A 72089-nucleotide genomic window follows, 5' to 3' on the forward strand; every position below is an offset into this window, starting at 1 on the left:
ATACTTAGTATTTCTGGGGTTTTTTTGTTTGTTTGTTTTTGTTTTCCACTTTATCAAGGGAGAAAAGAAGCCATTAAATTCATTTTTATGCTGGGTGTTTTAATAGACTGTAAAGTAGAATAATGAAACAGCAAGTCTATCTGGATTATTTTCTTTCCTAAAAATTGATGGTACTCAAGTCTAAACTTGGGGACTGATACTTGCTAAGCAGGCACTCTATTCTTTGTGCTTTAGTTATTTTGTGGATCAGGTTTCATATATTTGCCCAGAGCCAGCCTCAGAAAGGGATCCCGCTACCTATGCTGCCTCATAGCTAGAACTGCAGAGGTGTACTGCCACATAGCTCATTTGTTGAAGTGTAGTCTCATTAACTTATTGCCTAAGCTGGCCTCGAAACAAGATCCTCCCATACTCTACCTCTCAAGAAACAGAATTTACAGTTATGTACTAACCATGCATGGCACCATATGTATTTGGGTTCTTGATATCTTTGAGTTGTTCAATGGATCAATATTGTGATCTATTGTGATCAATATTGTGGTAGTCCAACTTTGAATATCTTAGATCCACCAACAAATAGTATAGAGAAAATTACTCAACCCCATACCACTCATTCATTCACACAGAGTGTAACCCTTTCTGATGGGCTGCTCTCACTGTGTTATGTATTGCCTTCTTGCATCATTTATTTTTAACTATGGATAGTATTCCATGGAGTGAATGCAACATAATGTATTTATCCATTCATCATTGAAGAACATCTTAATTGCTTTCACATTTTGGTAATTAAGAATAAAGTTGCCACAAATATCTGTGTGTATGTGTATGTTTTGTTAAGATTATTCTCTTTTGTTGCACCTCTTTTTTTCCATATAGTTATACACTTTTTAACTCTGACATTATTTCTTAAAATAAACTATTTACATTCAAACCTTTAAAACTTTGTGATTTCTGGGAGGTTATTGGCCAGAACAATTGATATCAAAAGTTGATTTGAAAATAGTCCCTGATGATATAATTCTGGGCCAGTATCACCCACTAGTCAGGTAACTGCACAGTCTATTGCTCAATGGAACCAATGACTTCTTGAATATCTATATTAGGGAGCAATAATTGAAAGGATTATGAGCTGATTAACTTTTGTAACTACTCTAGAGACATAACAACAAATGACAAGTCCAGCCTAGCTAGCTATCAATTGCAAGAATACAGTGAGGATAAAAATATTCCAATGACACCATGTAGAATAAAAATGTTCCAATGACATCTACTGATACATAGCAAACTCTTTTGAAAATCAGGCTCAAGATTTAATTATGAGGTCAAATACCTACAAAGCTCTCAAGTACATAATGTAAACATGTCTTATATTTCCAAATTAGAGCTGTGATAGAATAATAGTGGGTTCCTTTTATAAGAGAAGGGATGTTTGGTGGCTGCATATGAGAACTTTGAACTTCCAAATACTCCTGAAACCTCCAGGCCTGAAACATTTTTCACATCTTCTTGGTAATCTTGTATTGCAAACATTAATCTGATAATCATGTTTTGGCAAATTGGGTAATAGATTGTCTTTCCTTAGATAGACAAGTTATTGGTCCTGAATCTTCCTTGATGTCTTAAGGTTGGACATCTATGGGAAATACTTATTGACTTAAGTGTGGACAAATTCAGAAATTCAATGCCTCGTTAGTCCACTCTTAAGCAGTGAGAAAAGGAATCCACAGATAAATGGTCCCTTCAAAAATGTTTCAGCCTCTGCTCTTTAGGTGAACCATTCTGAATTTCATTCCACATGACTTCTAAATGATTCTAAAGAGATTGAAGCCTTGTTGTGCATTGGCGAAACAGTTTGATGACAGATCCTTCCATTCTTTTTTACAAAACCACTTTCCATCATAAACAGTTTGCATGCAAGTCTTTAGCTCATCCTCCAAGTTCCTGGGAGAATCCAGAAAGGGACCCATATCAAACAGCAGAGACATTTAAATTTTATTGAATTTATTAATAATGTGAATTTATTTGCCGTTCAAAGAAAGTAATAACTCAAGTGTATAAATGTAGAAATTTCTGAGTCTCCTTTTTACATGATTGATCCATTTGGACGTTGACGTGTCAAGTTAAAACAATTCCTCCAGTCTACAGGGACCAACTTAATCAGGGCAGTGTCTAGTAGGCACTATTGCTCTTTGCTCAGTAAGCAAAGTTTGGGGAACTATTTCTAATAAAGAAGCTCTTTGCCTTAACAATTTGTGTTGCAAACTATTGCTGTGGATTATATGTATCAAAAATGTTATTTCTTTCATTAATGTTATATTTTAATTAAATTTTATGTTACTAGAAGAGACTGAAAAATTGCTTGCTTTGCTCTTAACTCCTGGTGTGAACTTAATTTATCTTAACTGCTCGTCTGGTGCCTTTGATGATCGACTGTGCCAGGATAGGAACACAGGGAACAACAATCCAGTTCTGAATCGTGAGCAAATAGTTTGAAAGATCTCACTTCAATCAATAGTCGAGTGTGGTGACTTGAGCCTGTCATCCCATCCCAAGCGAAGTATAAGGCTGAGATTTGGAGGATCGTGGTTCCAGGATTGCCTGGACAAAATCTGGGCATTTTGGTATGTGTCTGTCATTCCAGGGCTGGTGGAAACATAAAATGGGAAGATCAAGGTCTATTCTGCCCTGGGAAAAAAAGAGATACCCTGTTTCTAAAAATAACAAGAGAAAAAGGTCTAGAGGAGTGGTTCATCCTCTAAAGTGCCTGCTTTGCAAGGGTGAAACCCAGAGTTCAAACCCCAAAATTGCAAAAAAACAAAAAGTTTTATGACACGACAAATCTAATAAAGGAATATTAATTTAATCGCATGTTTGAATCACCAACTTAACTAAACAACATACCACTTTTCTCATTTTACAGCTGTTGGAGTAGTTCAAGTGGTAAATCGCCTGCCTAGCAATTGTGAGGCCCTGAGTTCAAACTCCAGTGCTGCCCTCAAAAAAAAAAAAAATTACAACTTGAATGACTTTCAAAATAAAAAAAAAATCTTTACATTTCAGAAACACTGGGTAAACAATTTTAATAATCATTAGATTATGGAAGTTATTCAAAATGTAAAGAATTGTCAAGATAGAAATAACTTCTATATAATCTAGTAAAATACAGTTTACCAATTAAAGGAATTCTACCATATATTTAAAGATATTTAATATCATATATGACAAATTATAATGTATCCCAACAAAACTAAAGCGAATTGAAATATATACTGAACTAACAAAGATGAGCCCTACTGTTCTCCACTCTCAAGGGTGCAACATGATTTACATAATATGCAGCTGAGTTGATGGCAAGGGTATTTTACTCTTTCAGAGAATGTGAAGAAAAATAAGGTAAAGAAAAGGTAAAGAGGAAAACAGAAAAGAATAACAAATATAAAATAGGTAATACATTGGTCGTGGGAATTTCAATTACTGGGCAAATATCTTGCACAGTAGCTTTGGAGTCAATAAACTTAGATGCCTAGTCCTGGGAGAAATACTGAATGATTTTCACACACTGTTTGTTATAAGCATCATCAACAAAGAAAAACAAGATCTCCTGTTCAGAACCCTGCTGAGCAAAATATGTCACTGTTAAATACTTAAAATCTGGTGACTGGACTTTAAAATGTTTTCAGTTTCCATTAAAACATGGTGGTTCTCATTTTTTAACAAACTATGTAACTTTCATAAACTTAACTCTGTCTTTTCTTACCCCAAAGTCTTCAGAAAGAAGAGTGCATGGGTTGGAGATTAAGAATAAAAAGAATTCATTATTTTTGACATCTCAGGTAATGATGAAAATGTAAAATATCAAGAACTCACTATACTTGCCTGGTAGCAAATATTCATGATTGTGACTGGCACTGAATGAGGTTCAAGTTGTGAATTCTGTCCTGTAATGTTCAAAGAAAAACACTATTTTTCACATACAGTCTTGTCATCAGAATAGTGTTATCATTTCTATTGTCAAGATATTATCCTGTAATAAAATATTGGCTGAGTTCATATTTATGTACCATTGTTGACTTATAATCAATATGAATGCCCCACATTCTTTGGATTCACGTCATGGATGACTATCCTACTTGAATCTGTGATTTCTTCTCTCTACCAGTCCTATATTATACAGGAAATGCAGTTTCTTTGTGCTATGATCTTAAAGAAATCTGAATACATGTATTTTTCAACATATCACAATTCATTATAATTTATTTTCATACATACTATGCTTGATTATAGTCATTTTGGTCAAGTCTATGAACCCAGATCATTGTTCAAGTTTATTGAACATTTGAATGTACATTTAAATATTTGGCAGAAGAACCCAAGAATTTAATCAAATGCAAATATGTGGAGTAAAATATGTTGAATTTTGAGAAAAATTGAAGTATAAGAAATATCAGTTACATTAAACAAAACCTCATAAAGAGAATTTTTAATATTTTATAGAAACATTATGACTCATGAGTATTGTTAGTATATTAACACCAATATGATTTCTTTAATAAAACTAAAAATATTTTATATTTTTATGGTGAATTTGATTAAGCAGTCGCATTTTTTAAATGAATCTATTAAAACGCACATAATTTTGATAATGAAAGAATTATGTTTTGAGGTATGTTTTAGTAAATTTTTGTCAAAAATTAAGGGTTCCAGGTACATCAATATAGATGATTATTTTTAAACATTGTATAAAATATAATCAATTTTACAAACACACTGAAAACTGTGGAACAATATAAGATTGGGTAAAGAATAATAATAAAGGAGGTTAAACTGATTAAAGTACAATTTATTTATAGGTAAAACACTGAGGCAAATGCCACTGAACAATGAACAGACACATTTGGGGAATACTCCAAATAAAATATAAAAATTTTTAAACACAATTGGAACAAAGAATTTTTTCATCTTTCTCCAGGCATTGAAAAAAGTGTCAAAACTTCATGACTGATTACATGCCTTAACTTAGAACTAGGTTTTCCCATTATTGGCCAATAGCATGAAGTGATTGACAGATGTAGTGATAATATGAGCTTCCCTGTGGCAGCCATTCCTAGGAATAATAGTTGTATGAGTGAAACATCTGCTCTGTCTATCCAGCATTTACAACTTCTAGACTGTTTTCCTGACACAACTAATGCTTAGAGGGAAAGAAGTTCTGATAATACTTTTGAAAGTGCACAATTTGCAAATTTGAAAAGGTTAAATTTTGCCCTGTTGGATATTTCAAAAAGGTTATATTTTGCCTTGATGGAAATACCTCCTTTGCTGATCAATACTCACTCAATAAACAAAGAATTGTATCCAAAAAGGAAGAAACTTGTCCAAAAAGTTATTCTTTCATAGCATTATTAAAAATCAATTGTATACATACAGAGTTCAGCTGAACATGTATGTCTGGCTTACTTGAATAGACATACAGTCTTATAATTAAACCAATGATATTGAATATACCCCACCCTAATCCAGTGTGACATCCTCTTAACTAATTGTACTTCTAATAATCATAGTTCCATAAAGTTTGTAAATAACAATAAGCATGGCTTAAATAATGCTTATGCATTACACATACATTCCCCTTTTGCTTACTAGAAAGTTTTTAAAGGCACATAGCACCTTTCTCCCTGACTTACAATAAAGAAGGGAAAGAACAATTAAAAAGTAGGCTAAAGAAGTAAAAATAATCAAGTTACTGGGCTAACATACTCACAGGCTTTTAAAACTTATTTAGAAGGAAAAATAAAAATTGAAAGGTCTTTACTGAGATTTGTATTAATTAGAAATAAACATCTTGTTTGTTATTTCACTCAAACCCTTAAGAAACTTTTTAAATGAATATTCATTGCTGTGTTTTACAAGAATTCAAATGAATGAGGACATATTCAGATAAATATAAATAAATTTTGCCACCAATAGATATTAACTAGATTAAATGCCGAGCAATGCAAATCTAATTTGCCTACAATGTGATTTTTATACAAAAAGTCTTATTTTTAGTCAATAAATGATCCAGATGGGCAAATATTTCTGGATAAATATTTTTTAAATTCACATAAAGCTTGTCTTAGTTTTCTTCATCTTCCATAACAAAGCACCACATTTCTGAAAACCAAAGGTCCAAACTCAAGTTGTTGGCAGGGAAGTGCTCCCTCTTCAGGCTCTAAAGAGCTGTGGAGTCTTGCCTAGAAGATGCTCAGGGCTGATGAGAATTCTGCTATCACCACTTTCCATGTGTGTGACTGTCTCTGTGCCTTCGTGTAATGATTTTAATCATATCACACAGAGACTTCACCCTTATCCAACATGACATCATCTTGACTAATTACACCTCTAAGAGTCAAAGGTATTTACTATTTTTATTTTTTAAGTAATTTCTTTTACTAGATAACATTTTCTGAGAAAAGGCCTCAATACTTCTGAAACATGGTACGTCTTGTCTTGGGTAGACTTAAAATCTCTGAAGTCTAATTTTTCTATAAGCAGAACTGCTGCTGTATATTAACTCATCTTACCATAGTTGATATAAAAATGAGATAAATGACCATTTTGAAAGGTTGTTTCCTAACCATAAGATGAGAAGAGAGCTACATAGACAGCAAAACTCTCCCTGTGTTTCTGTTTCTCAGTATTTTCAATACATTAGGCAATGTCTATTGAGATTCCTTTCCTGTCATCAGAGAGGACATGTTATTGTCTACAAAGGGTCTGCATATTGACTACTACATTTAATATCTAGGATAGAAAATGGTGCTTTTGACATTTTTGCCTGTTGTCACTGATTTACTAAGTCATGTCTAAAAACTTCCATTCTTATAGTTTCAAACAGTGTTTAAGACACTCTGAATTTGCATTTTCACACAGTATTTTGAAATTCAATAATGAATTTCAGGCTGATTGTAGTAGTGAACATATGTAATATCAGCAATAAGCACAGCTCAGGCAAAGGTAGCAGAGAGACCCTGTCACAAAAACAAAATAATAAAAATGCAGGAGAAGTGTTAGCCTGCTTATGTAGTATATGAAGGCTTTGGATTCAACTGTGACTATCATTAAAAAGTTGATTTCCATATATAAGTTAAGAGATGTTTTCAGTTAATTGTGTTAGTTTACAGCATCTTGCCTGGGGACATAGTGTACCTGATTAAAAACTTATTTTTGGGTGTATCTCTTAGTGCATTTCTGACTGAATTTAAGGTACCAGTTTTGTGTTTGTATTAGTATATTCAGTGAAGCAAATTGTCTTTCCCAATATAGGTAAGGATCTTCAAATCAATTGAGGGCCTAGATAGGAAAAAATAAAAGTGGAGGAAGAGAGAATTTATTTCTTCTGCTGAGTATTTGAGTTTAGCACTGGTCTTCAGATGCCCTCAGAATAAGATTACACTATTGGCTTCCCTGGTTCTCAGGTTTTCACACAGATTGAACAGTACCAAGGCACAGAAGATCATGTACTTTCTCAGACTCTATTATTTTGTGAAAATATTGCTCATAATGAATCTCTTTATATAGATGACTATGGGTAAAGATATAGATATAAGTATAGATGTAGATATAGCTGTACCTCTTACACACTGTACCAATAGGAGGTACAGTTACTTAGTTACTGTAATGTAAATAACACAACTACCTATATATCTTTGTCAGAGAGTTGTTTTAACAGACAACCATATAGACAAACCCATGATAAACTAGTAATTTTATTATTATTTTGGTGTTATGACACACCAAAAGCATAAATGGAATTTCTATTTTTCCTACTGTATCCATGTGAAATGGAGCACAAAAAGATTTACATTAAATCTTCTACTCTCATGCTCTTTTAAACATTTCTTCAAGAATTTACTGGAGACATTAGAGCTTCCTACTACCTCCTACTGGCTGCATGACCTCATGTTTGTCATCTTTGATCAACTAAATATGTGTACACTTATGTTTCACATTCATGCAAACACACACATGAATATATTTTTATTAATAACATCAATATTAAGAAAAGCATCATATTTTTTGGCAAACCCAAGAATCCAAACAATACTTCTTTCATTTAGGGTAAGTTTTATTTTGGTATATTGAATTTCTCATTGACTATCAATTTTGTTTGATAATACAGTCAGGTAATTCATAGTTATCTTGTGAATTTTGTCTATTTGAGACATGAACTTTTAATAGGATTCACTTTTATACTTTAAGTTCACCAAGCCATAGAGTAGACCATTAGGGATAAATTCGTTTAATGTGTACACACTCCTGTTGGAAGGATTATGAATAAAGCTGTGCTGGATTACTCATAATTAAGAGATTTTCTGAGGAATACATGTTTATCCCACAGAATATTTAGGTCCAAAGTTTTGTTGAGAAACTTACAAAGGCAGGTTATAATAATAGTAATAATTTTATTATTTGAATCTTTAAATTTTATGACTCCCACTGCTAATTACAAGACTACATATAACTAATAATAGCTCTTGGTATATAAAGCAGATTATTAAAAGTATTGTTTAAATAAGAGAACAGAATACCAGATAATTACATCCAATTAATACAGTCCTTGTTCTTGTATTGGTAGCAAAGCATACTGGAGATCAGAATATCAATATTCTATTTGTCAGCCTCTGTCTGAATACAACCCATGAGAGAATCTAAACCAAAACCATCTAGACAGGTCTTTCTCAACTTCCTGACCTACAGAAATCATGATAAGAAATGAAATTTTTATGCTTCTTTTTAGGCACTAAGATAAAGAGTGATTTTTTAAGAGGCAAAAAACTGGAATGAATTAAATACAAATCCAGGAAGTGCTCACTTAGATCTTATAGAAATCATGACATCATCTTGATAGCATCATGGTTTTTGACTAGAATATGAGGTTGAATTAAAATATGTCTCTCCCTCTCTCTTCCTTTCCTTCCCCCTTTTACTCTCCCTCTCTACCCACTCCCTCTGAAAGAACATTTGAATTCAGTATGAGGAAGTGTCATAAAATGCCCTTTTGCTGACTATCTTTCAATCCTGAGTACTCATATTAATCATGTCCTCTCATTAGTAATGAAGGTTTGTTATCATTAATAATTGAGGTTTGCTCTCATTGAATAATTCAGAGAAACAAAATAACTCTGGGATTACAGTGGTTATACCAAAGTCATGACTGTTAACTCAAAATCTTCAGTATTATAATGACTCTTTACTATACACAATTACAAAATTTGACAAATATACAAAGCAACTGTTTTATTAAAATACAGCAAATAATGCAAGAAAGTAATCCTTGAAAAGGGGAAATACATGAGAGATCCCGACATTTTCCTGAATCCTGTCTGAAGCAAGAATAAAGTAGAACACTCAGCTCTTCCATAGAAGAGGAAGCAAGTTTCACAGTGCACTGTTACTAAGAAGCTACATTTCTGGTCAAGTTTCTAAAGAAAGAACTGACCAGAACAGGTGGCCAGTGATTCCTGTGGCAGTTGTCTATGGTTCTTCACATGAAGGCTAAGATTCACAAGCACAAGGGAGATTGTGGCCAGCATCCTAACTCCTATATGACTGAGACATGAGTGAAGACAGCAACAATTGTCCATAGTTACAGAGGTTGATAATACATTTCAACCTGAAGAGGAAATAGTAACACAACCTAGACTAAAGACACACACTAAAACTAAGGCCTAGAAAAGAAACAAATCATTCCTTAAAAAAATATTCATGCAAATAAGTGAAACAGTATGAAACCCAAGATTTTTTTCTTATCAAATAACTATAAAAAAATTAACCACCCTTCAAATAAATAAAACATAGTTCAGGTGCCTTATAATCTTACACCTTATCTAACACATATAATTAAAAATTGATAGGCATGAAATTTGTGATGTATAAAATAACAAAATTATAACAGAAAAAAGATGACCCAAAGTTACACTTGTGGTCTGGGTAATGTTGGCATGTAAAACCAAGCATTCTGGAAGACAAGGCAAAAGGATCCCAGTTCAAGGGCAGCTTGGTTTGCATAATGAGTTCCAGGCCAATCTAGACTTCATCATGACACTCTGTCTAAAAGAAATAAAAGAAAAAATATTGCATTTGCAAACAAGTACATATATGAAAAAATAGCAATCAATAAAAATCAATGAAACCCCATTAAACATACAAATTTATATACTACTTAAATGAATTAATTTAAATTCTAAAAAATCAATGAATCTAAAAACCCATCAATTACATTTAACTTCAACAATATTATATAATCACTAGGTCAGAGGAAAAAGCACAAATAAATTAAGATATGCTTTGAATGGGATTACAACATCAAAATTCCAGAGTTGCAGGTAGGCAGTTCTTTGATGAAAATAAATAGCAACAAATGACTATTAAAATCAAAGAAGACAAAACAATAGGAAGCTAGAAAAAGTGAAGGTGGAAGAAGATAAAAGAGGAAGGAGAAAGGAGAAAGAAAGATAAAGGAAAAAAATGGGTAAAAGAATAAGAGAAGGAGTAAGAAAAATGCAGTAAAATTTAATTGTCTTATTTCCACCTAAGCAATCCATAAGAAATTATACTCAAACTGGAGAGAATAAAGGAAGTAACAGAAATAAAAAACCAAAAACCCACAGAAAAAAAGTTCTCATAATAGTAGAAATCAACAAAGTATAAAACAAGTTTGTTGAGAAGCTTAAAGCATAAATTTCTTTTTAAGATCAATAAGAAAACAGAGGAAAAATAAGTTGCCAATGCCAGGAATGAAAAAAGAGATCAATGGTTTAGATCATACAGACTTTGAACACATACAAAGTGTAAGTGTGAACAACTTTACATCAATATATTTAATAAAGTAAAATATACAAGTTGCTTGTGTTCACCTTATATATTAAACTTACTGAATTTTAAAATAATAAAATCACTTTTAAATATAAGTTTACAAGCCCACATGGTTTCACTGGTGAAAGAATAGCAAACTTGCTAAGCTTTTTGTATACACGTTTTCAAGGATATTGGTCCATCATTTTTGTTATGTTCTTTTTCATTTTTTTGTTGATGTTGATACAGACCTAATTATTGAGTTTCCAAAAGCAAATTATTAAAAATTCATTTGTATTTGAGCAAATACTTTAAGTGAGGGAAAAGTTCTATTTATTGAACTGAAATATATCTTAAATGAAGTAATCAGTTTTTGCAATTCTAAGTTTGCTAAATGCAAACTTAGAATTTGAATTTCCCTTATAAGGAAATTTAAATTGAGTGTGCACACATGTATATAGCTTCTCAAAAGAATATTGGTCTGATCTTCAAGATGGTGACTGAGACAGAACTGCAGACCTCCTGAGATCATGATCCAGGGACCCTGCTGAGACACTTTAGACACATTTGGCTGAGGTAAAGCACCAGAGAGAGCCAAAAATATGGACCTCTAAACCCTTAGATCATGGAAGGCTTCTCCACACCATGATCTAGTAAAAGAAGAGCCAGCCTGCCAAGTCCCCGCCCCATAGACCTGCAGAGCCTCAGCTCTGCGCCACCAGGCTTTCCACACCTCAGGCTGTACCAGGCCACGGATCCACACCGGATCCACACAACACCAGGATACCTGCCCCTCAGGCCATGCTGGGCCCTAGTACCATGTTGGATCCATGCCCTGTCGGGACCCCCACTTTTTGGGCCATGCCAGATCCACACACCACTGGGATTCCTACCCCTTGGTCATGCCAGAACCCAGCACCGAACAGGATCCACACTCTGCTGGGATCCCTGCCCCATGAAACCCACTGCCCTCAGGCCCTGCTGGACCCCAGCTCTGTGTAGGACTACCGAATTCACACCCCACCTGGATGAACACCTCCTGTGCTGTGCCAGATCCAAGTACCACCAGGATCCCCACCCCTCAGCTGCTCTGGACCCCAGCCTCGAGCTGGAAACTACACTCCACCAGGATCCCCGCCCCTCGGGCTCACCACCCCTCAAGCCTTGACAGGCACCAGCTCCATGTAGAACAACCAGAGCCAGCCCTGCCTCTCAGGGCTGGGAACCAGTTTGGTGTTTGACAGCTGCATCTCCCAGCCCACCAGGATACATGCTCTTTGGGCAGAGCCAGGCCCCACCTCTACAGGTTTTCCACATAACTGCTCCACCAGGCTCCCTTCCGGCCACCACTAGAGGGTTCAAAAAGTGACTAAGAGACACACACACAGACAGGACAGGATGCTAAAGGAGTAGCAGAACAACTAAGACTGCCTGCAATTCTACTGTTCCAGAACTGGTGATTTTTTTAAATTCTTTTTTCCTCCCTTCTTTAAGGGTTTGGCTGTCTTGTATGCTACTTGATCAGCCACCATTGTTCCCATTTTTTTTTGTTTGTTTTGTTTTCTCCCTTCTTTAAGGATTTGACTGCATGGTTTTGTTTGATCACCCATCATCTCTCCCATTTTTTTTTCTTTTTTCCTCTCTCCTCTCATCCTTTTATCTTTTCTTCTCTTTCTCTTTTTTATCTTTCTCTCTTGCTTTTGTTAGTATTAATATTGTAATGCAGCTAATACTAAATTACACATAGTCCAGGGACAGAATAGGTTCCTAGTGGAAATATGGGAAGAAGAAAAAAAGATGGAAACCATTCTCCACCCAAAAATAAAGTACTACAAGATTTAGAGTGAAATGAAGAAAACGGATACCCAGACCCAAACTTCAATAAAACAAGGATAAACTATACCAAGGAACCCAAGGAAGCCCACAAGAACACTCTGAAAGAAGAAATCCTACAAATAATTAATGATAATGTCATAGAGATGTTATTAGACATGGTCAACAAAAATGTACAGGAGGCAGGCACTGAAGAAATTCCAAGAGAACAAAAACAAAGAATATGAGAAAACACAGAAACAAATAAATGAAATCATAGAAGTCCTAAATAAACACTAAACTGAAACTGACATCACCATAAACAGAGAGATAAATGAATTAAGGGCAAAAGTTGACAATATTAAAGGTGAAGTAACCCACAATATGGAAAACCTCACAAAAAAGAATGAAAAGAAATACAAAAAAAATGGAAAGCCATTCCAGCAGAATAGAACAAACAGAAGACAGACTCTCAGAACTTGAAGATGAAATGGTAATTAAAGGAAAAACTGAAGAATATTAGTAAAACAACTCAACACCTGTGAAAAGAAAATATAAGAACTCACTGATGCCATCAAAAGATCAAACCTGAGAATCATGGGCATTGAATAAGAAGAGGTGCAAGCAAAAGGAGTGCATAATATATTCAACAAAATAATAACAGAAAATTTCCCAAATGTAGAGAAAACTATGCCCATTCAGATACAGGAAGCCTCCAGAACACCGAACAGACCTGACTAAAATAGTACTACCCCACGACATATTACCATTAAAACAACAAGTACAGAGACTAGAGAAAGAATATTGAAGGCTGTAAGAAAGAAAAATCAAATAACATACCAATGTAAACCCATCAAAATCATGGCAGACTTCTCAACAGAAACATTAAAAGCAGGAAGAGCATGGAGTGAGGTCTTCCAAGCACTGAATAAAAATAACTTCAATACTAGGATACTTTACCCAGCAAAACTATCATTCAAAATAGATGGAACAACAAAAGTCTTCCATGATAAACAAAAACTAAAACAAAATATGACCACCAAGCCACCACTACAAAAGACTCTCCAAGGAATTCTGCACACAGAAAATGAAAATAAACAAAACCACGAAAGAGCAGGCAATACCAAACCACAGGAGAAGAAAAGTCAAAAAAGTAAAGAATAACATTGATTCAGATACACATAATCAAAATCTTAATCAGCAAAGACAACTACATGACAAGGATCACCACGTACTTATCCATACTAACACTGAATGTTAATGGACTAAATTCCCCCATCAAAAGACAACAGTTAGCAAACTGGATTAAAAAGGAAGATCCAAAAATCTGTTGTCTACAGGAGACACACCTCGCCTACAGAAATAAGCACTGGCTGAGAGTGAAAGGCTGGAAGAAAATACACCACACCAAAAACAGGCAGAGGTAGCAATACTTATCTCAGACAAAGTAGACTTCAAACCTGCATTGATCAAACGAGATCAAAAAGAAACTGTACTAATAAAAGGGGAAATATACCAAAAGGAAATAACAATTATCAACCTATATGCACCTAACATCAATGCATCCACATTCATCAAACATACCCTGAAGGACCTAAAAACATATATTAATAATCCCCTATCACCGATAGATAGGTCATCCAAACAAAAAATCAATACAGAAACCCAAGAATTAAATCACACCATAGATCAAATGGACCTAGCTAATGTCTACAGAATATTTCATCCAACTTCTGCATAATATAAATCTTCTCAGCAGCCCATGGAAACTTCTCCAAAATTGATCATATCTTAGAGCACAAAGCAAGCCTCAGCCAAATATAAGAAAATAGAAATAATCCCATGCATTCTATCTGATCACAATGAATTAAAACTAGAAATCAACAACAAAAACAACAGTAAAAAACATGCAAACAATTGGAAGCAGAAAAACACATTGCTCAATGATGAATGAGTCATTGATGAAATAAAAGAGGAAATCAAAAGTTTCCTGGAAGTTAATGAAAATGAAAAACATCACCTATCTGAACCTATGGGACACAGCAAAGGCAGTCCTAAGAGGAAAGTTTATAACCATGAGTGCATATATTAAAAGGTCAGAAAGATCTCAAATCAATGACCTAATACTATATCTCAAACTCCTAGAAAAACAAGATCAAATCTCAAAACAAACAGAAGGATAGAAAAAATTAAAATAAGGGCTGAAAACAATGAAATAGAACCAAAAAATCATAGAAAATATCAATGAAGCAAAAAGCTGGTTCTTTGAAAAAAATAAATAAGATTGACAGACCCCTGGCAATCCTGACTAAAATGAGAAGAGAAAAAAGCCAAATTAGTAAAATCAGAAATGCAAGAGGGGAGATAACAACAAACACCACGGAATTCCAGGAAATCATCAGAGACTACTTTGAGAGTCTATACTCTAAGAAATTTGAAAATCTTGAAGAAATGGACAAATTTCCAGAAACTTAAAACCACCCAAAAGTGAACCAAGAAGATATTAATCACCTGAATAGATCTATAACACAAAAAGAAATTGAAGCAGCAATCAACAATCTCCCAAAAAAGAAAAGTCCAGGACCTGATGGATTCACTGCTGAATTCTATCAGATATTTAAAGAAGAACTAATATCAACTCTCCTTAAACTCTTCCATGAAATAGAAAGGGAAGGAGCACTGCTTAACTCATTTTATGAATCCAATATAAATCTCATCCCAAAACCACACAAAGACACCTCTGAAAAGGAGAACTATAGGCCAATTTCCTTAATGAATATTGATTAAAAAATCCTTAATATATTAATGCCAAACTGAATCCAACAACACATCAGAAAGATCATATACCATGACCAAATTGGCTTCATTCCAGGGGTACAGGGTTGGTTCAACATATGCAAATCTATAAATGCAATACAGCACATCAATAGAAGCAAAGGCAAAAACCACTTGATCATCTCAATAGATGCAGAAAAAGCATTCAACAAGATAAAACACCACTTCATAATAAAAGCTCTAAGAAAATTAGGAATAGAAGGAATGTACATCAACATTGTAAAGGCTATATATGTCAAACCTACAGCGAACATCACACTTAACAGTGAAAAACTGAAACCATTCCTCAGAAAATCAGGAATGAGACAAGGATGTCCACTCTCCCCACTCCTATTCAACATAGTACTGGAATTTCTAGCCAGGGCAATTAGGCAAGAAGAAAAAATAAAAGGAAAACAAATAGGTAAAGAAACAGTCAAAATATCCATATTTGCAGATGATATAATCCTATACCTTGAAGACCCCAAAAAACTCTACCTAAAAACTCTTAGATACCATGAGCAGCTACAGTAAAGTTGCAGGATACAAAATCAACTTACAAAAATCATTAGCTTTTCTATACACCAACAACAAAAAAACTGAGAAGGAATATATGGAAACAATTCCAGTCACAATAGCTTCAAACAAATCAAATACCTAGGAGTAAATTTAACAAAGGATGTGGATGACCTCTACAAGGAGAATTATAATCCCCAGAGGAAAGAGATAGAGGAAGACTACAGAAGATGGAAAGATCTCCCATACTTATGGATTGGTAGAATCAACATTGTAAAAATGGCTATACTGCTGAAAGCAATCTACATGTTTAATGCAATTCCCATCAAAATCTTAATGACATTTACCACAGAGATTGAAAAATCTACCCTAAAGTTCATTTGGAAACACAAGAGACCACAAATAGCAAAAGCAATACTCAGCAAAAAGAGCAATGCTGGAGGCATCAAAGTACTTGTCTTCAAACTATATTAGAAAGCAATAGCAATAAAAACAGCATGGTACTGGCATAAAAACAGACATGAATATCAGTGGAACAGAATAGAGGACCCGGATATGAATCCACACAACTATACCCACCTCATTTTTGACAAAAGTGTCAAAAACATACGATGGAGAAAAGACAGCCTCTTCAACAAATGTTGCTGGGAAAAGTGGTTACCTGTCTGCAAGAAACTGTAACTAGATCCATGTCTATCACCCTGTATTACTGTCAACTCAAAATGGATCAAGAACCTAAATATCAGACCTTAAACTCTGAATTTACCACAGGAAGGAGCAGGAAACCTTCTGGAACTAATAGGTATAGGCGAGGATTTCCTCAATAGAACCCCTGCAGCCCAGCAACTAAGAGAAAGGATGGACAAATAGGACAATATAAAATTAAAAGTCTTCTGCACAACAAAAGAAATGGTCTCCAAACTGAAGAGACCACCCACAGAGTGTGAGAAAATATTTGCCAGCTATACTTCAGACAAGGGACTGATAACCAGAATATACAGGGAATTTAAGAAACTAAACTCTCCTGAAATCAATGAACCAATAAAGAAATGGGAAACTGAACTAAACAGAACTTTCTCAAAAGAAGAAATTCAAATGGCAAAAAAGCACATGAAAAAATGCTCATCATCTCTAGCCATAAAGAAATGCAAATCAAAAGCACACTAAGATTCCACCTCACCCCTGTTAGAATAGCCATCATCAAAAACATCACCAACAACATGTGTTGGTGAGGATGTGGGGAAAAAGGAACCCTGGTACACTGCTGGGGGGAATGCAAGCTGGTGCACCACTCTGGAAAATAACTTGGAGGCTTCTTAAAAACCTAAACATAGAACTGCCATATAATCCAGCAATCCCACTCCTGGGGATATAAAAGGAATGTGACACAGGCTACTCCAGAGGCACCTGAACACCCATGTTTATTACAGCACTATTCACAATAGCTAAGTTATGGAAACAACGAAGATGCCCCACTATTGATGAATGGATCAAGAAAACATGGTACTTGTACACAATGGAATTTTACTCAGACATGAAGAAGAATGAAATCTTGTCATTTGCAGGGAAATGGATGGAACTGGAGAACATCATTGTCAGTGAGGACAGCCAGGCTCAGAAGACCAAAAATTGTATGTTCTCCCTCATTTGCAGACTTTAGATCTAGGGCAAATACAACAATGTTGTTGAACTTTTATCACATGACGAGTGGAGAGCACATATGGGAGATATAGGAATAAGTAGAAAACCCAAAACATGAAAGCGTTTTATGTCCCCACTCCAGAGGAGCTAACATGGAAACCTTAAAGTGACAGAGGTTATTATGAGAAGGGAACCAGTAACCATGTAAAGATCAGTTAGAGATGAATCAACATGGGTCATAACACATGTGTACACAAAAGCATTGCTAGGAATATTTCTGTATAGCTATCCTCAACTCAGCAAGCAAAGATGCTTTGTTTCCCTTGTTAGGCTTGTGTCTTTCCTTCAACAAAATTAGTGATAAAGGCAGAACAGGAACTGCCTGGAACTGATGGGGAGATGGTGTGGAAGGGGAGCAGGGTGGAAAAATGACACCAACAATGTATGCACATGTGAATAAATGAATATTTAAAAATTAAGAATATTGGTGTCAGTATTGAATACTAAGGTGGTAATACCATAGAGTTAAACTCAGTTTCACATGTGTATATTTAACTAGTTTTTATGCTAGTTGTGCGATTGACAGTGAAAATTACAAAATATATGTAGAAAACAGGTAAATTTTTTATACAAAGACAGTGCTGGATTCTCAGTTACATTTACATTAAGCTTAGTCAAATGTAAAATCATACAATTATCTACCAGATTTAATAGTTGAAGATGATTTTCTAATTTTTATTTTCTTTGTATGATAGCAGATGTTTATAAAATAATTCAAGTGAGGCATTATAAGAATGTTTCTTTTATAGTTTAAAATACATGCTTAAGGTCTTCATTCATCACAGTTGGTATGTCAATTGCAACAAAATCAGAATTTGTAGCAATCGCTAAAAATCAAGGGTCATGGTGCCTTTATAGGTTTATAAAGTTATATATATTCAGAATATTTTTGCTACATTTAGACCCAACATATATTTTGCTGCAAATGAGAATTTAATTTACTGCATGATTAAGGATTTTAAATAATGATTTTAATTATATTAAGATAAAATCTCAGTAAACACTGGAACTTAATGGAAATGTAGTACCTGAAGATCATTTAAATGTAGGGTATTCATATTTTTCCAATAATCAGCTAGCTATGATATCTTATTTTTCTATACAAATATAGTAGTTAGAAGGTGACATGTGGAAGAATATGATGCAAATATATATAACAGTAGACAACACATGCATATGTACACTATCTATACAGAAAAACACAAATATTATATATGTATATAAATATATATTCATACATGTAATTGTAGACAAAAAAGTAGAGCCATGAGTATAGTATACAAATGTGTATACATATACAAAGGTATAGATCAAATAAGTATACAAATAAATGCATAGATATTCATAAATATTTATAGAGACACACAGGTAGATAATAAAAATAGATATGTATCCTATCACATTTTCATCGTATTACATGGCAACACTTGCTGAATTTTATCTTTTGTACACACATACACAAACACACAGAAAGATGTAATAATCCAGATATGTGAATTTGTACATGTTTGTATGGATATAAATAGTTGCATGAGAACTACAGTGAAATGGTAGCAGCAGTGATGCACAATAAACACCCATGCCTTGGTTTCTACTTTTCACCAACAATCAGCATTTTAGAGAACAGATTGATTCCAGTTCTAGTAAAAACAAATGAAAAGCAAAATTAAGAGCATAGTGTGAGATTAAACTCCAAAGAAACAGATGGATAACCATGAGTGCATACTCTTATTAACAAGTAAAAGGTAAACTGATAGGGATATGAGATAACTCATGCAGAAAAATTCAAATTAATAAATATAAAATACGGGGGGAGAAATGTCCCAAGCCTTGTATGCACATATGAATAATAAATAAATAAATATGCATGATGAAAATAGAAAATAATCATTAAAAATGTCACATCAAAATTAATTGGTATAGGCTATCATGGAAAACAGTATGGAAGCTCCTGGAACTAAAAATGGAAGTGTTATATGTTGGAAATACCTGCACTTTCATATTTATTGTAGCAGTATTCATAATTGCTAAGATATGGACTAAATTGATGTGTCCATTAATGATGAATTAATAAAGAAAATGCGGTATTGACACAAAATTAAGTAATATTTAGCCATATAAAGAATGAAGTAGTGTCATTCGCACAACATGGATGAAACTGGAGGACATCATGTTAAGTGATATTAACCAGGCATAAAAAGACAAATTCCATGTGTTTTCATTCATATGTGGACACTGAAAAAAAAAAACTTATCCATTGAAGTAGAATGTAGAATAGTGGTCACCAGAAATGAGGAGACAGAAGGAAGTTGGAAAACACTTTTATTTATGTTTTAGGTGTGAATTGTCCCCAAGAATGCTCATGGTGGTGCTCTTTTGAAAGGTTCTGGAAACTTTAGGATGTGGGGACAAAGTAGAAGAAGTGTGTCACTTGGGGACTATATCTTGTTCTGGACCCATCTCTATTCTCTGTCTCAGATTCCTAACACCATGAAGTAAGAAGTTCCTCCACCACATTCTCCAGGCCCCACATTGTTCTGCCAAGTGATTATGAACTGAAATACACTTCTTTTGTCTCATTTGTGCTTAAGCTACTCTAACATTGAATTGGATTTCTGTCACTTGCTGCTCTGTCTCATTTCATGCTACATATTAGGTTTACTTCAGCATGCTTTCCCAAGAATACATTGCTCTTATCATGTTCAAAAATATTCTGGATGGATGAATGAATCAAGTAATTATGACCTTCATAGCTCATACAAAATATGAAATTATGAAGAATTTTGGAAACTTAATATGGCAAGGACATTTATAAAAGTTACCGTACAGCATATGTTAAAACTGGTGATTCTGGTACAGTATCAAACTTTGGACAGTGATGCCAGTCCAGGTACTTAAAGTTCCAAATCTCTCCACTATGGTAACTTTCCAAGATCGTTTTGGATATGCCAAGTTATTATGCCATGATTTAATTTCTAAATATACAGGGGGAGGCATATTTCCTAGCTCTGATATGGTTTCCAGTAACCTATGACTGGCCAGATTTTCAGGCTGTCATTCTATTTCCAAATACTCTTAGGCATGCCAATATTTTATACTCTGATTTAATTCTAAATAGCTAAGAAAATGCCAGATTGTGGGGCTATAAAGATATTGCCAGAACAGTTAATTTCTTGGGAGGGAAAAAGCTCACATGAACAGATCATTTTAAAGTTTATAGTCTTGCATGATAATTTATACACTTGTCTCTTTTCCTAAAGGAATTCATTCTTATGTCTTTGCATTTATAATTATTCTGACTACCTTCTTAGCAATTTCAAAACTTATAGTTTCAGAAATATGAGGACATAGTTACCTAGGCTAATTATTTAAAAAAATACCAATTTTAAAAATTCCAAAATTAATCCACTATTTTTTATCTGATTTTTTGTTGATTAAATACATTGTATTTCAATTGTTTGTTAGCATTAGAATAAATACTTTGTTAGTTTAGGCTGTTTTGACAAACCTCTGTTCATACTTCCATATTTTCTATCTAATCATATCCAATGGTATAGCAGTAATCTAAGATCAATCTGTTCAATTCTCTCATGGCTGTCAGTTCATGTCACCATGAGATTCTGATGTTCAAGTCCTAATCCAAAAGGTGATGGCATTCGGAAGTGAGACATTTAGGTGAAGGGGCTTTACGCTTGTACTTGGGATTAGTGCCCTTATTAAAACAAAACGACAACAAAAACCCAACATAATTTCTTTCCTTCTTTCACTGTGGGAGGACACAGTAAGGAGATACAAGAATAAAGGCCTTTTGCACACAGCAATTTGGCATTGATCTCTAGTCTCCAAAGCTGTGAATAACAGATGTCTGTTTCCTATAGGCTACCTAATTTATGACATTTTATTGTGGTAGTCTAAGTAGACTAAGACAAGTAAATTTATAGTAAACTTTATTCTAACTTTTGATTTTCTTTTAGACAGGTTTTAGCTATGCTGCCCAGGTTGGCCTGTAACTTCTGGACTCAATAGGATTCTTCTGCCTCAGTCCCCCAAGTGGATGGGACCACAGATGTGTGCCACTGATCCTGGCTTTTGTTTTAGTTTAAAAATTAAATATTTAATGCAAAACATCTCCTTCCTTTAATTTTATGTACTTACACTTTTTTAAATTTTATGTACTTACACTTTTTTTTACAGACAGGAATTTGTTTGGTTTATTTTTATTGTACCTTTAGTGTATATTGGCTATTGTATGTATGATATTTGTTTTTAAGGTGATACTCTGGCAACTTTTTTTTAATCTAAATTTCACTGGAGTCTGGATTGTCATTTCAGTAATTATGACAAAGAAATGAGGCATACCTGCTGTGTACAGATGCAATGATTTTATTTTCAAATATTTTCCATTAGCAGTTGATTGAATTTATGGATGTGGCTCCCATCAGTATGATATGGAGGGCTGACTGTAAACATAGTGGGGAGAGCCTAGTTTGCACTGGATGCAGTGTCATTGAAAAAGAAGGAATGGAGAAATATTGGAATATATTTTGGAACAAAGAAATGGAATTTTTTGGGAAAATTTTGAAGTTTGTTTACACAAATGGAATTAGTAAATATTAATTTTTAGCTTGAAAATATGTGTGCTTAGTGGTGCCATTTATTATCACATAGTAAGTAAAGACAGAATAGTTTGATCTTATGATTGGTTTCTTTTAAGACATGTTTAGTTTTATGTGTGTGTAAGACATTTGATATATCAGAAAGGCAACCAGACATATGGGTACAAAGTGGTTAATAGCAAAATATTAATGTGGGAGAAATCAGTATTTGCATAGAATGTGGAGCATTAAAAATGAATAAGAGTCCTAGGACTAAGATATGTGTGGAAAAAGAGCAGTAATGGAGAAAAATATATGTGGAAAAAAAGCAGACTGAATCCTGCAGTTGAGTTAATGATGGATATTGATATAGAGTGATAATTTAGAAAAAAGAAAACAATCAGAAAACTGTAGTGTCATGGTCACTTAAACTAGAATATTTTAAGGGAGAAAGCCTAGTTATCTGCATCAAATACCCAGTGATAGGATGACTTGCATATAATGTCTGAGAAGCATTTTACGTGGCTAAGAGATTTTTATGGAGCTGTACCTTGGCATTTAAGTAAAATTGATAGTATTCTTTGTCAAATTTGGATAAGTTGTGAAGAAAAAAATGTTCTAAAGGATAGCAGAGAAATGAGACAACTAACTTAAAGAGTCATTGATGTCTTCTGTACTATGTGCTACATAATGTTTACAAAATGATCATTTGTTACCATGGTTGGGGAATGTACATCAAAGATTCATCTTCCTCGCAGCTCTTTCCTCAATGGAATAGTATTGAGGTTGTGGGGTTCATAAAGGATAATTAGTTCATGGAGGTCCCACCCTCAGAAGAGATCAGTGATATTCACAAGGTCTGTACTGATAGATTGTTGTTAAGAGTGAGCCTGACCCATGCCTGGTCTATCTTGTTTCTTTTACCATATAGTCCTTTGTATGTCCTCCTGCTATGTGATGCCATCAGCTATGTGGTACATCAGACTGTTTCCCCTGAACTGATTCCAAAATAAACTTTGATTTATTTCGGCTCTTTCCCTAATTCATTGCATTCAACCATTCAACCAATATTTAATGAGCATCACATCACCCATTTAGTGGTTTTTGGGTTTAGCTGCTGATGAAACTGTTGTGCAGGACAGAGAAATCTTCACACTTTGTTTTTTTAAATATCATATTATCATTGCATCACTCAATAAATTTCATGTAAGAGATGTCATATTGAAAATAGCAATGGATATGTTGTCATAAATAGGGTACTCAAGAAAAGCTCTCTGAGAAAGTTATATTTGTGCCATTATTTGAATCAAGGGAGAGATTCAACCAAGACAATATGTGGAAGAAAGCTTTCTTAGCAGAAGAAATAATAGATAAAATAAAGTTCTCTTGAAAAAAAATTACCTTGCTTGAAAAACAGCAAAAGCAGAAAGATTGCTATTATAAAACGGAAGATTGTAAAGATTGAATTCCATAACATATGGGAATCGCTTAGCAAATATCTGAAACAGTGTAAACATTCAGTAGATGACAAGTATACATTACTAATTTACCAAGTACCACAGATGTTCCACTATGACAAGAAAACTAAAGCAAATACAATAAAATGTGGGCTTTCTTTAAAATGCACCTATTTAGATTCTTTATGTTTCTTACAAGAATGGTGTTATTCCTCAAAAAGGAACTTTCTTTAAATTATATCTAAAATTATCTAAGGCATGACAAATATGTGTATATTATATAACTTGTCCTGTTTGTTCAAAACTTAACTCCGAAGTTAATTCCTAAAACATACATTGCTTTTCTTCCTTCCGAAAATGGGTAGCCCCATCATCTCTTCTTCTGTTGTTTAGAAATACTTTCATTGTAGAAGTTACCACATTTCTTCATTTACTGTTTTTTTTTTTTGTAAGTCTGTGAGGCACAGAGTGGCATTTATTCCTTCATTACTTGTTTTTCAGCATTTAGTATGTGAGACTCACTGCTCTAGATATGAGAGTAGACTATGAGTAGGATAAAGTCCAGATCTCATCAAGCGCTTCTCTTAGCTTGCAAGATAATTAATAAGTACCAAAAAACTAATTAAAATTAATAAATGTAATGATCAGTGCTACAGTAATAGCAGCAAAACTGTACAGTATAAAAACTGTGTAAACTCCTGTGTAAAATCCTGAAAAATATAAATAAATATAATTTACATAGGAAATGGCATAATAAAGAATGACTAAATGAACAAATAAGGTACAGTAACAAAATTACCTGCTTGTACATAAACTGTTAGCAAAAGATCCTTTGCATTCACATAAAACCATTAAAAAAATTTGAAAAAGTTAGGAAGAGAAAGAAGGATGCAAAGAATGTCAGCAGGAAAGAAAATACAGTGCATTGTAATGTTTGTTTGTATACTTTACCTACCTTGCATTGAAAATAAAGGGCGATCCAAATTCATAGGAAAGTTGGTTTGGATCATGTGTTGTAGTAGACAAGTGACTACCTGGTCCTATTAAGGCAGAATAGCCAGAGCTTTGTAAAATCACTTTCTCTTATTTCTAGGAAATTGAGTTAGGTTTGTATTGTGGATTGGAGAATTTTGAAATTATTTAATTTTTGACAAAGTATGATCATACATAATTATGAGGTACATAGCCATGTTGTGATATATATATGCAGTGTGGAAGTATTGAGTGAAGCTAATTAATATGTAACCATCTTAAATATTTATTTATTTTTACAGTCTGATTATAACTTTGCACCTTTGAAATGTCCCTATACTAATGCCTAGTCTCTAGTAATCATTGTTCTACTCTCTGCTTCTCTGAGTTCTATTATCTTTTTATAAGTTAGAAAATCATGCTTGAATGTCAGTAATCATTACTTAGCATGTCTGCTAGAGTGTTATAAAGGAATGATTAGATATGCTTAAAAGTATCTTATCCTGTCTCATGTGGTCTATTATATACATCACAGCTTCTATGCTATAAATACCTCAAAATGAGTCTAAAACAATAAAGTTCCCTCAAAATTACTATTTGCTAGTGAATGATTTGATGACTATACTTGGAAAAATTTATAGGACCTTAGCTTTTGGTTTATGAAATCATTTTAAAGGTTTCTTTGAGCCAATTTTGGACTTCGATTTTGATTGAATTAAATTGCTTGAGATTATGATATTTGCTGAAGTAAAATCTGTAGATTCTGCTATCTATGTACTATGGATCATCCTTTCAGGTTCTCTGGTACTTTAAAAGTGCAGTAACATCTACAGAATGACTTGTGTTAATTTATAACAAATCTCTCAACTCTTTTAGATTCTAAAATTTAGTAGGACAGTAAGCTTTTCAAAACTCCTTTGCCATCTTTCTTTTATTTTTCCACAAAATATGTATCAAACATTTTATCACTCTCACTTAGCTCACTATCTTGCCACCTGTTTTTCAGAAGACCCAGACTCTCATTTATGTGGATAATCGAATTTATCATGCAGGATCTATTTGAACTGTCTGCTTCCATCTACTGTCAATCATCCACATTAAAAATCTTCGTTTTCTTTCTTTCCTCTCATTGCTGATTCTCATTCTATGTCATGGTCCATACCTACATGTTGAGGGAGCTCTCTAATTTTCTCTATTAGGTATGTACTCTTGTGTAATTATCAAACCCAAAACTGAAGGTTAATAAAACATTCATTTATTTCACTCATGATTTTGTAGATCAGTGATTTGGGTTGATTTCAGATGGGCAGTTGCTCCCTTCTGGGCCTCATCACTTATGCATCTGCTGTTAGCTAGAGAGTAATAGCTGGGGCTAACTGCTTTATGTATCTTGGTCTGGGATGGCAAGGATAGATGAAATGTCTCTCATGTGTCACTCTGTAGCTGGCTTGTATGGCCTTTCTCACATGGTGTCAAAATCCACAAGCAACCAGAAGGCAAGCTTCATGCACAAGCAATTTTCAAGTCTCCAATGTTTTGGTACTGTGACATTGTCTAAACAAGTTGAAGAGCAATCTTGATTAAAGGGTAAAAAAAAATCCATCTTTAATAGCAATAGTTACAAGGATACATTTCCTTTAAAGATTATCTAGCAGGTACTTAGAGACTGCTTTTGCTAAAAAGCACTTGGATCCAAAAATTAACTAAAAGCAGGATAAAAGCCTGGCATCTCTTCCTACGTTTTGTATCTGTCTCCTTTGCTGAGCCATTCTCTTTTATAGTTCCTTGGATTCTAAGAATAACAGGACAGATTGATAGATAATGACCTTTATGACAAGGGACTGAAGTTATGCTGGAGAAATAGCAAGGCTTCTCAGACAGTTCAAACCATGATGAGAACACCTTCTAAGCAGAAGCAATCATCTCCTGGGAACCAGAATGTCTCCTCAAGCGGTAAGAGCTTCTCGCAACCACCTTGCAGGACCAGAACTGAGATAATGATTAACCAGAAGACAACTTTGATCTAAGATTGTTTAAGTATGCATTCCTCTCACCCCTTTCCCAATTCTTCCTCTATTTCAACCTAAAGCTCAGGTCCGTATCCTAAAGATGGGATGAAATGATCACATTCCTTCTTCAACACCATGCCATATGTTAATAATTTATCACTATAGTTCACAACTTTGAGGGACAAAGTAAGACACAATTAGACAGCAAGATAAATAACACATGAAGGTTTATCTCTGTCCAGAGGAAAGCTTTGTCTGGCTATAACTTCAATTTTGTTATGTTTTGCCACATAGTCTCTTCACCCTATACAAAACATACATCATAAAAATTTTAATCAAATTATTTACTTACTCTTTGCGAATTAAGAAAAAGCCATCACCATTTTTTGTCTCTTGTAAAGTACTGCATGTGATCTACAAACTAAAGGTATATTTACTTAAACTATTTACTGATTATTAAGAAATAATTATAGTCTCCTATTTCATAGTTATTTTATTTTGGGGCAGTATTTTAGTTTCAATTTTTCACCCTGCTTAGCATATTTTTCTCTTTGTAATCTTTTACTATTTCTAAGGTGAAGTTTCTTTCTCATAGGACAAGAATGTAGTCAGAAGACCTTGAATTTTAAGAACAAACATCGAAATAAATCATAAATCTAATAAATCTTAGATGTATGTGGTTTTGAAAACCTACTTTGCTCCTTAATATTTGTTTATTTATTGGTGGGTTTGGTGTTTGAATTCAGGCTATGTGCTTGTAAAGCTGGCACTCCACCATTTGAGCCATACCTCCAGTCAATTTTGCTTTGGTTACTTTTGGAAATGGGTGTTCTGAACTATTTGGCCCAGTTCGCCCCAAACTGTAATCCTCTCCATCTCAGCCTTCCATATAACTAAGAAGCTACCCATCATGAGCTAATGCTACCCATCATGGATTTTTTTCCTCATGAACTGAGTATGAGTAATTACAGCGATATTTTATGGATGCTCTAAAGATTACAGGAATTGGGGGAGTAATAATCGTAGGCATGTAGAGTGATGATACAGAAAGTTTATGATACTGACTGATTTATATTAGAAAGTCAAAATATAAATATCATTAATTTTATTGAAATTTTATGGTTATTGAACATTTCAGTGTTAAATAATTTCAATTACATTTGAAATTTTATGATTGTACTGAAGAACTGCAGTGAATTTTTCATATCAAATGTTTGACTAAGTTTGATGGTATCTCACGAGAAATACAGGACACTGTGAGGTTCTTTCACCACAAAAGTGTATTAGTCAAGAAAAAAATGAAAATTTTAATAGAATTAAAATATGTATCCCCATCTCTAGTATATAACAAAATCTGCATTGGGATTGTGTTTCTTTTCCACAGAGGCTGACTGACTGAGACTACTTAAAATAATATTTCAGTGTTCTGAGAAATGTTTTTTTGGGAGGAGGAAGGGGTGTTCTTTTTTGGGGTACTGAAGTTTGAACTCAGGGCTTCACTCGTGCTAGGCAGGCAGTCTACCACCAACACCTTGGAGGGTGGTGTTCTTAAGACAGGGTCTCACTATGCAGCCCAGGCTGACCTAGAACTCACAATCCTCCTTTCTCTGCTTCCCAAGTGCTGGGATTGTTGATATGCAGCACCACAGAAGGCAGAAAAATATTCTTTCAAAGAATCCAGGACCAGAAAACTGTTCTTCACCTCAAATATTATTTCCTTAATTTCATATGTACTGTGTTTTCTAAATATGTGTTTGAAAATATTATATGAGGGTAGAGGTCTAGTTCCAGAAATTGAAAATATTTAAATTTTATTTATACAAAACCAAATGTTCTTTCTTTTGGGAACAGGCATACTTAGGGACAGTTGAAAAATTTGGGATTTCTTATTGTGAGTCAGCTTCAGTAGGATTTCTAGCTATTTATCCCACTTTTTCTCAGGCAAAAGAAAATAGACCACACACATATACAGTTTTCTTAAGGTGTCTCTCCTTCCCCTTGCTACTCACGAGTATCATTTGCGGCAATGATCTTTTAAGTTTTTGCCTTGAGTCACCTGATGATTCTGAAGGTCTGGACCTGAAAGACATTGCTCCACTGTAAAAAGTGCTTTCAAGTCACTGAAAGCAAATCTCTGTGAATGACAGTTTGGATTTGTTTTATTTATTGTTTGTTAGAGTCTCTCTTGACTGCTGAACTTGATGCTCACTTTCTGTAGCTGGACCATCTTCCCTTCCATGGTACAGGGTACTAGCCAGCCTGGAGACCTCTAGTGGGCATAACGTGCTCCCAGCAAGTTTTCTGCCCATGAAATGCCCTGCTTACTGCTCATGAGCCTCCTGGTTTATGTTATCACTATCCTGCCCATCCTGATGCCGTGCAGGCTACTTGCCAAATCTGTGGAGAAAGCAGTAACCTAAAATCAATTTTTCATAAAGAAGCATCTACCACAGTACTAAAGTTCAGAAAATTTCCTTTCTTCATCATTTCTGAAGAGAGCAAGAAATATAGACTGTGCAAATGGTGGTGATTTCTTGAACTCTTTTCTGTTTCTTCAGTCCTTTCTGCCTGATCTACAGAGGTCCAGAAATGTCAATTAGGAACAAATCAAAGAGAGGGCATCATGGACATTTAGCGCAGAATAATCATTAATAAGTTGGATATGAAGTACTGATTACAATTTCTATGCTTTTTGAGTGGTAATAACAATGTGATAGTGTGGGTTTCATTAAATTTGAAGTATGAAAATTCTATATTCTATTCCTTGTACGGAAGTCATTCAAATTCTAAATTCTTGCATTATGTCATTGAGATGCAAGTCATATTACTTTGAACTACCTTACAGAGGGTCTGAATGACTCTAAATTCACCAGGAATCCTTCACTATAAGATTTCAGCCTCACTTTCCTTAAGAATTGGGCTATAAAGAAAAACCAAGTTCTTCAGTATATTGTGAGATATAAGACATTTGCACCACTATATCTAAGACATTAAATTTTTGTCTTACACATGGGAAACCCTAAAATTAAATAAAGTGGTAATAAAATGTGCAAAATGCATAGTGTACTTAAAGATGAGGCATCAATATAATAATGATTTTTTTAATGCAGTAAGTTTCTCATCAATCAATTTGTTTTTGAAATTATATCAATAGAAATTATGGTATTATTTGCATTTTTATACATTATCACAACTAATAAAAATGAATTTATTAAAGTCAACTTCTGAAATTACCACAGGGACATATTCTTAACTGAGGTACATGTAATTTAAATAATGATAATTTATTTACTTTTAATATTCCCAAGAAAAAGCAGTTCATAAAAACCACAACAATAAAAATTCATTATTACAATGAACTGCTTAGTATACTTGTTTCAAGTATAACTTAATTCTCACAAATTCATTTTTAGTAGTCATTTATAATTCTGTTTTTTAAAACATTTGCTGGATCTACTCTATCTCATAACAACTCTGGTATCATATTGTTATGTTATTGGAAACATATAGTCAAGATGATGTCACCATATTTCCATGATTTTTCCTCCTTTGATTTTAAAAGCGTATGAAAAGTCAGGAGAAAGAATTCTCTTAAAATATTCCTAAGTATTGTTTCTGCATACTCTGCAGCATAAAATACTAATAAAAGAGTTACTTACTTTTGAGATAATTTAGACCAATAGTTAAATGAGCAACTTTCCTGGTTACACTTGCATTTTCACAAAATTAAAGGACTCTAAGTCTGAAAAAGTCTAATAAATAAATGAAAATATTCTATATAGGAGAAGTCACTACTTAGTGAGCACTTTGAATTTTATTTAGCTCAAAGCAGGTAAATTTAAGAGCAGTACTTATATTAAATTTCAAGTATGTGGCAGATAGAAAGATTTAATAACAAACGTCATTTATAAACTTGGACCATATATTTAAAATAGAGGGCACTTATTTGTGGAAATATTTGTGCTAAATGTTGACTCTTCAAATGTATTAATTTTATTTTTGTGATTGAAAATGTATCATTTCTAGAATAGGTAAAGATGATTTTACATATATCTTCTTAGGGTTTTTGTATCAGTTCTGTGGAGGCCAAGGAAAATTCTGATGACCCTTTATAATTAAGCAAAATGAAGATACTAGGTGATGAGTACTGTGGCAGGCAGAGCTTGAAGTTGTACCCAAGATTGCTATGGTGTGCATGCTTTCTGTATTCACATCACCTTGAGTGTGAATGGCCCCTTGACTCTGACTGAATAGTGCTCTCTTGATTAGATTATGTTTTGTAACTAAGGTTTAGGGAGGTTCACAATAATGATTGCAATGTATTGTGTAGAATTCCATCATGATAAAATTGTCAAAGAATTCTTCTTGGTCTTGAAGAAGCAAAGTGCCATGTTTTGAAGGTGCCACAAAGCAGGGAATGCCAACTGGCATCTAGTTGTGGAGAATAGCTCACAACTGCCACTCAATACAAAAGCAGGTGCACTGTTCTGGCAACAGCAAGGAAACTCTGCCAACAGCTAGTGATCTGGGAAGAGAACTCTGGGCCCCAGATGTGATTGTAGCCCTGAGTGGATTGATTGCAGGCTGATTACACCTGAGCTGAGGATGCATGCAACCAGAAATGACCCATCGATGGTACTTTGAAATAATAAATTTATGATCTTCATGCTGTTAGATTTGTGATAATTTGTTATGCAGCTACTGTACAGGAAACAGACACAACACATTCCTTTCATACATAAATATTATGGAAATTATATGCAGCATAGTATTACAGTACCTTAAATGTCTATTTATTTAATAAAAAAATTGCTGGACTTTGTAAATTATTTCCATTTGAATACACTTTATAACTGAAATCACTTATTCATTCTTTTTAAAAAAAATTTACTTGAGCAACTGCCTTCTTTTTAGAATTTATGTATATGTCTACAAATGATGATTATAGTATACATTTACATGAATTTGGAGTACTTGCTCTATAGTTGAATAGATATTTGGCAAAGTAGTTTGGAGATAAAGAAAAACTCAATAAAATTTTGTGATTAAAAGTGGCCAAAACTTATGTTTATTGATATTTACCAATAGTGGTTAATGTTAAATATAACTCTTTCAACACTATCATTGTTTATTCTCCAAGGAATTTGTTTTCTAGCTACACATTATAGGTAGCATTAATCAGTGCTACCTCAAACTTTAAAGTGCATAGGAATCACCTGTGACCTTGTTAAAATTGGAATCTGACTCAGTAGGCCTGTATAGGGTACAGTTTCTGCCCTTGTAACAAGCTCCTAGCCCATGCTGGTATCACTGGTCAGAGGATCACACTTAAACAAGCAAGAGTGTCCATGACTTCTGCATGTTTCTGGTATGATCAAAATAGGTATCTGGCAGTAATTTATAGTACACTTGATATAGCCATAAATCAGTGTCTCTATCATCACAAAAAATCAATAGCCAAATGATGTTTTCTTCTAGATTAAATGTATATAGCAACAGACAAATTTCTGAGTAGATCATTTGCCTTACTTTTCTTATTTAAAAATTAAGGAACTTCATACATTTACATATGAGATTTTGAATATTTTTGGAGAGATGCTATGTTTTCACAGTGGAGGAAAAGATTTTCAAGTTGTTAAGGTACTTTAATGATTTACATATATAATACATCCTCTGTCAAAACTCTATCAATATTTTGGTTTATAACTAAAGAATTTTGAAATATTCATAAGAAATATCAGACAAAGATAACACATCTTCATAAGAAGAAAGCAAGTTACAGCAGTCTATTCAAATTCTGTACTCATTGAGAAATTTAACAAACTTTTTCTGCCTTTGTATATCTTAACAAAATAATAAAAATATCACAGTAGCATTTAAGATTATTTCTGGTAATATTTGGAATATCATGAATAATGCAAATGTCTTTACTTGTTAGGATCATTTATCATTAAATGACAAATTTAATAATTTAATGGATCAAATGATATGATATTAAAGACAAAAGAAAATCTGGGGGAATATTTTCCTTGTCCCAGAGTAGAAAAGCATGTTTTAAATGGTAAATAAAAGCAAGAAGTTACATAAGCAATGAGATAATTTTGTAATCTATTGTACAGATTTTATGGATGTATAGAAAAATAGTATATACTAATGTGCTGCTCTTGCAAATTGGATCTTGCTAAATTCCTTAGTTCCACTAGATTTCAAATGGATAGTATCATGTGACTCTTTGCCCCATTCAATAAAAAACTGCTTTAATCATCGATTTCCAATCTGGCTGGTACTTAGTATCTTTTTATTTCCCTGCTACTGCTCACCTAAACTTTTGGGAAAACCAAAAGCCTTTCACAGTGAAGATTGCCATTACCACTACTAAACATTAGTGTAAATACAGTTCCTTAGGTTGACGAGTTGCCTTTTGTTTGTAGTCTGCTTAGCATTTTTATCATAAAGGTGTGTTGATCTATAAAATAATAAACATTAATTTATTTATTGCAATGATCACAAGTTTTTTTTAATGGCCCTACATGAAACTAAGATCTAAAGAAAGAAATGATTGCCACTAAAAAATAACAAAATATGATACAGGTTACTCCAGAGGCACCTGCACACCCATGTTTATTGCAGCACTACTCACAATAGACAAGTTATGGAAACAGCCAAGATGCCCCACTACTGACGAATGGATTAAGAAAATGTGGTATTTATTATACACAATGGGATTTTATGCAGCCATGAAGAAGAATGAAATCTTATCATACGCAAGTAAATGAATGGAACTGGAGAACATCATTCTGAGTGAGGTTAGCCTGGCCCAAAAGACCAAAAATCGCATGTACTCCCTCATATGAGGACATTAGATCAAGGGCAAACACAACAAAGTGATTGGACTTTGATCACATGGTAAAGCGAGAGCACACAAGGGAGGTATGAAGATAGATAAGACACCCAAAAAACTAGATAGCATTTGTTGTCCTCAACGCAGAGAAACTAATGACCCAAACATTGTATGCACATATGAATAAATGAAAAAAAAATATATATGGGTAAATATATATGTTACCTTTTATGGGTAATATATATATTACCTTTTACTTGATTTTTAAATTTGTCAATGTTCAACCAGATATTTAAAGCAATAACATACATATAATAATATATTCTGTTTTGGGAGATTGGCATAAGTAGGAGGGGTTTAGATATAAGAAGAAGGTATGGAAGGGTGAATGTTGTGGAAATATTATGTACAAATGTATGAAAATGGAAAAATGACAGATGTTGAAAATATTCCATAGGTAAGACACCTAAAAAACTAGCTAGCATTTGTTGCCCTTAATGCAGAGAAACTAAAGCATATTCCTTAAAAGCAACTGAGGCCAATAGGAAAAGGGGACCAGGAACTAGAGAAAAGGTTAGATAAAAAAGAATTAACCTAGAAGGTAACACACCGCACAGGAAATTAATGTGTGTCAACTCCCTGTATAGCTATCCTTATCTCAACCAGCACAAACCCTTGTTCCTTCCTATTATTGCTTATACTCTCTCTTCAACAAAATTAGAGATAAGGGCAAAATAGTTTCTGCTGGGTATTGAGAGGGTGAGGGGGAGAGGGAGGGAGCAGAGTGGGTCGTAAGGGAGGGGGTGGGGGCAAGGGGGATGACCCAAGCCTGTATGCTCATATGAATAATAAAACAATAATAAAAAAAAAATACCAGTTAAAAAAAACAAAAAAGAAAATATTCCAGGAATGGGGGAGGAGGAGAGGGAGGATAAAGGGAGTTATGGAGGGCATAAAATTAAGTATGACAAATTGTAAGAACTTTTGTAACTGTCACAATATACCCCAGTACAACAATAATATGATAATCAAAAATAAAAAATATATATTCTGTCTTATGACATTAATGACTGTGTTTACAACAAAATGTGACTATTAAGTACAAAAGAAAATGGTGACCATGACATAGAATAAGGCTATTGACTTATTCAGGTCATGTAATACAATCATTAAAATTTAGTCTGTGGTAATTAGTGACAAACATAGCAATTGCTATTCCAATCACCAAAATATACAAAGACATCACTAAATGCCAAGAAAGTAGAACTATGGGATACTACAAAAAGATTCAGGGAATGAAAAAATAAAGTGAAAAACATTTGAAGGAACCAGTACCTAATAAAAATCAATATTGTAGAATTAAACACTATAATATCAATAGACATTATAATTATACAACAGATTATATTAACCACTCTAATAGAAAGCAGCATAAAGCATTACATATCTGTAATTCCAGCTACTTGAGAGGCGGGGGTAGAAGGATCCTTGCTTAAGGCCAGCCTAGGCAGTATTTAGTGAAAACCAAGCTAAAGTGCAGTTGTGCACACCTCTGGTCCCAGCTACTGGGAAGGCAAAGTTAAGGAAGATCATGTTCCCTGGTCATCTGGGCAAAAGCACAAGACCCTATCTGAAAAACAAATTAAAAGAAAAGTATTGGGAGCATGTCTCAATTATTAGAATGCTTGCCTAACAAGTGTGAGGTCCTGAGTTCAATTTCCAATACCAACCCTCCAAAAAATACCCATCAACCTGAATATAAAGCTATGCCTTACTCATAACAGACACACTTTATATATAAAATATCCAGTGGATGGATAAAAAGGAGCTACACCAAGTATTATGCGAAACAAAAGCAGTTTGAAGAGTACCTTGAGCCAATATAAATTCTAAGACAAGAAGTATTGTATTCCCAGAGAAAAGGAGTAATATTATATATTATATATGCACAAAGAATATATAGGCATTTGAGTTTCAAATACTTTAAGTGGCAGTACTAAATGGATAAATAGAAAAAGGGAAAAACATATTATTGAAATGTTTTGTTCCTATATCTATATACCTATACATACTTAAAAAAAACAATTCTTAATAGAAAACATTTTTACAAGAAATACTGAAGGACTTGATGAATTCTCTGGTGAGTGTTATCAAATATTTATGAAGACAGAAGAAAGAAGAAATATTTTCCAACTCATTTAATGAGGCTAGCATTACCTTGATTATGAAATCAGACAAAAGCAATTGAAATACATTTTTACTAATTAATTGATCTAATTGTTGACTAACTGATATATATCCTATAAACAATGACTCAAACATCCATGGCAAATTATTTGCCCAGTTAATCCAGTAATATAAAAAAAAAATCTAGTACCCCACAAAGATTATTAAGAAGTTCAAAGTTGTTTTAACATATGACAATCAACTAAGTTTATTGGTTTTTAAGTAAAGATAGATGCCATATTTTCATCTCCATAAATTCATAAAATAATTTGACTTAAAAATATCCAAGTTGAGCATAAATTAAGTCAGAAACATAGGAATTTTCATTCAATGAATAATAACTACCAAAAAAATACATGAAAATACATCTTCGAGTTCTAAGAATTACTCCTTGGAATAACTAAAAATAGACTATGACCTTTGAAAGTAAACAAGAAGTACATTAAAAATCCATGAGAAAAATGAGCAGAAGAACAAATAAACAGTTCAGTGAAATAGCTTAAGGAGATTTTCAAACTTATAAGTAATTTCAATTCAAGTAAAAAGTGAAATTTATATCAATATTATGACAAAATAAAAAGAAGAGAGGTAGAGACAGAAAGAGAGAGAGAGTATAAGTGAGTTTATACTGCCACAAGTTGGTAAAAGTTATTAGATAAAGTTCAAGTCATTGCTGACAATAGTATATTACAGGACATATGACAGAAGGAATTAGTAATAATAAGTGTGCATGTACCCACTCCTCACATTATCACATATCTTGTACAAATTCTTCATTTTTAAATATTTTTTTATTTTTGGTGGTTCTGAGTTTGAACCTTGTTTAGGGCCCTGTGCTTGCAAGGTGGGCATTCTACCAATAGAGCCACATTGCCAGTCCTCTTTGCTCATATTTATTTTTCAGGTAGGGTCTTGCATTTTTGCCCAGGGCTGGCCTCAGAGCAAGATCCTTTCTCTGCATTCCCATGTTGCTACGGTACCAGATGCATGCTACCATGCCTAGGTTATGGACTGAAATGGAGTCTTCCAAATTCTTTGCCCTGGCTGACCTTGAATGACCATTCTCCAGATCTCCACCTTCTGTGTAGCTACTGTCACAGGAATGAGTCACTGCAGTAGGGTTTTGTAGAAATTCTATGACAATTATGATGGTGATGCATGAAAAAGTCATCAGAAATATTTAGGTTTTTACTTACATCTTGAATGATTGATGAATTAATATGTATTTGAAGAAATGTAAGATGTCAATTAATGATGGAATTGACATATAAAATGTAGTAGATATAAATGTTGAATTAAGTCGAGAAAAATGATAAAAATTGTGTGTCTCTTGCCAGGTGCAATGGCTCACTTCTGTAATTCCAGTCACACTGAAAGCAGAGATTGAGAGCATCACGGTTCAAGAATAGCTCTCGCAAAAAGTTGGTGAGTCCTTTCTCAATCAGTAAGCCAAATGTGGTGGTGTGTATCTGTGATTCCAGCTGCACAGGAAGATATAGGTAGGAAGATTCCAGCCTTGGGCAAAAACAGACAAGTCTACCCAAAAAGTAAGCATCAGACTATGATTCTCCTTCCTACAGCCTCCAGCATAACTGCAATCTCCAGCATATCAGGTACTATCATGCTTGTCTTATTAATTGAGATGGAGGTCTCACCAAATTTTTCCCCCTTTGGGCTTGAATTGTGATCCTTATAATCTCTACCTCAACAGTAGCTGGGATTACAGGTATGATTTACCATATTCAGTTATCCTCAACTTTACATAGACTTTTCTGACCAAATTATAAATTTTTCAAGACTTTCTGCTTTACTTTTCCACCCATCTCTTACCATAAAACTGGCAAAAAGCCATCATCAATGAGCCATCATCACCCGAATGCTGGTGGACCTCAAAATTTTCTCTAGCAAATTAGTTTTCCTTCCTTCCTTCCTTCCTTCTTTCATTCCTTCCTTCCTTCCCTTCTTTCTCTTTTCTTCTCTTTTTTTTAAGTCATGTTTTGTTATATAGGCTAGGCTAGCCTCAAACTCTCTCTGTAGCCTAGGATGGCCTCAGACTTATGACTTTCCTTTCTCAGCTTTCGTAGAACTGACATAACAGGAATGGACCATGACTGACAACCATTAGTATTTCTATCAGTGTCTGGTCTTCTGAAATCCCAACAGAATTACACATTAAGTTCTGCTTACAACATCTAGGCTTTCTCTAGCCTACATTTCCAAACTTTTCCAAATTCCATCTACCAGGAAACTCCAAAGGCTTAAGAACAACATGGTCAGGTTTAGTCATAGCACTGCTAATCATTTTCTGTGTCAGTCAGACTTTTTATTACTGTGTCAAACTCTCTGAAATGAACAAGTTAAAGGAGGGAGGAATTATTTTGGATCTGTGTTTTAGAGATTTCAGTCCATAGTCCTTGGCTTCATTCATTCTGGGCTGATGATGAGGCCAGACATAATGGCACCAAGGGCAGTGAGAGAAGGAAGCTATTGACCTCATTGCAGATGTGAAATAGAGACCTCTGTCTCTGTCTCTGGGATTCAGGTATGACTTTCCCAAGCAAGCTGGATCCCACTGATCTGCTCCTCCATCTAGGCCCATCCTAAACTTTTTACAACCTCCCAAAACATCAAGTTCAGCTAAGGACCAAGCTTTCAATACATGAACTTGTAGGGGATCTTTCAATTCAAACCACAATATATGCATATATAAGGTTTTCCATTCAGCAGATAGGTATGGGGGTAAAGAGGAACTAGGAGTACATATGGTAAATAGGAATAAGGATCTTAAACAACATCAAAGCCAGAAGTGGGGTACACATCTGAAGTCCTAGTTACTTAGGATGCTATCCTCAAGTAAGAGACCAGTGGATTTCTTGAGCCCTGGAGTTGGAAGTCCAAGGGATCCAATAGTGGGATCCTGTCTCAAAAACAAAACCAAAAAGAAGCAAACAAAAAAAAAAAACCCACAAACACTAAATCAGAAAGAAACGTGTATAATCAGAATAACTGTTATTTTAAAAAACACTGATTTGTTTGAAAAACTAAATTACATAATCAAATCTGTAAATGTACATGTCTAGGCACATGTAAACTGTAACACATTGCAAAAAACAGAAATCAAGTATGAGTTGGAGAAACATGGTGAACCACTTGTCCCTATAATCCCCACTTCTCAGTAGAACATCTTCAATATTACTTGTGATTTATAACAATAACTGTCAGACATAAAAACTGAGTCAGAGAGCCAGTCACAATTTCTATTGACAAGTCAGATATTTATCAAATATGAATTATCTAAGAAAAGAAAAATTATGTTAATAAGGGTGATTATTATAAACAAAAGTAATTAAAATAAAAGTGTTAATTTTCACTCTCCATCCTCTTCACAACAGATTGTATCCTGTAGTTCCTGAATGACCTGTGTCCTTTTTAAATAATTTAACTAATGTATGCTCATGCCATTGTAGAAAAAAAATGAACTTACAGAGATTAAAGCTGATGGTTCAATGCAATGTTTTTTATTCTTAACAAAAGCTATTTGTAGTTAATGCCCATAGCAAGAAATAAAAATTATAAAATTACATAAATACATGATTTTCTAATACATGTTCATCCACATGTGTATGTGTGTTTATGCACAAAATTTCTTTACATGCGTACTTTATCTATTTCAGTATTGAACAATACAAAGCAAAATAACAACTCAGAAGATTTGGGTGTTTATACAAGTTCTTCAAATTGTTAACTTGTGACATTTTCCCTACTGATGAATTACAGCTTTATCATGACTAAATTTGGTCATGAATTATCATGATGATATCTATCATCATTATCTATCAACCAGAAAAAAAATGGAAGAAAAAAAAATACTTTTGTAGACATTAATGGAGCATCTAGGCTCAGTATGTCTAAGGCAAAAATGATTTCAAAAATTTCCTCTATGGACGTTAATAAAATTTTTTCCCTTTAATCATTCTCTTGACAGTGATTTAAAACTAAGATTCCAGAGTAATGCAAAACATCATTCTTCATATTTGAAAGTATAAGGAACAAAGAAAAATACTTTCAAAAAAATTGTTGGTAATTTGGTCACTGGTGGCTCATGCCTGTAATCCTAGATATTTGGGATGGTGAGTCCAGAAGGATTGTGGTTTAAGGCCAGTCTAGCTAAAGGAATATGAGTCCATCTCAAGCAATATCTGAGTGTGGTGATTTGTGCCTTTTCATCTCTGTCTAAATGGGAAGATGAGGTTGAGACAATCATAGTTCCAGGGTATTCTGAGCTAAAAAGTTTGCAAAGCTCCATCTCAAAAGAAAAACAGCTGGACATGGTAGTGTGTGCACCTGTTATTCCAGTGATGACAGGAAGCATAAAATAGGGAGATCATGGTCCAGACCAACCTGGGCAAAATAACCAGAACAAAACCATCTGGAGGCATTACCAAAGCAGGAGAAAGTCTACCTGGCAAGCACGAAGTCTTGAGTTCAAACTTAATACCACTAAAAAAATTTGCTATTATAAGAAAACATTGGGATATCTGTGTACTTTCTAGTTCATGATTTTCTAAAATATATTTTAAACTCTTTATACCACTCTTCTACTCCACTCACTTCCAAACAATGACAGAATAACACTTACTAAGAGAAAAACTTCATTTAAGTTTGGAAAATGTTAATAATTTATAAGGGTAATTATATCATCTTTTACTCCAGCTTTATTTACATGAAAATAGTAAATCCTTCATCTGAAAGATACAAAGAGTTGCATGTACCATTAATGGTCTATAACTCATAAATTGTATGCATAGTCACACTCATTTTCTAAAATTAACTGACAATTGAAAATATTGAATCTGCTATATTGCAAAGAGGAAATTGCTACCCTCTCCCCAAGATAGCTATCAGGTGTATTCGCTGGTGCAATTTTTACAAAATTAGACAGCATTTCAAGTTATAGTCTATTTTTTTTCCATTTTAAGGAATCCAAATATGTATATGAGTTAGAACTTCATGTTCAAATACAGCAAAAAGTATTTCTCAGCCTCAGTATACACTGAATTAGACTAGTAGCTTGAGTACCTATATAGTGAATGTGGAGGTTGTCTGGTTTTTTTCTTAATTTCCACAAACTTGCAATATTCTTTCCTGACTTCCCAGAATTACTGAGATGGCTGATGTCAAAAAAAAAATGGAATGAGAGAAAGAAGGCAAGAAGAATTTATACTTAATGTACTGGAAGTTATCCTTTGGCATGCATGGCTTTTGTTATGTCTTGCTTCCAAATGGGTTGCCATTTTAGTTTTATGGTGTACTCTATGTCCTACTGAAGCTAACTTCACAGTATTATTCCTCTTGCATGCTGCACAAAATCAGGCTGAATTGTTGCGACAACTGCTTAATTCTGTCCCTTGATGGTACACGATTAGTAATTTCCCTTCTCCAAAAGATCTGTCAGTGAAGTTCTCCCAAGACAGTTCAGCTCCCTACACTCTCCATGACATCCTAATATACATTTGAGCCTTGCACATAGAGAAATGAAGCTTTTAAACTGCTTTTTTTTTTGTCCAACCATCTTGTTATACCAAACCTATCCCACACACTCCAGGAAGATACATTATAAGACATGGTTCCTTCCAATTCTTAGGTGATCCTTGTGAGAATCTAGAGGAAAGCCTATGAGAGTTTACACCTAATCCACGTCTGTATCCATTCATAAAACCTCTCTTTCCACATGGACTCTGCATTTTCTTCCTCTGATCCTAGAGGACCAAGTTTGTATCTCCTCCACAACAATATGGGATAGAGAAATACTCCAGTTCCCGATAAACTATCATGGGTATCTCTTCCTTGATTAAACTCCATTTTTTCCCTTATGTAACCTAGAAATAAATGTAACTAGCCTTTCATTTCTATCAATTAGAGACATATTCCCCCACAAAGTATTCTGATCACTGATTAACAATGACTTTAAAAGGGAAGTCTCTATTTGGGCTTATTTTCTCATCTATAGGAAGCCTCAAGATCTCAACAAGCACTTTATAAAATTTTTCAAAAGGGTTTTAGTTATAATGGAGCTAAGATACTCCAACAAATAATGATAAAGTTTCATGTCCTGAAATCTTCAAAGAAACAATTTTCCAAGTAATTTTATACAATGTTTGAGGGACATGACAAAAAATTGAAGGCTAAATATTAATCTAGTATGTAGAATTCTAGATATATTACACAGAAATTTACTCATGTAATTTTATGTTAATATGAATGTATAAAATTAGATATTATAAAATTAAAATAAATGAAATTACCAAATTATTCATGAATATCTTGGATTCATTTATTTTTTCCCTTAACAGTGAGGTGAGGTAAAAGAAATTTCTCTATATCTTAAAAATTGAAAAAAAGATACCTTTTCAAAGAGAAATAATCAAGATTAAAATTTTAAGGACTGTCAAGCTGATCATTAACTGCACTTGATTTTTTTAATATTTGGGTCACATTTCAATGCATATAGGAAGCTAATTTATTTCTCTAAATGCAATTCTTGGTTTTCACATGTACATTTTAAGACTTTGTCACCATGTGACATCCATAACATTTCTCAATAAAAGTTCTGTAGTACTTTTTCCAGATACAAAATAAAAGGATATATGCTATAATACAAAGTAGTGTAAGATAATACAAACCACCAACTATCTTAAATTTAAATGATTGTTTTGCCTATACTGTTACTACTGCCTTACCTAAAATTTCCTTAGTTACAAAAAAAAAAAGACTAAAAAAAAAAAAAGAATTTGAAAGGTCCCAAAGGGCACTTTCTGAAATTCAATTTATGATCCCTTTCATTCAAAACAACATATGAGGAAATGGGAAAAGGAGAGAGTCAATAATACCACTGGGCATCACAAAGCACTGGATTACAGATGTATCCGTGGTTTGGCATTCATTTGTTAGGATGACCATTGGGATCATTTTCTATGGGAGGGGAAGGATAGAAGTATGGAATGGAGAAAGAGAGAGAGAAAGAGAGAAAGAGAGAGAGAATGAGAGAGAGAGAGAAAGAGAGAGAGAGAGAGTTGAGCTATGATGAAAGCCCAGTTGTCTCTAACGCTATTGGAAAACTCAATCCAGAATGACAGAAGACAGGGATCCCTCTCTGGAGAATGAACAACACTTATTATCTCTTTTCTGCTAAATCCAGTATTAGAATCTACAGTCGAACACATACTGCTAGTGTTCATAACAAGCAAATGAGATTGAAGAATAGACTAAGCAGCCAGTAACTATGACGCTACTTAAACTTTAAACATTTCCTGAAGAGTTTCTTTTGACTTTATTTTCATATATTTTATGGAACGTGATAGGCCAGAACATTTTTTCATTCTAAGAATGTTCATAGCACTGCAGGCAAAGATACTTCCAAACCCTCCTGTGGCACAACAGGAAAATGATGCTTTGGATGCCCTTGCACTGTAGGAAATGCCAAATGCAATTCTAAAGAAAATCAGTAGTATGGAATTCACCAACTTCTGTCTTTTCTGTGAAAAATATTTGCAGACATACCCTTCCTCTTTGACTTTACTTTCTTTTTGAGGTAATAGGGATAGAACTCCAGGCCTTGTATGCTTACTAGGCAGGTGCTTTACAACTCAAGCCATACACCTAGTCCTTTAGCTTTTAGTTTTTGTTTCAGATAGGGTCTCAAGATTGGACAGGGCTAGCTTCAGACCTTTATTCTCTTGTCTCCAGCTCTCAAATGGCTGGAATTACAGGAATGAACCACCACACCTGATCTCACTTTGAATGGTTATTTCAATTCCACAATCTAATTAAGTCCAATCCACACACACAGCAGCAATTTAGTTACAAAATATTTCTAAGAGGGTTTTTACATACGATTTTATGAGGTGAGGGTACAGTGTGGTGGCTATTCATTCATCTATTCAACTTTTATTATGATATTTCCATGATTTAAGAATGGGACGATGACAAATAGGCATGACTTCTGCCTTCATAAAGTTTGGACTACAACATTAGAAAGTCATGTTAGTCAATTCTCATAAATAAATGTAATTATTTAAGTGATTATTGTTTTAAAGGTGGGTACTATGAAGTCATAAAATATTGGGAATTAATATAAGGAATAAGGTCAATGAAGCATCTTCTTTGATATTGTTGAGATCACTATTCATTCTCTAAACCAAATTGAATTTCTGTTCTGGTCACATGGTAAGATTGGTGGGCATTACAGTTTTCTAGGACTGAACACTCTGGCTCCTTGAACTGATTGCTTAGTTTCTAGAAACACAGATTCTGCTCCTTTCTGGACACATTCACTGGATTCAGGCAGAGATTCTAGCTTCTGTTCAGATGTTATACCCCAGGTCCTTGACTCATTAGTCTTCATTAACTAGAACCACTTACTTACTATGAAAAATATTTTCCTTCAATTTCTGAAGTTTAATAATAAAAGTCACTTGATTCCCCCTTTAGGACAAGATTTACCCCAGTTGCCACATATGAAATCAAGAGGTTCTTCTTAGGTGGAGAAAAAGGTAGATTAAGAAGCTAAGAACATCTTCTTTCCTAATTCCCTTTTACTTCTTACTTCTGATTATTTGAGTCAGCAAGAAAAAAAATATAAAAGGATACTTTAATGAGTTACCTTGCAACAAAGTCATTCAATATTAATTCTGAAAATATACATCAAGGCTTACTGTGTATGATATGCTTTTAAACTATAACAATTGAACCAATATTAATGATAACAATGAATGAAGCAGAAAAAACTCTGTCCAAATAGAAATTAGATTTGAATGAGGAAGATAAATATTTTTATCTTTTCATAAACTCTACAATAGCAAAAACAATTTCTCCTACATTGTTGAAAAATAGTGAGAAGCATAATGGTTAATTCTTAAGTACATCTTTTAAAACCCAATGATTTGTGTGAAAAAAAAATTAGAACGTGGCTTTTTGTTTAGTTATTTAAAATGTAATTTAGTTGCCATTTAATTGACTTTTCCTTTTGTTAGTTTCCTTTTTGTTATTCACACTATTGACGGCCTCTTTTATTTAGTTTTGTCTAAATTCGCTTCTCCTTTAAATGTTTTATTTTGTACTTTTAATTGGTTTCTTGAATCTCATCAGCTTTCAGGAAAGCTGCTCTTGGTTACTTGTCTATTCATGTTGGGGCAGAAGAACAATTCTACAAAAATACTTAAATTCAGTTGTAAAAGTTCAAATAATTTCAGATCAATCATAAATTTTCATTTTCTTTTAACTTCACATGTCTTTGTTTCCATACTAATTAAAATTTTCTCTTCATCTCTTCATTTTTAAGATTGATCAATTCTATCATTTTCAAATTTACCAGGAAATATATAAATATATGAAATTCTTCATGTTCACTGTCCATACCTTTATATATGCAAGCAAAACAATCAGTCTGCTGAAAAGTGAACTGAGATGTGACAAGAGTGGTATATGAGTATAAATCCTCCTCAGTTGGGCATGGGAAATCAAGTAATCATTTGGACTTTTCTTGTGTAGCTCTGTAGTTCCAGTTGACCTTGTGTACAATAGATCTAATGTTGTTGTGAAATTTACAAATCCAGACAAATCATACACTGATATAAAGGTGACACTTATGATGATGAGTTAGAAAAAAAAAGATGATTTTTGTGCTAAGATAACCACCTTTTAGACATTAATAACCTCTATTTTCACCATGATAACATTTACTTTGTTGATTTATAGAAAGAGCATATTTGTTTGTCTTTATCACTTATTTCACATGGGCCCTATGGGAACAAAGAAAATATTTTAGTTTGATTTATGTTTTAACAAAACATAACTATGTTATATGTTACTTGGTACATTGTAGTCTTTCATTAAACTTCGATAAGTAAAGAGATTAGTATGATAGTCCAGTCTCTGATGGATGTAAGTCAGTCAATAAAAGCATAAATTTTAGGTGCTTCGAAGTAAAGTAACAAGTGTTGCCTTACAGTAATAGTATGAGTAAGAAAACCCAAAATCTCTCATGCCATACCATTTAACGTAATTTCTGGGTGCGTACATTTTACATGGTAGTTCCAGTAAAAGAAGAAATGGAGGAGTCTCCTCTCCTCCTCCACTCAAGTGTGGCCCACATGGGAATTGCTGGTCATCCCAGAGAAGACAGTTAGCAGATGTTCCACCTTAGAAATCTGTATTTCCCACGAAAATACCTAAGACAGATGTCTGTCAATCAAATAGCAAGAGAGAGAATAAAAATAATTCATTCTGCTATTAAAATACAGCTCTGTTATTTTTACTTTTGGCATAATTTAAAATATGCATGCACTGACATGTTTTGAATTGTAGAAGTAAAATATACATTACAGAAAGACATGAAAGGGTATATAGGCATTATTTTAGAAATAAATGTTCACAAATCTAGAGAGACTGCCTTACCTTGATTGAATGCTTCAGGTGCCCAGGCAAGGCTTCAGTTTGTCTTTCACTTTACCTGGAGAGGCTTGAACCGTAGGAGAGGAGAACAATGTGTCCCAAACACTATTTGAATAACAAAGTGAACATAGATAGAATATACTTTCTTTCTAATCCCAACATGAAGATTTCACAATGGCTTTGTGCCTCGTTTTTGTTAGAGAAACATCTATCCCAGTAGTATCAATTTGAAGAGCTCTGAGCCAGAATATAGCTCTTGTTCTGTCAGTAGAAGGAAAGACTCACAGAAAGTAATAGAAACCAAATAGCCTGCTTCTGCAAATCTGATCCTGCTCCAGGCAAGATAACCAGGAGAATGCTGACATCTGTGATGAAAGTTCAGTGAACAAAGGATTCCATGAATGTGATTTATGGTGGCTGAGACTGGTATGGTGCCTGTCCTCATTCAGTCACACAACTGAGATTGGAATGGTTTTGATTCTAAAGTTTTTGCAGGAAAGGAAAAAAAAAAAGAGTTTGAGAAAGCAGATATGAAAGTATGCACTAATTCAATGAATTTCTTTATTGAGATATGAATGGGGGCTTCAGGCTAATTATTCAGAATCATATCAAATATAAGGGGAAACAGACACACTGTCACTTGTGGATCAGCCATTTCTCACTCAGTTCTTAAGGAAACCAGCCTATTGCAGGAAGGAATTCTCTTTGTGTTGTCTTCTCTCCTTGGTAACAGACTTTGCTTTTGCAGGTCAAGTCCTGTAGTGGTTCAGTTGTACTTCTTGCCAGGAGAAACATCACCACTCTAAAGATACTAAAGTAACCATTTTTCTAAAATATTTTTATATTTCTGAAAAACTATTGAAATATTATTTTGTGCCATTCTTTATTATCACCAAGATATTTGTAACAATAAGCATTGACACATGAAGAGATAATACTTGTTAAAAGCAAGCTAGGTGTGGTGACACAAAGCTACAATGCCAGGACTTGGGAGGCTGAGTCACAGTATTTCTTTGTAGGAAGACTGTGAGTTCAGGATCTTCCTTGTCTACATACTGTGTTCTAGACCTGACTACAACTAGAGATGGTCTCAATCCCCACCACCCCCATAAAAAAAATTAATATTAACTGTACGTAAATGCAAAACAAACAATGTGGGATCAATTTGGATAAATTATTTGTCATTATAAGACTAAAATATGTGATATTTTTTATGATCTTTATTTGTAACATTTCAACATGAACTAATTTGGTGGCAAAAATAAACTAATAAGTCTCTTTTCACTCAATTCCTGTCAATTTATCATGATTTGAATTTCCTTTGCAATTCAATATAAATGTTTATAAGAACTTTGTTTAAAACAACTTTGCTCCCTTATATATAAAAGTATTTTTAAAATGTTTATTATAACAATAATAATATGGAGTAACATCAATAAATAGTTTAATATAGAGAAATAACAATTAAATACAAGGTTTCACCTGTGTAACCACAGGTTCTACGTCCAACAATTGAACTATTTTGTACTGTGTGACTAGGACTCTAATGGTTTCATCTTTATTGAGAATATACACAATTTGATGATGGTATACATTATTACAGTCTATCTGGAATAAAGTGTTGAAGTATTAATATTATGCTATTTAGACAAGTCTTGTATCTCATTCTTTCCAGTTTTAGCTTTTCTTGCACTTATTTTTTCCCCAAGAAATGAGGAAAAAGATATTTTCTTTTAATTGACAATAGACTCTCCTTAAAATAGTAAGTCATCTCAATATATCACATTTCAATTAATAAAGTATATTCCTTTGGTTTCACTTACTAAAGCAGATTTCCTAAGATATCAACAGAATTATTGTTTGTGAAGTCCTTCTCTCTCTTTTCTCTCTCAGTCAGTATGCTTAGTATACTCCAGATAAATTTGCTCCTAGAAAACAGACACATATGAAAGACTATGTCCTATAGATATGTGCATAAAAATTTCCAAAGCATTGTAAAAAGAAGCCTAATATTATCTAGATTCTCACTTTACAGCAAAATATATAGGACTCTCACCTCATGTTCACACATTCCCTGTTCACCACAGTCTCAAAATTCCTGACATTTGAAATTCTCTGGAAAATAACACAGAGGGCCTGAAGTAAATGCTCTGGATCAATAAGAAAGAAGTAGAATTTGTGAAGTGAAAAAATTATTAGAACATTTACTTCTTATGTCAAAGTCTGATACATTCACAGAATTTTTGTTTTCATTAGGAAATATTTGGCTTTATTCTTTACAGGTCTTTAAATGCAAAGAATCATTATATAAGAATTGATTGAATTGGATCTAAAATTATAACTTAGCCAATTCAGGAAACTCATGTTATTGGATAGTAGAAAGTAAGAAGAAAAATATATTAATTAAAAATAAATGTTTAATTTGGCTGTGAATACTGGTTATCACAGGACAATGTGTGGTAAGTATTGAAATTAAGAAAAATATGCTTGGAAATTATATATTCACTTCCAGTGCCATAGTACACCGAAAATACACACAATAACAAATAACCACTTAGAAGCATTTATATTTTATGTTCCTTAAGAATGAAAACTAGATCCCACCATCACTAATGCAAATCACACTGAAATGTGTAGTTTGAAAGGCCAAAATAAAACACAAAATGTATAACAGCGAAAGAATACCTGCATAAATTTTATAAATAAGGACTATTTTTCTACTCGTTTTTTTTCTTTTTAAACACTTAATTTAATTTAATAATTTCAGAACTTCCCACTTTCCTGCTTTATTGTATAAGTCCTCCCAAAATTGACAATTCCATGTCAATTGGACATTAAATCTCCATGTATTAGAGATTGAATAAACAGTGGGCAACATGACAGGACAAAGGAGATCCTTACTTTGACTCTAGAGAGAGTAGCAAACCAGATTTTGAATGTTTTCTTTTGTGGATGGAGTAAGCATGGTTTTTCTCAACAAAGGATAGCTACAACAGTCTGAAAAACATAGTACTGCTGTTCAAAATAAAGCAGGTATATACGTATTCATTCAAAAATTTGCTGTTTACTACCTCTGTGCTAGATATACAGGATCCTGCTGAAGTATGCTAATAGCTATTCCAGATATGAGCATAGATGACTATATCCTTATTCAAGTTTTATAAAATAATTTCTATCACATTTAATGATGTATAAATAGTCATTCCTTTTAAATACCACATTTTATAAACCTTATCTACTTTTTTTGTCATATTTTAGCAAATAATTATTCATATTTGATTTTTTTCTTCCTCAGTGCAATTTTTAAACATATCTGTTAGAAAAAGGAAGAAAATCTAGATATCTAATTTGGACACTCTAGATATCTAAGTTTATTATTTGGAAAATATATTACATTTCTTTTTCTCTTTTCTTTCTTTTTCAGTTTTTGAGGTACTGGGTATGGAAACCAAGGCCTTGCAGATACTAGACAATGCTCTACTCTTGAATTATATACCCCACCTGAAAAACATACCACATTTTCTAAGTTAAAAGTAAATGAAAAACATGACTTGCTCAATTATAACATGGATTTCTGTTTATAATTTTGCAATATTCACCATTTTATTGTTAGCGTGTACAACTATTATATCTGCTTATACTATTACATGGCTCTATTGCTCTATAAAAATAATAAGATTATTATATAAAAATAAATTCTAAATTTTATGTAAGCATGTTTGGCCTTGATATCAACTTTATGTAATCCATATCTTTGGCATATCTATGTTAAACAACACATATACATATAAGTAATGTAAATTTATTCACCATCTTTCATTTTTATATTTTGTAGTGTCAGAATACGTGTATTCATATCATATTTTAGGATATTGAAGCAGGGTAGTAGAACAGAGATTTATTTATGTATTTTATTTACTTTCCATACTAGGGATTTAACTCAGGACTTCTCACTTGTTTAATAAGCACTCTACTGAGACATGTCCCAGCTTATAAATATTTTTGACTTTGTTTTTCAAATAGTGTCTCACTCTCTTTTGCCTGTGCTATCCCTGAACCCCAGTCTTTCTTTCTGTGACTTCCAAGTAGCTGGGTTTACAGGTTTAGACCACTATGCCAAGATGGAACAGAGACGTTCCATAGGTGAACATGTTTCTTATACCTGGTATTCATAATTTAGGTCTTTTCCTTCTCACTCAATTTAGTGACAATATATTTTACTTTTGATGAGTTCATGTATATGAGTACTATAACTTTGGAAATGTCTTTTTATAAAGCTTTCAAAATCTAACCAGTGTACAGTGTAAAAATATTAAGAATTGGCAAAATGAATCCCCTTGTACAATGAATATATGCTAACAAATATGAAAAGAAATTTATTATAAATAAATGTTCTAACTTTTTATTAAAATGTATTTTTAAAATACATTTTAACTCAAATATAATTTTTTAGCTCTAAACACTTCTCATCAAAATGAACAAGGATGAAGGGTAAAAATGCAGCCTTAAAAAATGTATTTTTAAGCTGTTTCATTCACTCTTCTTTGAAACTCTTCTAACTTAACAATGCTCATTTTCACCTTTAAAGTTCTCCATCAAGGAGTTTTCCAGGATACAATGTGAGTGTACATTTGGAGTTCATATAACATCATCAGCATTTTCAACAATCATGGGATTGACTTCCTTTTAAAATCAACCATAAATTCTTTGATTTTTATGCCAAATGACCAATCAAGTTAAGGATGGGGTGAAAATATTTTATTTTTCACTCTTTGTTCAATTTAGCCATGTTTGCTCTTAGAGAGATCTGTGGAAATCTACTAGCTGACTTTTATTGAATGTGCATTGGCTGTGGCTCAAACACAGAAGAGATCATGTTTGTTCCTGTACCCACAGTGCTGACACAAGGACTGATCTAAGAGTGCAGTGCCAGTTTTACAACAGTCAGCCTGGTAAGCTGCATATGTCTGAACTGTACTGCTTCAGTAGTTCTCAACGTTCAAGCTGTAAACCCTTCAGGCAGGGATTATTTCCATTGGAAACAGCACAGTACAGTATGCTGTACCAGCACACAGCAATCTGTATCGGAAAATCCCAAAATGGCAACCAATTTGGCTTGTGCACATCATTCATAAATGCATATTCCCTGGTGCATTCTGCCTATTTATCATTATAAACCATTTTTTCATTCATCTTCTCTTAGAGAAAAGCTATTTAAATCACATTTCATTATCTTATGAAAATTCTAGTGAGAAATGGAGATTTGTTACAAGTTGAACACAAATTAACTTTTATTTTTAGGTTACCCCAAAACAGACTGTTTTGTCCAAAAAAGCCATATAGAAAACAAAAGAAAGTTAGCTAATTACTGGCTGAATAAATACATTCTTATTCTCATCACACTATGTGTGAGTTCAGAATATTTGGGGGATAGCCAATTATGATACATTTTCAAGTCTAGGAAATATAACAAAATGACATTACTTGCAAATCTGAGGAAAATGCAGTTCAGCCTTAATGTAATCTGTGCTCTGTCCCTGCCATTATGCTTTACTGAAGCTTGGGGATGAGTTCATTCAAAAGCAAGTGAAGTATGTATTTATTAACCTCTTCTTGGAAATGACATTTATAAATACTCTTATTATGAAACCTACTGTTAGTTATTTTAAAGAACTAAACTCTGGCCTGTAGAAGGAAAGGGATAGGAGGATCTCATTTTTACAGGAAAGAAAGCTTAGCCACCATTATGTTGCATGTTTTACTTCACTAACGTGTTTCTAAGGGTCTTTTCCTCATTTAACTTTACATTATATTACCAATGAGGTCCAATGTAATGCCTCCACAGGCTGTTTTCTTTTCTCTCTGAGCTGTTATGTTGAAATTATGATTTTTCTAATATTTTAAAAATATTCCTACACTTTCCGTAGCTAGGTAGTAGATGGTATAAAGAATGACATAGTGGTACAAGAGAATGTCTTACTTCCTATTTAAATAGTTAAGATTTAAAAATTTGATAAAATTTGATAAAAACCTATGCTCTTTAATATGTTTTTACATTTAAAAAAACTATTCGTATCAATTGTCTCAAGGAACAAGAAAACGCTAAGCAAATTAATGAGCAAACATATGAAGAAATAGCACCACAGATTTATTAGGTGTATGGTGAATAATATATTTCCTGTAATTGTGTTAGTCTGTCTAGTCTAGCACCACTCACTATTGAATAACCAAGAAGTTAATGAGCCTAACTCTGGAGGGTAGACTTCTATCCTTCTTGAAAACAATTCCTGTGCCAACATTGACTGCCTGTATTCCTCAATCTTATTTAGGAGAAAAAGTGTATAAAATAAGTTCATACTCTTTACTTGAGCAAAGAAATCAAAATCTACCCAGGTTTTTCATTTTTATCTTTGAATGAATACAGTTGTATCAGTTTATATTTTTAATGTTTTAAAATTATAAACATAACATTAATAGGGCTGATTCCTTAAACAATGTGTGGATCGGGCACCTGATTCCCTCACGGGCGAAAATTTGCACATTTTAAAAATTATGTATGACTTTTATTAACAGGTGCTTGTGGTATAGTGACTTTTTAAAAAAGTCAAGATATAAACTTATTCCAAACTAAACAGGAAAATTTTAAATATCTCAACTTGGTCTGTTATGAAACAATTTAAAAGCCTTTAAAAGTGTATTGAGAAAATCAATTTTTATAAAAAAGTTTTTTTTTTATCAAAACAGAGAGGTCATTGGATATGATTAATGAAAACAAAATCATGCAGCATAGATAATTCAAATAGTTCAAGTTATCTGGTTAATGGGCAAAAAGCAAGTGGTTAAGGTCTATAACTCCAACCTTTTGTTAATTCTTAGCACTAAAATTTCACATTCATCTCTTCTTATTGGATGACCACCACATGGTGTAGATGTTCAGCCACATTTGCTTAGCCTGGGGTGTAGAAGGGTTCTCAGCTGGTGAATCAGTTCCTTTGTGTCATTGCCATCTTGTGGTTTGAGTTTTTTCCAGGTATCTGTGTCATGAATTGAAGTCATTCTGGTGCCATTAAGGTGACTGCGAAGTTTTGATCACACCTCTTTGATTTTCATTACTCTTTTCATTGCTGTCCTCTCTTGGCTGTCTTTGGTGAGGACACCCTTGAAGATTCAGCATCCATAAACTCTTCACGCTTTGTGTCACATTGGTCTACTTTATATTCTCATACCTTCATTGTCAGCACTATCCTCCACATCTTCTCCTTGCACAAAAGGGTTGGAATACTGAGGTCCAGGACCAGAGGATCTGCATATGTAGTAAGGAAGGGAATTTCCACAGAAGTAGAGCCAGCATTGCTGTTGCTGGACGTTGAGAACATTCTTTTTTCCCTCATTCTTTCCTCTCTCTCCACAGTTCTGCTAATTCTATAGGAAATTGCATCAAGGGTCCCTACACTGAGGACTAACTGTATAGGTTAAGGTCCACTGCACATTACTACCTTGAACAGCAACTCCACAAGGGACACTAACATCTCCCACCTCTCTGTACAATTTTCTACTTTGGCAAAATCAAAATATACAGTTATGACAGTCTGAAATACAAATATGTCTTCCTGGATGTGATTTGTGTTAAAGAAATTATATCTCTTTCTTGCATTGGACCATGTTACTGTTCCTCCAAACTTCATTGAGATGATCTTTATGTCACTTTTAGCAAGTACTGCCAATGCCAAGCTTCTGGGACCTTCCTGGGCTCCTGGCTGTAGTTCAAGGCTTTATATTGGGAACATTGAGAACACTGGTAGGGCAGTGAAGAGAACTGCAACCTTGATGCTCATGGTTGTGATGATGGTGGCTATGGCCCACTGGGCCAGCTGCAGAAACTGAAGCTACTCCCAACAAGTGATGACAAATAAGCCAGTGTGGCTGCTCAGGGCTATCGGGGCACACACTCACACACTCCTCCTGCTTCTGACCCAACTCTTTCTCTAACATTTAAATACCCCACAACCTAACTACTACTGGCCTGTGATTGATAGATTAACACAAACTTTATGATACTATGTGTAATATGTATGGTGAAAAATATGAAAAAAGTGCAAGACATCAATTTTTACTGTCCTATGAATTTTTCTGGAAAGACAACTGCTTACATCCAGATGACTAGAGTCACACAGCACTGTTATTTATACATATTTTACCTACGTGTATGTGTATAAATCATCTACATATATCTCAAGCTTTTATTGGTGCATCTAGCTTTTGAAAAACATCTGTTTCCCTGTGAATTTTAGCACTGATTTTTCTCTCCCTGTGAAGAATGTCATTGGGATTTTGAGAAGAAATTGCATTGAGCATGTAGATTGTTTTTGGTAGAAAATTTGCCTTCCCAATGCTTGTTCTGCCAATCCAGGAGTATGAGAGATCTTTCCATCTTCTGGTGTTTTCTTTGAGTTCTCTCTTCAGTGATTTATAGTTTCATTGAGGTCTTTGGTTTCCTTCATTAAATTCATTCTTAGTTATTTTATTTTTTGAGGTTATTGTAAATGGGATTGTTTCCCTGATTTCTTTCTCAGTCTATTCATTGTTGCACATTGATTTTGTATCTTGCTCTTTTGCCCAAAGATTTTATGATTTCTAGGTGTTTTTTGGTACCGATTTTAGGGTCTTTAGGTATAGAATCATATCATCTGCAAGTAGAGATAGTATGACTTCTTCCTTCCCTATTTGAATCCCTTTTATTTCTTGCTCTTGTCTTATTGTTCTGGCTAGGAATTCTGAAATGATATTAAATAGGAGTGGAGAAACTGGTTATTCTTGTCTTATTCCTGACTTCTGCTGGAAGGGTTTCAGTTGTTCTCCATTCAGCGAATGTTGGCTCTAGGTTTCTCATATACAGCCTTCATTATATTGAGAAGCTATTCCTAGCTTCCTCAGTTCTTTAAGGGTATTGAATTTTGTCAAAGGCTTTTTCTGCATCTATTGAGATGATCTTGTGATTTTTGTCCTTCCTTCTATTTATATACTGTATTATATTTATAGATTTGTATATGTTGAAATATCCCTTCATTCCTGGAATGAAACCAGCTTGGTTATGATGTTTGATCTTTTTTGATGTGCTGTTTAATTTGGTTTGCCATTATTTTGTTGAGAATATTTGCATCTATATTCATTAAAGATATTCATCTATAATTGTTTATTCTTTATTTCTGAATCTTTATTGAGTTTTGGAATGAGTATAATACTGGATTCATAGTACTAGTTTGATACTGTTCTATCACTATCTATTTCATAGAAAAATTTGAGAATTATTGGTATTAGTTCTTTAAAGATCTGGTAAATTCAGTCATGAATCAATTAGGTTCTGGGCTCTTATTTGTTGAGAGTCTATTACTGCTTCAATCTCATGGCTTATAGATTTATTCAGGTGGTTTATAACTTCTTGATATATAACATCTGTGCAGGTAAGAAGATATAACAATATGTATTGAAAGCTGTTGAACAATGAGGAGTGGGAGGGAAAGGGTAGGGGAGAGTAATGGAAGGGGTCCAACTGACCAAATTATAGTATACCCACCTCAGGGATACATCAGAAAACTCCTCTGAGCATTGACTTTGTTATTAATAGTGAAAGACAGGATTAAAATAGGTATAGTGTGTGGAGGGTGGGTACTTGTGGGAAGGGAGAGGGTTCATGTAGGTGAAAGTGAAAGAATATGGTTGATGTGTTTAATATACATAAGTGAAATAGAGCAATGAAATTTCTTATAATTGCTTTAAGTGGGATAAGGAGAGAGTTGAGGGGAGGAGTTGATGGGGGAGACCCAACTAATATACAATGTAATAATGTCTGTAATTGTCACAATGAATCCCTTCTGTATAAGAAATATGTCCTAATAAAAATGAAAAAAATAATTTAAAACATTCCTGCTATGTCTAAGCTCTGTAGTTCACCTATAAATTGTTTAAAATTGTTGAAAATATCTGAAGAAAAAAAATCTATATTTAAATTGACCCACATAGTGAAATCCATGCCCAAGGAGCCAGTGAATAACATGTGCTTTATATGCCTTACACAATTCTGGTGGTAATGGAAAGTTCTTTTAATGTTTAAAATTATAATGTATGAAAATAACACTGTGATTTACATTTTAGTTACAGAAATGAGAAAAAATGATATTAACTTACAGTAATCTTTTCAGAAAATCTGAAAATATTTTATATTTATTTCAGTTAATAATGTTTGTGATGCTTTCCTTAATTGACAAAATCTATCCTGAAATTTCCTACCTCAAGACAGACTATTACATGAGGTGGTCATATGACTTCAGTGCTAATCCATGGTTTTATTTCTTACAAATATTATGATGAAGAAACTTACAATTATTTCAGAAGAAAAAAGACTAAACAGGGACAGATTGTGAGAGTTATGAATGGCAAATAATTTCTGTTATATTATGAAGTACAAGGGAAATGAAAAGGAAAAATAAAGCTAAATTTGTGTTGATTTTTATTTCTGACGATAATAAGAAATGATAAATTAAAAAACATAGCTCAAAAGAATAGTGAGAAATTCAATTATTGTCATGAATATGTCATTATATGTTTTATGATTGTTATAAGTTGATTCCTGAATTTAGAAATTTAAATATACATACATATGTGTAATTTCAACTTTATAACAATGACTTTTTTTATCATCTTAAACATAAACATAAGACAAGAATTACCATGATTAACAAATGAAAACAAATTTCTTTTTAAATTTCCAATCACATTTAAATCAGCTACCTACTTGGATTTTGGTAGTATGATTACACCTTGCACAAAACAAACTATAGGTCCTTTTTTTTAATCTTGATTTTCTTGGAAATACTTATTAAATAGCAGGGAAAAAGGAAAATGGAAGAACAATAAGAACGGCGTAGAAAAATGAGAAGTGGCTCTGTAGCAGTACATATAAACAAAGACTAGGAAAAGACACTCAAGTAGCAAAACTTTATGGCTTGGAGGTGTCTGAAATCTCTGTGCATCAGTTGACAGCTCATGCATCACTTCTTCCGGAACACACAATGTGAAATAGGGATTCCAGAATAACAATAAGGTGGCCACATATGGATTAGACAGTCTTCACTTAAAATTTTTATTTAACAAAGATTTATATTTTAAACTGTGTTTATTTGAAAATCAATCTATATATACATTTTAAGAATTATATTTATTTAAATGAAACAGAAACATCTAACAAGCAATATCGAAAATTGCAGTTGTGATCACTGGTGGGAAGCCATGTTCTTGGGATTGGTCAACTGTTTCTAAATGGATACATTGTATATATGTATATATGTATATATGTATATATGTATGTATGTATGTATATATGTATATATGTATATATGTATGTATGTATATATGTATATATGTATATATGTATATACGTATATACGTATGTATGTATGTATATATGTATGTATGTATGTATGTATATATGTATGTATGTATGTATGTATGTATATATGTATATATGTATGTATGTATATATGTATGTATGTATGTATATATGTATATATGTATGTATGTATATATGTATATATGTATGTATGTATATATGTATGTATGTATATATGTATGTATGTATGTATGTATATATGTATGTATGTATATATGTATATATGTATATATGTATGTATGTATATATGTATGTATGTATGTATATATGTATGTATACATGTATGTATGTATATATGTATGTATGTGTGTATATATGTATATATGTATGTATGTATGTATGTATGTATATATGTATGTATGTATGTATGTATGCATGCATGTATGTATGTGTGTATGTATATATGTATGTATATATGTATGTATGTATATATGTATGTATGTATGTATGTATGTATATATGTATGTATATATGTATGTATGTATATATGTATATATGTATGTATGTATGTATGTATGTATATATGTATGTATGTATATATGTATATATGTATGTATATATGTATATATGTATATATGTATGTATGTATATATGTATATATGTATATATACATACACCTTGACTTTTTGAGGAACTTTTGATATTTTGTGTGAAAATATCAACTCTCCATGATGAAGGGATTATATTCTGAAATTAAATGAGATAACATTTAGGAATTTACTTGAGAAATGAAGACAGGAGAGAATATCAAACTTAGTATCTTTGAAATTTTGAGAATGTGAATGCAATAGATAACCTTAAAAATAACATGGACAGGTTTTAGTACTATAATTTTTTCACATACCAAAAATAAAGCACAATAGTGTAGATACTAAAATTTGAATATCCTTTTTAATACTTTAGGAGAATAGCCTATGAGGAGAAACTCTACTGCTAGGAGAATCATGGAAATCTATAAAAACAATTGGATTATTTTCACATTGCTTTGTCTTTTGAAATAAATTTTAAAGTACTTTGACTACATTTTAAGCTATGATTAAAACAGATTGGGAAATTTCTATGAAAAGAAACTGTATTTATTTATGTTTGTTTACTACATAATATGTAAGTTTTGCTATAGAATTTCAGATAAAAATAAGTATTTTGTTTGATATGCTCACATAGTTTCTCTGAAAGTTCAGAAAATGTGGATTATAAATTTACAACTTCAGGAATACTGTCTTAGCCAAGTGCTGGTCGCTCACATCTGTAATCCTAGCTACTCTGGAGTTTGAGATCTGGAAGATCATGGTTCAAGGCCAACCAGAGCAAAAAAGTTCATGAGATCTCATCTTTACTAAAAAGAGTTGGGTGTTATGGTACACTTTTGTCATCTGAGCAGAAAACATAATATAGCAGGGTCATGGTCGAGGCTGGCCTGGGCAAAAAGTGAGACCCTATCTCTGAGAAGAGCCTTAGGAAAAATGGTTGGAGGGATGGACCAAGCGGCAGGCTACCTGTCTGTCAAGCATGAAATCCTGAAACCCTAGTACCACCAAAATGAAAGCAATAATTTACTAATCTATCTTCTGTATATGTGTGTGTTTGAATTAAGAATGTATGTATTTTCCTTTCACAAAAGCAAACAAAAAAATGCATTTTTGTTCATATTTCCATGTGAATCACATGACAAATTTGTGAAATTTTATCAGTTTAAGATAATAGTAATGGAGAAAGGAAGAGTAGTATTTATATTAAGCCATAAATGTGTATTGTTAATTTTTGATTGAATATCAAGTTGTGATAAAGTGTCAAAAGTATAAAAATTAGTAGGTGCTTTAGTGTTCAGTAGAGGATATCCATTTTTATTACAATCAGATATGCCTAAGTGGACAATGAGTTTGGCAAGTATGACAAGCTCAATAGATAGCCAGTCATGCAGCAAGCATGATGCATCTACTCCTAGGGGGGAAGAAATGAACCAAACATTTATGAACATATGAATAAAATAAAAATTTTTAAAAAAGAAATATTTTAATGCCACACTATCCATTTAAAATTTTACATAACTTTTACTTTGGATTGTACAGTAATGGTTTCTAATCCATAGGGTGGATATTAAGTTGTGGGATGAAACCTGTGTTACAGAAAAAGGTCTTCATATCACAGCTGTGAAACAACTGCTACTTCCAACTGACATTACACAAGAAACAGGGCTTGGTCCCACCCATTCTCATGTTAAAACATATGCCTTTCAACCCAGCACTGCAGAGGCTGATGCAGGAGGATCTGGGTAGTTTGAGGCAAGTCTGGGATTCATAGTGAAACCCTGTCTCCAAAAATAAATAAATAGACAAACAAATAAACAACCCTCCCCTCCAAAAAAAAAACCCCAAAATTTCTTTTAAAAACTTACTTCAGAGGGTGCTATATTTGCAATCATTTGTGCATATATTGAATACTAAAGTGGAATAAAAAGAATTATACACATCACAAATTGCCCCAATGTTATGCAAAACATATTGTGCTATTATTTGATGGTAATTAAAAATATTCATGAAAAATTCACAAACGGGATGAGCATTGAGTTTGCAGGTGAAAAAATAACTGATTTCTTTAGAATTAATAAGTACTTTCCTTCAGCATGTTGAGTTCAAATAGTGCTGGAAAGGAAAGATAAAGGAACTTTGAGAGAGGTAGTTGAAGAACTGTTAAATTAATAATGACCTAAAACCAAATACAATTATTAAATTATCTTAAGTGAGGCCCTGACAGAGAAGAGCATTTATTCACACCCATGCAATTTAGATAAGATACCAATGGGGATATGAAATCAAAATCTGGCTTTGAGACGACTAACTGAACTTGAACAAATAGGGAAATTGTGTACCTAGAAAATAGGCTGAAAAAATGTAAAAGATATCATAAGAAGGAAGTAAATTTAAAAATGCAATTCAGAAAAATGTATGTTATTAAATTATTTGTACTCAATTATTTTTGCAATTTTCAAAATTGTAATACATATCTTATAAGTCATTTTAAAGTGTACTTCATTTTTAGGAAAGTCACAAAGTTTTCCAAACTATAGCATAGTATAATACAAAGTCATTTTTATCACTTTATAAAAGAGACCTCGTATCTTATAGCAGTTCTTACCCACTCTGTCCTGTCCCTGACTTCTGGAAATTATTAATGTATTTCTTATGTTTATGAATTTGTACATTCTGCACATTTCATATAAATGGAATCTTATAACATGTGGTCATTGTGCTTGGATTCATTATATAACATCATGTTGTCAAGGTTAATTTGTGTTGTAGAATCATTTGTATGAATGTACAACATTATATTTATCTGTCTATCAATAGATAAGTATTTGTGCTGTTTCCAGTTTTGAGCTATAGTTAATACTGCTTCCCTACATGTTTTGTGGAAAAACCCAACACAGTTATAACACTGGAAATCAGCAACATTTGAGACTAACAATTGCTTTATAACTTATCAACAGTAATTTCTATTTGTATATATATAGACATATATCTATATATGTATTCATATATAGATATATATATATATAGAGAGAGAGTGATGTGTGTAATTTTCTGATTTGTATATTTTTGTGAGTTATAATATTATATATGTGGCCATATTATTTTTAAATGTTGATTTCAGCAATTCTGAACAGAGTTAAAATGTTATCTAACCATCATCACTATTTCCAAAGATTTTGTTCCTTTAAATAGAAACGTTATAGTTAAATATAAGTGCTCTCCATTTCACTTACCCCCTTAATTCTACGAATTTGCTTATTTTCCAAATGCAAGTGAAAAAATAGTGAAATCATTCATGACTGATCCTAATGTTCCTGGCTTATTTGACTGAACACAATAATCTCAAGGTTCATCTATATTGTAGCATGTTTTAATCAAAATAATATTCCACATATACATATGGTATATGTGCACCACATTTTTTATACATCCATCTATTGACATATGCTTAAGAGCTTCTTGTATTTTTCTTTTTCATTTCCCTAATAGCTAATAATGTTGAGCATATTTTCTGTGCTTGGACACTTGTGTATCTTCTCTGACAAATGTTTCTTAAATGTCTTAATCATTTTTAGTTAGGCTATTTGTCTTTTTTTTTATTTATTTATTTGGTTATTGGTGATATTGGAGTTTGAACTCAGGGCCTTAACTTACTATCCAAGCACTCTACTTCTCGAGTCATACCCTCAGCCTGGTTTTGCTTTAGGTTATTTTTTATATAGGGTCTTGTACTTTTTGACCAACCTGACATTGGACCTTGATTTTCCTACCTATGAATCCAGATTACCTGGGATTATAGGTATGGGTCACCACACCTGACTCATTCTTGAGTCTTGCTAAATTTTGCACAACTTGTTCTTGAACTACAATCCTCCAAATCTCTACTTCCCAAGTAGCTGGGATTATAGGTGTGAGTCACCCAATCCAGCTATTTGAACTTTTAATTTTGAGTTTTGTGTTCTTTATATATTCTACATATAGTCCATTATCAGAACATTTGCAAATAATTTCTTTTTAAAAATTCTTGAAAGTTTTCTTTGAAGCATGTTTTTAATTTAGCTAAAAACTATTTTTTCTTTTGTTGCTTGTGATTTTTTAAGTCAATGCCTTATCTAAGCTAACAAAGACTTATGACTATTTTTTCTAACAAATTTATATTCTTAACACTTACATTTAGGCCATTAGTCAAGTTTGAGATTGTTTTTATATACCTTATGAGACATAGATTGAACTAATTCTTTTACTTACACACATCCAGTTGTACTGTCAACAGTTCGTGGACAGACTGTTCCTATCTCACTGACCTCTCTCGGAACAATGTGAAAACCAGTTGACAACATATGTTAGAGTTTACTTCTCAACTCTCAAATAGCTCTGTCTATTTCTATTTTTCTGATCATTATGTCCATCCTCATAATAGTATTCTGTAGTGCAGATTACCACAAATTCATACTAAGTTGTGTGTGTGTGTGTGTGTGTGTGGTATTGAGAATTGAACTCAGGGCCCACACCTGGAGCTACTTTACCCCAGCCCATTTTTTTTTTTTGTAAAGCCCATTTTTTTTCCATAAAATGGTCTCATGAACTATTTTCCTGGGCTGGCTTCGAACTATGATCTTCCAGATCTCTGCCTCCTGAACAGCTAGGATTACAGACGTGAGCCACTAGGTTTTCCAATGAGGAAATGGGATTTTTCTCAAATAATTCTTATTTTCAAGACTTCTTTGCTTTATATTCTGGTATATTTTAATTGTCTATTTCTAAAACGAAAGGAGTTAGAACTTTCAGAATAGCACTGAAATTCTACTTCAATTTGCAAAGTTCTGCATTCTTAAAAATACTAAATTTCTATGCCACGAATATGGGATTTACTTTCATTTATTAGAAATACTTTAACTTCCCTCAAGAATATCTTAGAGTTTTATGCTATTAAAATGGAAGTTTTCTTGATTTAATTTTCAGATTTTCCTTCCTGGTGTACAGTGTTACAGTTGAGATGTGTTCTGATTCTCTAGTCCATAATCTTCTCTAGTCGTTAACTGGTTGTAGTTTGTGTGGTGGTGGTTTTGTGTGTGTATGGGTCAATTCACACATATATACAGGGCAATATGGAAATTGTAAATACAGATATTTTTATCCTTCATTTGCAATCTAAATATCATATATCTATGTTTCTTCCCTAGTTGCCTTAGATAGACCCCCTCCAGCACAAAGTAGAGTAAAAGTGGTGACCATGGATAGCCTTGTTTTAGTTCTTATATTCATTTTTTATTTTTTTGGTTGGAGAGAGGGTACACTATCCCCTTTTTTCTTGTTTTTCTTTTTCATTTTGATGTGAAAAGTTCTTCACAAAATATGAAGAAAATATCTGATTTCTTGTATATCTGTAGGTTTACATTGTACTGCTCTCAATTTTTATTGACAGTATCATTTGCTGTTAAATTCCATGTTCAATTAATATTTTCAGAATTTTTGGCATTTTCTACTCTCCAATGCTTTTGGAAAAATATATGCTACATACGAAATTCTTAGTTTTTTAGACTAACTATAATTACCCCTTAGAAGCTTTTAAAGATAGGAATGTTTTAAAAATACAATTCTTCCAGAATTAAAAGAAAATACAAAGTGTTAGGTTAAATAGATGCAATAAGTTCTCAAAACAATTAATAAGAAAAAGCAAATATAGTCCTAATACAAATACAGCAATATTACAAAAAACAGTTCATGTTAAAGGAAAATTCACATACAAAAGAGGGAGAGGAAAAGAAGGAAGTTAAGAAGGGGAATACAGCTTATGTTCTTTCTATACGAGAATGAATGTAGAATTTTTAAACCTGTTGAAACCACCATAAGAAGGGGACTAAGGAAGAAAAGAGAAAAATAGAGGAGATGAACCAGTTCGGGTTGTAATACATATATACACGGAAATGTCACAAGCAAAGTTCCTGTGTAGCTACATGAAACAAACAAAAATGTGTTTATGTCTTTTACAAAATGGGAGAACAGATCCTGTCTGGGGGAGCTGGAACCAGTGGGAGGGGCAAAGAGGTGGGGAAAGGGTGTGGGAGGGTGAAAACAATGCAAATACTGCATACACATGTATGTAAATGGAAAAATGACACCTGAGGAACTGTTCCAGTAATGGACAGAGTGGGCATAAAGTAGAATGGTGGAGGGGATGAATTCAAGTATGACATATTTGTTATATTGTAAGAACTTTTATATATGCCACAATGTACTCCCACCCAGCACAACAAAAAAATGAAAAAAAAAAATAACAGTACAATTAACTACGCCATGTACAGATACAGAGAGATAAAAGAGGGAATAATTGTAATTGAATACAAGTATATTTTATGCCATAAGTATTTATATAAATATTCTTCACTCCTATGACTCATAAATGCATATATATCTATCTAGAGTTGGAGACAAAGAAAGAGAGACGGAATTAGAGAGAAAAAATATGGCCAGGTACGTGGGAAATGACCAAAAGTATACTATCGAGGTTGTTGACCCGCATCATAAAGTATGTGAAGAGCATGATGTCATGTGTATTTATCTGAGCAGGATGGGGGAGATGGAAAGAAAATTCAGTAAAAATAAAGTAATTTATGAAAGATGATTGGAGATCTTGTCAGGAGCCTGATAATAAATAGGGGTTTTTTGGTCCTAAAAATAATTCTATGTGGAAATTCACTAAAGGATGTCAACATGAGGGGCATACATTTTGGCATGCGTTTAAAATAAATCATAATGACTACACAGAATGGCAGATAACCAATGCAGTGAGAACAGAAAGGAATGGCTAACACTTGAGAGACATCCCGGTTTGGACATGAATATGGTGGGGACTAAAAGAAATGAAAACAGTGGATATACTTCAAGTAAAAAGGGAAAATCCAACCTGGGATATTTTGAATCTAGGGATTCACATTATTACCATGGGACATGGAAGAGAAGTGGACATAAAGCAACTAAAGCTCGGCAGCATAAGAAATGGGGTGGATGGTATAGAAAACTTCCAAATGAAAAGACACTGACACTTTCAGTTTGACTAAGGTTTTAAAAATCCAGGTTTTGGAACACATAATTGGAGACTACATGTAATGGGTTATTTCATAAAAATAATGACATCTAAATTAAGGTTTACAAAATATAAGAGTTACTCATATAAAATTGCTCTTTAACCTAACATTCTAAATTAAATTTGTAAATTTGTAAATAGCTGCTTCTGATTTTTAAGGCTTATCTCTAGTTATCTTTCTGATTCTTGTCCTATCGATATTGGTTTATTTATTCTTTTTGCAGAATGAATTAATGTGAGCTTCATCTACCCACATTTAATATGCCAACATAATTCACATGTTAATAAATCATTCACTGAGATTTGTTGATTTTAGTTATGTACTCATAAATTTTTATTAATCTCCTACATATAAAAAATGGAATGATCAATTTTCCTTATCTGATGTACAATATGTAATATGTGATTTGTCAATGTTTTACATTGTAACTTGAGATTGCAAAACATGAAGTTGTGTTCAGAATTTCATGAGTATTTTTAGAATAATTTGATATTTGTGTGGCAGGATTCAAAATAAAATATATCTAATTCTCAAACAGCTTCTCTTAGAGCTCATGTATTTCATTCCTGCTTCATTCCTGTTAATTCTAGATATTTATCGTATGAGTTTGCAAACAAAGTTGAAGGAAGCATAACAGTTGCAAAAAATGTACAAGTTGCATACATTGGCATGTAATTAGATAGTAATAGAAGCTGTAAGAACCATTTCAAATTTGGCTAATCAATTTCTAGGATCCTATTCTCACCAAAGCATGACGCAATGCATTTTCCTTCATTAATATCAGTGTGCTTTTAGTTGAATAGCGTTCTGGAGTACTTTTGTTTCCTATTACAACATCAGTAATATTGTGTTTCTTTCATCATACTTTATAGAATGGAAATGTGGTTTCCAATATCCCGATAGTCCCATAAATTAGAGCTTTAACTCTTCTTTATTTCTGTAAGTTCTACTAGATTGTTTCAGTTCTCATTTGTCATTTAATTTGTTCAATATATTAATTATTTCAACATTTTATATGTCTTTTACCTGGATCAAAATAACTGAATATTTTGCATCCATTTCTATTGTTTATTTTGTTCTTTCTGTTTTTTTTTTCCTTTTTTTTTTTTTTTTCCGGTGCTGGGGACCGAACTCAGGGCCTTACACTTGCCAGGCAAGCACTCTTCCACTGAGCTAAATCTCCAACCCCTTGTTCTTTCTGTTTTTAATTTGTGTGCATTTGTGACCTTTTCTCTAATTCAATGTTAGACATTCATATACATATTTATTCACATATTTTTGGGCAATTAATAGACTTATTACTTTTGTATGGCATGAGTTTGCCTCCCCTAAGCAGTAAAAAAGAGACAGAACACCTTGAATTAATTAGGATAAATCCTTAGTTCACCCTTACACTTTCCTTATCCCTACTAAAAATCCCAAGGCATTTTCTTCGGAATCTCTTTCTTGCTACCACCTCCAAGAAAGAAGTCCCACTGCATGGAGGATGCAAAAGAACCTAGTAATGAATATTGTCAGGAACAACAGTCAGGGATATCAACCTACAGCCTGGGTTGCAGATTTAGCATCATCAAGAAAGGCGTGACTCACCCTGGCACTGGATAGAGTGATGCTTTGTTCACATAAGACGTCGACAAAGCAAGATTTGCTTCAGCAGTTCCCTAGATATTGGGACTCACCCTGCAGATGAATGAAGAAAATGATCAGCATGCAATCATTTTGTGCTGGAAATGAACAGTCTTGTTCTCTTACCACCAGGAACAGATACTGCAGTGAGGTCCAGGTGCCATATGACAACACAAAATATATATAAAATCTGGAACAAGGAGACATTTCCTAAATCAGTCAATATTCCCAGCACAGGATGTAAGGACTTGTTATTCATAAGTAGGAAATGTTCCAAGCTTGAGGCTCATCTTTATACAACAATGTAAGGATGAATTTCTTCACTTGAACCCCCATAGCTTATCAAAATGCCTACTTTATAGTCTCTTAGTTACCATTCCAGTTGACAAATGTGCTGAGGCAAAAAGAAGTGTTAAATAAAAGACCCACTTTTTTGATCTTCCCCTTTTTCTGTCCTCCCACCATGCATGTTCTGTAGTCACCATGGTTTTCTGGAAACTTTTGTTAACTATATTACTTTTACTTCTACTCTTTATCCTTTCTACTTTTTCACTAGAAAGGTTATTCTAAAAATAATTCAGCATTTCTCAAACCACACAATTATATCTGTAAATCTTTATACTCCTAAAGTTTTTAGATAATTATAGTTAGTTTATATTCATTACATCTTATAGATTTAATCTTGTTTCAGAGTTTGTAGTTTGGAAGGTTGCAGAGTTTTCATAGAAGCACTTTGTTGGCTGTTGGATTGTTTTATCAAATGGAACTAAGTGCATATATATGGAGAGAGAGAGAGAAAATTTTATTAAAAGAATTTTGTTGATAAAGAGCTCGAGCCAGGTTTAAAAGGACTGGAAATTGTTCACACTGTAAGAAAGTCTCTTGGCCCCTAATTTTCTATAAACAGAAATCAATCAGAGAGTTCTAAACGTGGTATCTGTTCCCAGAGTTTGAGTCTGAGCTGGACTTGTGATGTTCTCCAACAATACAATGCTTCAGAAATGCTAGTGTATCAGTGAAGTCTGATCAGTCTGGGCTTCCAAAGACCCTGCACATTATTCCGTTTTCTCTATTATAATGCCATGAAAATAAGCACCTGGCCAGTAATCTCCAACTTCGATATAGACAGGGAAGTCATCCTGGACAAGACAGCCCTTAGTATTCATGCTCACTTAAACGTAATGCGTGAGCAAGTTCAAATGAAACACAAAGAACCATCGTAACCACACAGTTTAGCTGTAGGTGGCTTAGAAATACTTCATGCTCATCTTTAGAGCCACCGACTTTAGGGATGGATAATTCATTCAGTAGCAAAAACTAATATATATATAAAAGTCATGCTATGACTTTTGTTTCAGAGCTTTAAAATACGGTTCTTATAAATGTTTGATTTTTATATCATCCACTTTTGACTGGTAGAAAATTTCATTGTACTTTGGTCATTTTTGTTGGGTACTTTTGCTAGATTAAAAAAATCAACTTCAGGCTCAACATGCTATAGATTGTGTTCTTATTATCTTTCTTCCAAATACTCATGTTTATAAATTCTCAAATTTTAGAACATGATCTCAGCATAGCTTTATATGTAACATTATCATCAATCCCCTTTCCTTTTGCATATAAAATGTCTTTATATACTTCACAAACTTCAGAAAATCTTATATTCATCAGCCATACTTTTGCTTACATGTAACTTGTATAAGTTTAGATTAAAATTCTACTTCCTAGTCAATAACAGTTCTGATTACTCAAATTCCTTCTTCTCTTGTTAGCCATCTGTTGCTTTCTACTCTTTTGTAGTGGTTAATTTTGTACAGAGAATAATCTGGCTTTGGATATTTTATGGCACATCCTTGATGATTCACTTCAGTTCATTATGCCTACTTTCTCCTAAGACACAAGCCACATACAATACATACAATTCATCATCATGAAGTGAAACTTGATTCATAAAATGTAAATAGTAAATAGATAAAGCCATGCTTTTAAAATGCAATTTCATATATAACTGCTTAAAAAATATAAAGTTACAATATCACTTATTTTGTGTCAGATGTAATTTTGTAAAATAATTTCCAAAAGTTCTGGTTTAATTTCTCATCAAGGTTTACTTATGATTTCATAATTTAATAAATTAGATATATTATTTTGGAACCTACAAGATCACTGATACACTAAATCCTACAGAAAGATGAGTCCACAATGATCCCTCACTTTTATTATTTTAATAAAAGTAGTGCAGTTCACCTTAACAATAAAAAAATCTCTCTCACATTCACATACCTTCATGTACACATAAAACATACATACACTGTCATCAAACACATTTGATCTGACTTCTGATGTTTAATGTACCTATACTAAAATCATGTCATGTTGGCAAATGGCCATTCAGATAAAGAATACAATAGCCTCTTCTTAGCCTTTTATTGCACATATCTGTGAACATGATAATCAATAGAATGTTAGTAGAAGTAGGAATGATAAACCCATGTCTGGCCCTTGAGTTGTGGAGCATTATTTCTGGCCTTGCCTCCATCATCTGTTCTCTTTCTTAGTCATGCACTAGCCTAGTCTCTATTCCTTCAGAATGCCAGGTGCATTCCCACCTTAGGAGTAGTGCACAGGCTATTTCTTCTGCTACAGTTATCTTGCTCCTGAAATTTATAGTTATAAATATCTTACCTCCTCCTAGTCATAGTTTAATTATTATATTACACAGGGAGCTATATAAAAAGAACCAATTCACTAATTTCAACACTTTGTTTTATGTAAACATTAAGCCATATGACATGAAAATAATTAAGAATAATATTGCAATTTTCCAGTTGAGAGAAAGAGCTTGACCCAATTTAGTCATAGTCAGAGTGAATATAAAGAGGTATGCCACTGGGATGTTAAATAACTTTATAGCTTAGATTTCAGTGGTGAATTGAATTCAGAAATTAGCAAGAGGAAAGTCTATAAACTTACACCTTTATTCTAAGTTTTGGTTATTCAATTTAAGTTTTAGAGGAAAATAGTTAGGTGACAAATTTATCATTAAATAAGTTTAGCCAGGTAAAATTAGATTTAGTTATAATATGTATACAGATATATTTGCAAATGTTATATATATATTTCTAAGTAAATCCTAACTTTTTTCTTTTTTTCATTTGTACTGCTGCAAATATAATTCATGTTCTTGGTTTGTGTCTACCTATAAGTGTCTAACTACTAACTAAAGTTTAATAATAGATTGAATCTCACATGTGTCTAGGGGAATAATTAAAATTACATTTAAAAATAATGATTTTAAATATGTCCTTTTCTTATGCTTAGACAATTGATTATTTAAATATTCTATCAAATTTTTATCATATACTATCAATTAACATAATTTTTATTGAAGTACATATTCTTGTACTAACCAATATCTAAGCTGTTAACAGTATAAGTGGAAGGTGTATAATAGGGAATATTTAGCAAGCTATGAGTTGGCCAATAAAGAACACGTGGGATGTGAAGTAACCAATCTCTATAAATAAGAAGGTTTGCAATCCTCTTAAAGAAAGGGAAGAGGATTTCATCAAGCCCCAATGAGGAGGGCAACACAGAAGTTGTGGCCTGAGAGGAGCAACACACTTCAGATGAGGGCAAATCCAACCTAAGGCAATCATGCTGCAGAAAGGTAGGGACTGTGTCATCTATTCCCTCAGTCTAATCTGGTAGTATGTTTGACTTTAACCATACTGGAGGCCACATGTAAATGAAACTACTGACTTAGGGCATGAGGGAACCAAGTAGAGAAGAGATGTATAGTGGAGATAAAAGAACAGGTGATGTACAGTATAATCCTCTAAAATTTGGAAACTATTTTTCACAACCAATACATTAAGAAAGTTTTACCAAGAAAAAAAAAAAACTGTAGGCCTGTGATCGTTTTTTGTATAATGAAAACTTTTGCATAAAATTTTACTTCTCAAATTTTCATTGACTCTTAAAGACAAACATCAATATTAATTCAATGAATATTCTATATTAAAATGTCTTAAATGATATTTAGCTGTATGTTCCAAATTAAACCAAAATAATTTTTCAGTTGTAAATACAATGTCAAAGTCAAGAAAAAATATTAAATACTTATATTTTACTTTAAAAGAACTTACTATAATGATGCTAAGAAAAGATAATCCTACTTTTCATTTCATGAAGTATATTTCTAAATATTTATTTAATGTATTTAGTTCCTGTGAGAAAAATTGATCAAGGTTCATTTACTACTTGTCAAGAAAAAAATTATTGCACTATGTAAATTTTCACAGTAAGTAGAAGCATTCTCCATCTATTGCATAGAATTTAACAATGAAGTAAATCAAGACTGCATGAACACAATACACATTACAAAGAACAAAAGAGGAGGAGCTGGTTTAAATTCATGTATTTATCTATATACAAATATGAATATAATATTCGTAACTCATGACTGGGAATAAACAGTAGAATGAGACTGAATCACACGTTGCAAAGTAACAATTTCCTAATAACCAAGAACTGGTTGATGGGTAGGATGTAAAATACCAAAACCCGTATTTTCCTCTCCAAAACAAAACCAACACTCAAAGCACTACTCCCTGATTTTCAGTAAAGAAATTAGACTGCTAAACTATGCTGGATGTAGTTCAAAGTAATGCAAGGTTTCTCTGAAGATTTTGACCTTCTACGACAAATCGATTCTGAAAATGTTGGTTCAAAGACTTCCTTTTCTTCATTCTCAGAAGATTAATTTACTTAATAATAGCAAAGTAAAAGGCCAAACAAACAAAACAACTTTAGATAAGATTTTCATGTCTACATCATTGTTCATATTCTCTTCCTTCACCACCTATGGGAGAAGAGGATCCCTATTTGAGGAGATGTTTCCACTCTCCTCAAATTCTTAAGGATGTATTTCCGTTGATATTCTTTCCCTCATTTTTTTTTCTCTCTTCTGGTACCCACTTTCATCTCTTCAGCAGCTAACATCTTCATATGTCTCCCATCTTAAACAAATCAAAGTCTCACATTAAATAAAAGTAATTGAACAGGAGAGATTTTATGTAAGATTGTCCTCATATCTCATCTTTCCAACTCCACTTTATCATTTCTTTAGAAAAACCTATGAAAACTGTGTAGCAGTTATTAAGAGG

The sequence above is a fragment of the Castor canadensis genome, chromosome 10, assembly GCF_047511655.1.
Source record: "Castor canadensis chromosome 10, mCasCan1.hap1v2, whole genome shotgun sequence".
Taxonomy (NCBI): Eukaryota; Metazoa; Chordata; class Mammalia; order Rodentia; family Castoridae; genus Castor; species Castor canadensis.